The following is a 56,654-nucleotide window of genomic DNA, read 5'->3' as shown; positions in this document are numbered from 1 at the left end:
TAAAATTAATGTGTGAATGCCGGCTCCAGTAAGCCTAACACTCACTTCCTCACCCTCGCCTCAACAAGGCGCACAACTTGCCAACAGGTCAGCTTTGGTGTCTTCAGATGTCTTTTGTTGGGGAGCTCTGACAAATTGCAGGTCTGAGAGAGTGGCGCAGGAGCAAGGGTGAGGAAACGCACAAACCACCAGCATTTTCCATTAGGCCATGAGGTGAGAGTTGCTTGTCTGATGGACAGGTGTCTGGTTTGAGTCTGGTATGTCCTGGAAACTAGGACCGGAGGGAGAGGGATGGAACACGTGAACCCTGACAAAGAGAAGTTGGTAGGTTCTGAAACACTGGCCTTTGCATATATCAGAAGCATTTAATGATTTTTTTTTGTTTTTTTAAATATGAGCTTTTGTGAAAACCTGGATTTTCACACCTTGGCCCAGAATTTCAGATTTAAATGGTGAAATAAGGTGCCTCCCTGCACGCCCAGGGAAGCAGCCATTCTAAAATGCAACCAATACAGAATCATCTGTAAACTTGAAGAATGTGACATGCCACGAAAGTGCCACGTGTTGAAATGAAGAAGGTGGTCAATGGGGCCCTAGAAGCTGTGTGTTTCAAGCCCCCCCAGGACATTTGGATTTAAGGCCCCACTGGTTGGACACACTAGGGAGGGGTCCAGGTACCCTACAACGTGTAAAATACCCATGTCCTCAAGTGCACGGCTTGAAACCAAGGGAACAATGAAGGTAAAAGCCTCAGTTTTGAAGCAAACAGACTCCTTTCCAGACCACTTTCCCTCTGGGGCTGTAATAGGGAAGAGATCTTAGAACCAGTGAAGAGATCGAACTACAGGGAACAAATGGGTAATCCCCAAGTGAAACCTCATAAATCTGGGGCTCTAAGGAGGGAATTCACACTTGAAGATACAGACCTGGGGCTTAAGGTATTTGTTTCTCCTAAAAACTAGCTTTTTTTTTTTTAATGAAATTTTTTAATATTTTATTTATTTATTTTTTGAGACAGAGACAGAGCATGATCAGGGGAGGGGCAGGGAGACAGGGAGACACAGAATCTGAAGCAGGCTCCAGGCTCTGAGCTGTCAGCACTGAGCCCGACGCAGGGCTCGAACCCACGAACCATGAGATCATGACCTGAGCCGAAGTCGGACACTTAACCGACTGAGCCACCCAGTTGCCCCAAGACTAGCTTTTAAATGTCTATTAGCAACACTTGTTTGCCTACCTTTTTTTTTTTTTTAATTCTTTGCAAGGGAAAGAAAGCTTTCAGTTTCAAACTCCAAAACTCTTAAAATCAAAGGTTGGCTCTGCTTAAGGTCCCTGAACACTTTCAATTATTTTTGGCTCAGGGGATATTTATACAAGCTCCCATGGACTCCTAGCAACATTTAAGGTAGCAGCTATCAGTTAAATAAACCGACCCATGTGGTGCTTTAAGGGAAGTCTGCAGGGTGGGTCACAGAGAGTCCCTTTGCTTAAGCTTAAGGGGAGCCCACACTCCTGAGAGGGATCAGCTGAAGGGAACTGGGCTGTGGGAGTGACTCAGAGGACACCCATGGGTGACAGAGGGTCCGCCCACACACTCAGAGATGCAGGTCAACACGAAATCATCTGTAGAGTTGGACAGCGTAGATGGCTGTGGAAGCTCCATGCGTTCACATGAGGATGGTGATGTCACACAGGCACGAGCACAGATGACAGTAAGTGACAGCTGATGGCGCGCAGCCAGGAAGCAGAGCTCACCGCTGTGAGGGGGCCGTCAGGGGGACAGGGGAGTGCACAGCTGGCAGCACAAATATTTAATCACTAGGAAGGCCTTTGCTTCAGCGGCTCAGGCTTGTCTCACTGTTTAGCCATCTAATGATTTGTTTGCTTTTCCAGGTGCCCAGAGGTGGCCCTTCCTGGAGGGCGGGCGTCCCCATCTTGTCACTCTAAAGGAGAATCCTCTATTGGCTGTTGATGGACTGAACTCTCAGGACACATTACGGATACGTGAGCATAATGGGTGGGGACCCAGGTTCCCAGAGACTTGTCGCTTCTGGGTGCCCTGACCTGGGGATTTCTGACCAGCTGAGCCTTGAGCTGGGAAGGTCCCACAGGCTGTTGGAGGCTTAGCTAGAAACTAGACTGCTTCTCTTCTCCAGCCTCCCACTGCCTCTCATTAAGGAGACTTCCAACATGCTTTATCTCTCTTAAAAAAAAAAAAAGACATCTGATTACTTTAATATATGATGTAGAAAGTTGAAAAAGGCATTAGGAGGGATGCTGGGCATACCCAAGAAATGATGAGAAATCCTGGGAACTGACTACATGGAGACCGTCCTCGGCTGGGTAGAATGAAGTTACAGATATGGGATGGAGGGAAGGCATCCCAATTGTGGAATGGGAGGGCTGTAGGTAGCTGAGAATCCTGTCCTAAGGCTGGGCTTCTCCCCTGTCTTAGGAAAGTCAAGACTTAGGAATAACTGACCACACTCAGCTCAGCTCTGCCCTCTACCTCCTGGGGGTGACCAGCCACAAACTGCCCGTGTCCTGCCCGGTCTCTCTGGGGCAATGCCCCCCACACCCACCCCACCTTCCACACACACATGGCCAGTGCTGCGTGGCTGAGTGGGCTTACCAGGATCAAGCCCCTCCGGTTGACAGACCAGGGGCTACGACTTCCAACCTGGTCTCCACCAGTAATAAAAATGACACTTAGACTAGCTTTGTCTTATTTCTCAACTTATTGAGAATCTGGACAAGGAGGAGATATGTTATTTATTGGGGCCCTCAATGGCTTTGGTGGAAAGAGCACAGGGTTTCAAGCCAGGAGCCCAATGTCTGAATTTGGACTCTACTTCCTTTTTTTTTTTTTTCCAGTATATGAAGTTTATTGTCAAATTGGTTTCCATACAACACCCAGTGCTCATCCTAAAAGGTGCCCTCCTCAATACCCATCACCCACCCTCCCCTCCCTCCCACCCCCCATCAGCCCTCAGTTTGTTCTCAGTTTTTAAGAGTCTCTTATGCTTTGGCTCTCTTCCACTCTAACCTCTTTTTTTTTTTCTTCCCCTCCCCCATGGGTTTCTGTTAAGTTTCTCAGGATCCACATAAGAGTGAAACCATATGGTATCTGTCTTTCTCTGTATGGCTTATTTCACTTAGCATAACACTCTCCAGTTCCATTCACGTTGCTACAAAGGGCCATATTTCATTCTTTCTCATTGCCACGTGTATATAAATTGTGTATATAAACCACAATTTCTTTATCCATTCATCAGTTGATGGACATTAAGGCTCTTTCCATAATTTGGATATTGTTGAGAGTGCTGCTATAAACATTGGGGTACAAGTGCCCCTATGCATCAGTACTCCTGTATCCCTTGGGTAAATTCCTAGCAGTGCTATTGCTGGGTCATAGGGTAGGTCTATTTTTAATTTTTTGAGGAACCTCCACATTGTTTTCCAGAGTGGCTGCACCACTTTGCATTCCCACCAACAATGCAAGAGGGTTCCCGTTTCTCCACATCCTCTCCAGCATCTATAGTCTCCTGATTTGTTCATTTTGGCCACTCTGACTGGCGTGAGGTGATATCTGAGTGTGGTTTTGATTTGTATTTCCCTGATGAGGAGCGACGTTGAGCATCTTTTCAAGTGCCTGTTGGCCATCCGGATGTCTTCTTTAGAGAAGTGTCTGTTCATGTTTTCTGCCCATTTCTTCACTGGATTGTTTTTCAGGTGTGGAGTTTGGTGAGCTCTTTATAGATTTTGGATACTAGCCCTTTGTCCGATATGTCATTTGCAAATATCTTTTCCCATTCCGTTGGTTGTCTTTTAGTTTTGTCGGTTGTTTCCTTTGTTGTGCAGAAGCTTTTTATCTTCATAAGGTCCCAGTAGTTCATTTTTGCTTTTAATTCCCTTGCTTTGGGGGATGTGTCAAGTAAGAAATTGCTACGGCTGAGGTCAGAGAGGTCTTTTCCTGCTTTCTCCTCTAGGGTTTTGATGGTTTCCTGTCTTACATTCAGGTCCTTTATCCATTTTGAGTTTATTTTTGTGAATGGTGTGAGAAAGTGGTCCAGTTTCAATCTTCTGCATGTTGCTGTCCAGTTCTCCCAGCACCATTTGTTAAAGAGACTGTCTCTTTTCCATTGGATGTTCTTTCCTGCTTTGTCAAAGATTAGTTGGCCATACGTTTGTGGGTCTAGTTCTGGGGTTTCTATTCTATTCCATTGGTCTATGTGTCTGTTTTTGTGCCAATATCATGCTGTCTTGATAATTACAGCTTTGTAGTAGAGGCTAAAGTCTGGGATTGTGATGCCTCCTGCTTTGGTCTTCTTCTTCAAAATTACATTGGCTATTCGGGGCCTTTTGTGGTTCCATATGAATTTTAGGATTGCTTGTTGTAGCTTTGAGAAGAATGCTGGTGCAATTTTGATTGGGATTGCATTGAATGTATAGATAGCTTTGGGTAGTATTGACATTTTGACAATATTTATTCTTCAAATCCATGAGCACGGAATGTTTTTCCATTTCTTTATATCTTCTTCAATTTCCTTCATAAGCTTTCTATAGTTTTCAGCATCTTTTGGTGGAGTCTATCAGATTTTCCATGTATAATATCATGTCATCTGCAAAAAGTGAAAGCTTAACTTCATCTTTGCCAATTTTGATGCCTTTGATTTCCTTTTGTTGTCTGATTGCTGATGCTAGAACTTCCAACACTATGTTAAACAACAGCAGGGAGAGTGGACATCCCTGTCGTGTTCCTGATCTCAGGGAAAAAGGTCTCGGTTTTTCCCCATTGAGGATGATGTTAGCTGTGGGCTTTTCATAAATGGCTTTTATGATCTTTAAGTATGTTCCTTCTATCCCGACTTTCTCGAGGGTTTTTATTAAGAAACGTTGCTGAATTTTGTCAAAGGCCTTTTCTGCATCGATTGACAGGATCATATGGTTCTTCTCTTTTCTTTTATTAATGTGATGTATCACATTGATTGATTTGCGAATGTTGAACCAGCCCTGCATCCCAGGGATGAATCCCACTTGATCATGGTGAACAATTCTTTTTATATGCTGTTGAATTCGATTTGCTAGTATCTTATTGAGAATTTTTGCATCCATATTCATCAGGGATATTGGCCTGTAGTTCTCTTTTTTACTGGGTCTCTGTCTGGTTTAGGAATCAAAGTAATACTGGCTTCATAGAGTGAGTCTGGAAGTTTTCCTTCCCTTTCTACTTTTTGGAATAGCTTGAGAAGGATAGGTATTATCTCTGCTTCAAACGTCTGGTAGAACTCCCCTGGGAAGCCATCTGGTCCTGGACTCTTATTTGTTGGGAGATTTTTGATGACTGATTCAGTTTCTTCACTGGTTATGGGTCTGTTCAGGCTTTCTATTTCCTCCTGATTGAGTTTTGGAAGCGTGTGGGTGTTTAGGAATTTGTCCATTTCTTCCAGGTTGTCCAGTTTGTTGGCATATAATTTTTCATAGTATTCCCTGATAATTGCTTGTATTTCTGAGGGATTCGTTGTAACAATTCCATTTTCATTCATGATGTTATCTATTTGGGTCATCTCCCTTTTATTTTTGAGAAGCCTGGCTAGAGGTTTATCAATTTTGTTTATTTTTTCAAAAAACCAACTCGGTTTCGTTGATCTGCTCTACAGTTTTTTTTTTTTTATTCTATATTGTTTATTTATGCTCTGATCTTTATTATTTCTCTTCTTCTGCTGGATTTAGGCTGTCTTTGCTGTTCTGCTTCTATTTCGATTAGGTGTGCTGTTAGATTTCGTATTTGGGATTTTTCTTGTTTCTTGAGATAGGCCTGGACTGCAATGTATTTTCCTCTCAGGACTGCCTTCGCTGCATCCCAAAGCGTTTGGATTTTTGTATTTTCATTTTCATTTGTTTCCATATATTTTTTAATTTCTTCTTTAATTTCCTGGTTGACCCATTCATTCTTTAGTAGGGTGTTCTTTAACCTCCATGCTTTTGGAGGTTTTCCAGACTTTTTCCTGTGGTTGATTTCAAGCTTCATAGCACTGTGGTCTGAAAGTATGCATGGTATGTCTCAATTCTTGTATACTTATGAAGGGCTGTTTTGTGACCCAGTATGTGATCTATATGGAGAATGTTCCATGTGCACTCGAGAAGAAAGTATATTCTGTTGCTTTGGGATGCAGAGTTCTAAATATATCTGTCAAGTCCATCTGATCCAATGTATCATTCAGGGCCCTTGTTTCTTTATTGACCGTGTGTCTAGATGATCTATCCATTTCTGTAAGTGGAGTGTTAAAGTCCCCTGCAATTACCACATTCTTATCAATAAGGTTGCTTATGTTTGTGAGTAATTGTTTTATATATTTGGAGGCTCCTGTATTTGGCACATAGACATTTCTAATTGTTAGCTCTTCCTGATGAATAGACCCTGTGATTATTATATAATGGCCTTCTTCATCTCTTGTTACAGCCTTTAATTTAAAGTCTAGTTTGTCTGATATAACTATGGCTACTCCAGCTTTCTTTTGACTTCCAGTGGCATGATAAATAGTTCTCCATCCCCTCACTCTTAATCTGAAGGTGTCCTCAGGTCTAAAATGAGTCTCTTGTAGGCAGCAAATAGATGGGTCTTGTTTTTTTATCCATTCTGATACCCTATGTCTTTTGGTTGGCGCATTTAGTCCATTTACGTTCAGTGTTATTATAGAAAGATATGGGTTTAGAGTCATTGTGATGTCCGTAGGTTTCATGCTTGTAGCGATGTCTCTGGTACTTTGTCTCACAGGATCCCCCTTAGGATCTCTTGTAGGGCTGGTTTAGTGGTGATGAATTCCTTCAGTTTTTGTTTGTTTGGGAAGACCTTTATCTCTCCTTCTATTCTAAATGACAGACTTGCTGGATAAAGGATTCTCGGCTGCATATTTTGTCTGTTCATCACATTGAAGATTTCCTGCCAATCCTTTCTGGCCTGCCAAGTTTCAAAAGAGAGATCCGTCACGAGTCTTATAGGTCTCCCTTTATATGTTAGAGCATGTTTATCTCTAGCTGCTTTCAGAATTTTCTCTTTATCCTTGTATTTTGCCAGTTTCACTATGATATGTTGTGCAGATCGATTCAAGTTACGTCTGAAGGGAGTTCTCTGTGCCTCTTGGATTTCAATGCCTTTTTCTTTCCCCAGATCTGGGAAGTTCTCAGCTATTATTTCTTCAGGTACACCTTCAGCACCTTTCCCTCTCTCTTCCTCCTCTGGAATACCAATTATGTGTATATTATTTCTCTTTAGTGCATCACTTAGTTCTCTAATTTTCCCCTCATACTCCTGGATTTTTTATCTTTTTCTCAGCTTCTTCTTTTTCCATAATTTTATCTTCTAGTTCCCCTATTCCCTCCTCTGCCTCTTCAATCCGAGCCATAGTTGTCTCCATTTTATTTTGCATTTCATTGATAGCATTTTTTAGCTCCTCCTGGCTGTTCCTTAGTCCCTTGATCTCTGTAGCAAGAGATTCTGTGGTGTCCTTTATACTGTTTTCAAGCCCAGCGATTAATTTTATGACTATTATTCTAAATTCACTTTCTGTTATATTGTTTAAATCGTTTTTGATCAGTTCATTAGCAGTTGTTGTTTCCTGTAGATTCTTCTGAGGGGAATTCTTCCGTTTGGTCATTTTGGATAGTCCCTGGAGTGGTGCGGACCTGCAGGGCACTTCCCCTGTGCTGTCTTGAATAACTGGAGTTGGTGGGCGGGGCTGCAGTCAGACCTGATGTCTGCCCCCAGCCCACCACTGGGGCCACAGTCAGACTGGTGTGTGCCTTCTCTTCCCCTCTCCTAGGGGCGGGATTCACTGTGGGGTGGCGTGGCCCGTCTGGGCTACTTGCACACTGCCAGGCTTGTGGTGCTGGGGATCTGTCGTATTAGCTGGGGTGGGTAGGCAAGGTGCACAGGGGCAGGAGGGGCAGGCTTAGCTCCCTTCTCCTTAGGTGATCCACTTTGGGAGGGGCCCTGTGGCAGCGGGAGGGAGCCAGTCCCGCCGGAGGGATCGATCCGCAGAAGCACAGAGTTGGGTGTTTGCGAGGTGCAAGCAAGTTCCCTGGCAGGAACTGGTTCCCTTTGGGATTTTGGCTGGGGGATGGGCGAGGGAGATGGCGCTGGCTAGCGCCTTTGTTCCCCGCCAAGCTGAGCTCTGTCCTCCGGGGCTCAACAACTCTCCCTCCCATTGTCCTCCAGCCCTCCTGTTCTCTGAGCAGAGCTATTAGCTTATACCTTCCAGATGTCAAGTCCCGCTTGCTGTCGGAACACACTCCGTCCAGCCCCTCCGCTTTTGCCAGCCAGACTCGGGGGCTCTGTTTGGCCAGCGGGCCGCCCCTCTGCCCCGGCTCCCTCCCGCCAGTCTGTGGAGCATGCACCGCCTCGCTGCCCTTCCTACCCTCTTCCGTGGGCCTCTTGTCTGCGCTTGGCTCCGGAGACTCCATTCTGCTAGTCTTCTGGCGGTTTTCTGGGTTATTTAGGCAGGTGTAGGTGGAATCTAAGTGATCAGCAGGATGCGCGGTGAGCCCAGCGTCCTCCTACGCCGCCATCTTCCCAGGATTCCTGGACTCTACTTCCTAGTTGCAACTTGGGCAAGTCATTTAGCTCAGCAGTCCCCAAGGAGAGTTTGTGGGTCCTTCCAGGGCCCAGATGAGTCAAACTGTATAAATAAAAGTGCCAAGCTGTTTTTGTCCTTGCAGGTTGTGTCGACCTTTACACCACTGCTGCAGAAGCAACGGTGGGTAAGCTGCAGATGCCCTGACACAAATCTACCTGGTTGTAACTGGACTGCACACTCTCATCGTGTTCCTCCCCACCACACACTCACAGTTAAAAAAGGAGAAGAAAATATGCCAATTTCATTTAAGAAGGTATTAGATGAAGCAGTAAAAATGACTCGTTTTATTAAATCTTAACTCTTGAACTCATGCCTTTTCAGTATTTTGGGTGAGGAAAATGCACCTAAAGGGAGTTTAGCAGCAGAAACCCCTGGTGAGAACCTTCCCATGAACAGCTTTCCCTGGTGCCCCAGAGGGCAGATTTCCAGCATGTTCCAGCAGTTCAGATTTCCATAGGTTTGGCTATATGGTACCACAGTGACTTCTCTGCTATTCATGAGCCACAGATGTGCCCTCTTCATTGAAGTCTGAATCAGCTCTGAGTTGGGGGAAAGGGGCTCTCCCTTGGCCACCCTATCGCAGTCCCAGGGAGGGCACATGACTCTGTCCCCACTCATGGCACATTATTTCACCCTCTCATTATGTTTTATCACCCAATCTCTCCTTACTCCAATCCCCTGTTAACGGTTACAAAGTCTTTACATGAAGCTTTCTTGATCACCTTCCTCTGTATTTCTCTCTCCCAATTGGGCCCTGATGGAGCCTCCTACAATAAGACAGTTTCCTCCAAAGGACCATCCCCTAGAAAGGAAGCCTTGTGGTCAACAGCCCCCCAGTGTTTAGTAAGATCCCATGGTAGTATAAAGGGGTTTTTAAAGCTCCTGCCCAGAAGGCCTGGTCTTACTGGTGTGAGTCTGGGTGGAGAATGCCTTGTCTTGTCCACTGAGTGCCTTGTTCACTTCTTGGACTGCATCTATTACACATCTCACAAGACAGATGGAACAGAAATTCCTTTCTGGCTGAGTCCTGAGAAGAACCTGTAAAGCCCCTATTAGCCCCCTTCCTTCCCTGCCTCCCTCAGTGCCCTCCTGATAGAGCATGGCCTGGGCAGGACAGCAAGGCTTGGGGCGGCCTCTTGTACAGCCTGTCCCAGGATGCCCTGTCCTCATCATACTTTCAACCTGGCCTTTGTCTGGGTCTCTGAGACGTGAGGTGGGACAGGGTGGCCTCCTCGCCCCACCTGCCTCTCTGGAGCAGCTCATCCTCTAGCCGTGAGGGGTTGACAGCAGACCTGTCTGGAAAAGCATCTATCAGGGCCTTCTGGGGTTCCATGACTGGAGGAGAGAGAAGGCCCAGAAGGAGATAAATCATGAGAACCTACCACTTCCTGTGGACCTTGGGTAGGCCGCTTAATGTTCTCTGAACTTCCCATTTCTACCTCTGCCACTCTGTCCTCTGCTAAGCGACTAGAATGATCTCTCCAAAACACACTATATCCTGCCACAGCCACTGTCCCTCTCAGTCCTGTCCCATGTTGTTCCTTCCACCTGATCATCTCTCTCTCCCCGGGTTCCTCTTAGCATTCACACCCAGCACATGTCCTCCAGGAATGCTTCCAAGACTCCCAGGTTAATCTGAGTTCCCCAGTGTGTTCCTCATGCTCTGTGCTGGGCTGGCTTTCTTGCATTTTCCTCCAACCACCCTTCAACAACCTCCTTAAGAACAGGAACTCCATTTTCATCCCTGGGCACTGGTATCTACCCTAGCCTATTTTTTCTCACAAAAACTATATAAATAATAAATTCAAGTACATATGGTAAAGTAAAATAAAATAGAGGCCTATCTGTCTTCTCTGTGCTTGGGGTTGTTGAACAAACATAAGCTGTTACTAGAGCCTGGTCTAACTAACAAAGTAACCAAGACAGAGTTTGACTAAGCTTAAATCCCATAGCTAATATGTGGTGGCGGCTGGACTCTGACCCTTTTCTTTCCTCTTCACTTAGGACAAGGGGAGGGAGCGGCAGAGTCCCTGAGAAATGGTCCAGGGGTGTGGTCTTCAGCATTGCTCAGTGCCCTGCATGGGAGCCGGTCTGTGTGCTGAGGGCTGGTGGAGAGGGGGCACTGAGGGGCCACCCACCACACATGTAGACATAGCACCCACATCTCAGTAGCCAAGCTAGATACTTGGAAGCTCCCATTTCTGCCCCAGCCCCCACTTCCCTGCTCTGGCCCCGGGTGTCCCGGGGGGAATGACCCTGTTGCAGAGGTAGATGCCAATCCCACTACCAGTGAGCCAGTCCACTCACCAAACAGACGGGCTCACGACCAGAGCAAGAGGCTCAGATCACGTGGTCAACTGGATCAACTTAAAACACAGTGGAAAGCAAGAGGGGAGAGAGGGGGGAGTTAACACACTTAAAATGCCGTGGGAGAGGGTGAAGGACTACGCTACTGAATCCTGGGTTGCACAATGCCCATGTGTCTGTCCCTCTGCCACATCAGCCCTTCCCACTGATGATGTGGTCACAGCACCAGAGTGGAGTCTTGAGCAAGGAGCCCAAAGGACAGAAGGGGCTGGAGCCCACCTGCACAGGGGCTCCGTCAGAGAGACACGGGAGGGAGGGATGGCCAGCCACAACTGTAGCTCACCAGTTAGTCAGCTGGGAGGCGTGGCTCTCTACCTGCACTTCCGGGGCTGAGAATGGGACTGTATGGGTGGCACCGATGGGCGGCTGATTGGACATGGACAGCCTTGTATGTTGGGTCTGTTGTATGTTGGACTTTTCCGAGTGTTTGGTGCTTCATATGCCTCATGTATATTCAGTGAGTCATGAATATTCTGTGTCTGCTCAGCTCCTTCCTCCCTTCCTGTGTTTACACACATGCTTCCCCTCATCTGCATCTAACCTGTCTCTCAAGCCGTCTGCTTCTACACTTGCTTTGGTGTATCCTCATTAGTTGGTTTCTCTTATTTTGGAGAGCAGAATCAAATATTCTCAAATAATCCAGCAAAGGCACATAATGCCAAGTCTGTTCCTCGAACTGGAACCCCCAGCTGGGTGCAAAACCCCTACTTTACTGGGTGCAAAGCTCTCTCACACTGAAAATCTTATCTGATCTTTGCCACGGTCCTGTGAGGCAGGAGTTACCAATAAATCAGAAGATGAGCACACCAATATCCGGAAAGTGACATGACTTTCCCAAGACCACACACACAGCCCGTTGGTGGCCAAGGGGATGTAAGCTCAAGACCTCTGGCTTCTGGTCAAGTATGTTTCCAATTTCACCAGCACCTCCCCCTACAAGATCAATCATTTTCACCCCCTGGAAGGCCCCACCTTTCACAGCAGACCTCACAGAATTCAGACCTCTCTTCCCATCTCCCAAGCCTCACAGCCTAGCCCAGCCTGATCTGAAGCCACCATCATTCCTGGAAGCCTGAGTGGAGTGTGCGTGCACGCACACACACACACACACACACACACGGAAAGGATAGGGAACAGTGCAGAGGCCTGAGCAACAATCTCACAGGAGCACTTCTAGGTGATGCCTGCAAAACTAACTGCATATTACAACCTCCTAGAGTCCACAGAAAGCCTGGCTGCAGCCCACTCCTTCCAGAAGTTCCTCCACTCATGAAGAAACGGTCGTAGTTTGAGGGAAGGAATGTCTGCACCCCAAGAACAGCATGGTCCTCTCAGCGCTAAACCTCAGGCCAAAGGCACTCTAACGATCTCCGATTTCTCCCTTCTCAAGGAAGCCAAAGACCAGGAAAAGAATGTTCTTCGTGAGTTAAACATCTGAGCTGCACCCAGGGAACCCCCAACCACATTCAGTGGGAATGAGGGTCAGCACACAGGCCAGCCTTGCTGAGGGGCCTGAACCAGGCCCACGTCCCCTAGTGTGTGTGGTACCGAGGGGTGAAAGGTCAGAGGAGGCAGCCTGGGGGTCCGTCCATTTAGCCTGAGCCCGTGCTGCTGCCAGCTGTGTGGCCTCCGCAGGGCTGCTTCCCACCGTTACTGTTGATGAACAAATTGGCCTGAGAGCTGTGGGAGTGTGAGCTTGGTGAAGCTCCCTGTTGGGGGAGCCTTGATGCGAGGCCAATGCGAAGCCAACACAAAGACAACGATCATTTCGATCCTTTGATTCGGCCAAAACGAAAACGAATCTGGAAATGGGATCTTTTGTACAAAAGCTTTCCAAGAGATGTTTTCCAAACAGAATCGCAGCTTGGGTCTCAGGCATCAAGGGCCTTGTGGCCTCTGGTTTGCTCTGGCTCAGAAACCATTTAGCTTCCCCTGAGCCGAGAGGGCACAGCACAGGCCTGGCTCTGTGCTAAGCAGTTTAAGTACGTGGTCACATGTGATCCATGGAGCACCCTCTGGACTGTGGATATGAGCCCTGGTGACTCATCAGGGTAACTTACACCAGTCAGTGGTGGAGCCCGACTCAAGTACGCATCCTTTTTTGTTTTTTTTAAGGCCAGCCTGGGCTCTTGCAAATTTGCTAAGCCCAGCCAGAGGCAGATTTAGAAATGATACAATACGATCTCCTCTAACTGCACACATGACTTAAAAAAAAAAAAAAAAAGTTGAATTGAGAAATTAGGGAATTCATCTGCAGCCCATGAATAGCTGGTCAGGGAAACAAAACAACACCCTGACTCCCTGATAAGGTGAGGCCTGAGCCTTTCGCCTGCACCCCCAGCCCCCCCCACCCCCGGCCCCCCTGTGTTGGGCTGCACAACTTCTGGTCTCTTTCTCTGGCAAGCCAGAGAAGCTGAGCACACTGAGGACAGAGATGATGACTTACCAAGCTGGCCTCCCCTCAGGCTGGGTCTGACCCTGGGCCAGCCACCTCCTGCTCACAAAGCTTCCACCGTCACTTGTAACCTGAAAGCAAAAGGCTCTGGAACTTGACCCAGCTGGTTAATGCTTCTAGGAGGGTGAATTCTGAATTTGTAAAAGAAAATGATGTTCAAGTCCGCAGGATGTCAAAATAAGAAGAACGTCCCCAGGATGTCAAAATAAGAAGAATGTCTTCAGAAGAATGTCTCTTCAAAATAAGAGAAGTCCCCAGAATGTCAAAGCCTGATGAGACTTTCAACAGTTGTTTGAACTGCCCCTGGAACCAGGGCACGGCACAGGACATCAGAGTAAACTGTACCTTAAGACATATCAGAGGGGCGGGCCCTTTTACAGGTAGAGGAAAATCGTGTTTCTTTAACCAACCTTATATGCTACCATCTTTGGTTAGCATCTCAAACACACCCTGACTTTTCAAGGACAGGATTCACCTGAATTACTTCAAAAATTGTTCATCCATTCAGTAAGTCCCAAACATGAGCTAAGCATTAAGTGAGGTGCTAAGCTATGTCTTGCAGTACCTGGGTGAGTGGCCTGGACGCGGTTGAATCTCTCAAGGAGCTGTGTTCACAATGGTTTAAAATGGTTTTGCTTTTTCAGAAACAAAAAAGCTATACATTATTTAGGGGACAGTATTTGTAAAACAAAGTACAGGGCATCCATGAAAAACTAAGCAGAAAAAAAACGGAAAGGAAAGTGAGTTCCATGGGACTGAAGCTGGTCTTTTGAACCGGTCGTAGTGGCGGGGCACTGAAGCAGCCCAGTTTCCCAAGCTGGAGACTGAAGGTGTCACTTGCCCGCACCGCGAAGGAGCCCTTGCGTGGGGACAGAGCGCCATCTAGTGCTGGTGTGGCCTCAGCACATGCCACAAACGGGGGAAGGCAGGCGCCTGCCTCCAGGTAAATCAGGTGGAGCTCACAAGGGCACTGACAAATGCCAGAAGAGCTGGCATGTTACCTCTCGATACTGTGAGGTGAGTGTTGTTGTCACCATTTTATCAGTGATGCTGCGGGGATTCAGAAAGATGAAGTCATTTCACCAAGGTCCCCTGAAGTAAGGCAGGGATTTGAACTCGGTTCTTCTGACTCCCAGGTCATTGTCTGCACCCTGTTGACTTCCTAGCTTTGCTGGGGGAGAGGAAGGGCCTGAGCATCTCAGGATGAGGCTTGAAGTTCTTGAGTGATACCTCAGCCCCACAGGAGAGGACCCGGATGTCATGACAGAGCTTGCATGGGCCTGGCCACCGCCTGCCTGTGCCCCCTGGGCCCACACTGCTCCCTCAAACAGAGCTGAGCCTTGGCTCCTCTGCCCCACTGGCTGTGTTCCTGACATTCCATTCCATTCTGCACTTTCCTCACTTCTGGGTCTTTTACCTCCCCGCCCCATGCAGTACATTCCATCAGGAACCTTGTCTTTCTGCCCTCAGTGTCTAATCTGGTGCTTCTTTACTAAGCATCATCTGCCAAGAAGCCTCGCCCCACCCGTCCCAGTGCCAGGCCACCTGTCAGTCATCTGCTGCCCCAGCAGACGGCCACCCTGGTCCCCGGTGCCTAGCACGGTGCCTGATCCACGGTAGGAGGCTGACCAGTGTCTTCCGACAGGTGGATGAATGTCTGGCTGGATGGCTGGATGGACAAATGGATGAGACGAGAGCTCACTACCCAACTGGCCTCACCACTTGCTGACCAGCCAAGTTAGCCGATGAGCCCGTCAGGACAGAGCATCATGGTGAGGACAGAAGTCTAAGGGCGGCTGACTGCATCCTGGAATGTGGACTCGCCACGCCTTCTCACGATTAGGTCAGTTCTAGATCACACCTGAATTGCCCAGCGGAGTGTCTGGAACAGGTGCTGGCAAGTATACAGTCTCATGGAAGACAATCCCAGAAGTTGCCTGGTCAGTGGTCCAGAAAACCCCCAACTGGCAACCTGGGCTCTGATGCGGAAACTTCTCTGCTCCCCAGGTTGCAGGCGAGCAGAGGGCAGCGTCCTTGTCTGATTGACTTCAGAGGAGCCTTAATAACGAGACGGTCACTTTCTCAGAGGTCCCTAGAGCTGAGTGCCTGACATTGGAGAGTGGGGCAGTCCTCCTGAGGCCACACTTCAAATGGCTTGAACAAACAAATGGCTTGAAATGTTCAGAACGGGGACGTGGAGGGAGAAGAGGAAAGCGGAAATGGACTACGAAATCTTGGGTGTTTCCAAAGAGCTGTCACTACGAGGGAGACGATTGATTTATTGAGTGCCCATAGTACGTTGGCACTATTTCATATTCATAATGAGCCAGTGATGTAGACATTCCGGGCTCCATTTTACAAAGGGGTAAATTAAGGCCCAGCTAGAATGCTCCTTCCCAACCTCTCTTCACTTTCATTCCTGTTGGGTTTTGTACCCCTGAGTCCTCAGAGCCCTGGAAAAGAGACAGTACTCAGGACATGAGGTCAGCGACCCCAGATGGCCATCTTTCCAAAGCTCCCTGAGAGCCCGACACACAGCCTTCTTCTCCACTAAGCCCAGCACAGCTGGCCCACTTTGGCCTACCCCTGACCCGTGCAACTCATTTCCTCCTTTTTTCCCATTATAAACATAAATGCATATATTTCATTGGGGAAACATCAGATTGAGAATCCCAGAGGCTCAAATCATTTCTCTAACCCAGTGTGACGGTGGCAAGAAAGAAGTGCTATTTACTGTCAGCTCCCGACTGCCCTGCCCCAGGCTCCAACTGGAATCTAGAAGGTTCTCTTTGGTGGCTGAGTTTTTATACAAAACATGAGAGACGGAAAAGAGAAAAAACACGGATAAAGAAAGGGCAGGTATTTTAAGTCCCCTCTTGTAAATGTCCTTCTCTTTCACCAGGTAGGGTCCTTTTCTTCTTTTTTTTCCTGGAGATTTTAAAAGCTTGCACAAGTGCTCATCCCGGTGTTTTCTGCCTGTTTAGGCTGGATGGGTGGACAACCCCACCTTCTGGACTCCCTGACCTCACCTGTCTTGGCACCAGAGGACCAATTCCTTGTTCTTCCTTCATTGGGCTTCTGGTATGGATACTTGCTGCTTATCTGGGTCATGATAAAACTTTTGGCTTTTGACTTCCGGGAAATAGAGATGTCCACCTGTCAGACCTTCAACCTGGCTTCATTCTGACCCTTGTGCAGTGTATCCTGTCCCAGATCTTTACTTACCTCACATGCCCTGGAGTAACAGAGGATGGGGAAGAGATATTTGGGGGGAGAAATGGCTCTGCTCCTGGTCTCCAGTACTCAGCTTTGGGGGACATTGGAAGGAATGGAGGAGGAGGTCAGCACGGCATAAGGCATCTCTGAGTTGCCACAATGACAGCCTCAGGTGAGTGAGGATAACACATGAGTGACATAGGAGGGCAGTTCAGACCATCGAGAAGCCAGAAGGGAGATCCTATCAGGCTTAACTAACTTAGATAATAAATACCATCTGCACCACACCATCACACTGTAGCCCAAGTGTCATGAGCGAGATGATAGTATCACGTTCCCAACCCCCAAAATCTTCCAAAGTTCCTTCATGGGACCAAAGCAATAGCTGTTTAATTAAAACAAACACTTACAATAGCAGAATCTAAAGACAGAGATACTGACAAATAAATAAACATAAAAATCTTGGCTATAATACACGATCATCATTTATAAAATTGGTAATATCTCATGTACCTGGAACTTTATGGAAAACCATTTCACATTTCATCATTTGGAATCAATAAAGGTTTTTCTAAGTAAAATTCTTTTATACTTCCTAAGCCTGGCTTAGAAAGTGTTTGCTCCTGCTAAGGGTCCATTTATCTGACCGTCAAGTTTCCTTTTGTTCTGCCAATGGGCACCCTTTTATCCCATCATTCAGCTTCCTCCTTTAGTTTTTTATGGGCTTGGAAACCAGACAGTCATGTTTATTAGACAGTTTGAAAATCGAGAATAAATAGGATTTTAATGAGTGGCTCTGTGTTGCTAACCTATGCGTAAAATGTATGGGCTTTGGGAAATGGCTATTATTCTGGTTTTCTTCCAGGTTCTGGGTTGGTTGGGATGCTGTTAAAGTCAGGCGGCATGGTAGTGCAAAAAATCGAATATACCCACCAGCCACTGATTAACTCTATGATATAGCATGGATTTGTTGTTCTTCTTTAAAGTAGCACAGAGGGGTGCCTGGGTGGCTCAGTCAGTGAAGCGTCTGCCTTCAGCTCAGTTCATGATCTCATGGCTTGTGAGTTCAAGTCCCACATGGGGCTCTCTGCTGTCCATGCAGAGCCCACTTCAGATCCTCTGTTTCCCTCTCTCTCTTTCTCTATCTCTTCAAAATAAATAAAAACTTAAAAAAATAAAAATAAAGTAGGTACGGAGAGGGTATGGAGAATTATTTGAAATGGATAGTCCATAGGTCAAGTAAACAGACTGACACTTGTTACATGCAGGGAGCCCTTTGAGAATTCAGGTGTTTTAAATCCATTGGTTCCCACCTACTGCCCACCCCCCCCCCCCCCGCCACCCAATTCAATCATCTGGAGATATGGTAGCAGAAGACCATCCAGTGACCTCGAATGTCAGAGCCAGCCCAACCCACCTAGACTCTGTCAAGCCTCTCATATTCTGTGTTCTTAAAACTCAATATAGCCCCACCCCACCTCCACACAAATGAAATTTAGCCTATGCCTCCACCAATTTATAGATGCTGGTACAGTTGTTTAAGGACGTATTAGTCCGTCTTCAGATCTTGAAACCTAGACTATTACTCCAAATGGGATATTTGGATAAGGCTATTTAAGGTTAAGGCTATTTAAATTGGATAGCCATCATCTTCAAGTGACCAAAATGTGATCGACAACAACATAAACTGTAAAAAGGCTTATCATTGAATTAGCAGTAAGTAAGAGTAAGTAAGTAAGTAAGAGATAGATGATTCCAGAGTTGGTTGAGTAGCTCAATAAAGTCATCAGTGGCTCAGGTTCTTTCCATCCATCTGCTGTGCCAACTTCACACATTGGATTTCATTCTCAGCCTTGTAGCATAAGCCTTGAGAGCTGTTGTTATTTTTTCTCTTGTAATGCAAAGGTCTGACTTAGGCTTTGGTTGACCAGGCATCTTGAATAAACACTTTACCAGCCATAGGACTAGATAGAGAGATCTTGGTTCGTTTCTATAACTGACGATTTGAACCTCTTGTTTCTGTTTTTCCCCCCTCTTCCCACTTTAAATTCCCACTCTTGTGTTAAAATTCACCAACAGAGAATGAATCCATGAAACCCTGCCCACAACCCCAATAAAAGGAGAACCCCAGGCATTCTCTCCCTCTCTCTCTCTCTTCCCCTCACAACGACCTCACTGTGCAGCCCTAGGGGTGCTATGTAATTTCCAGGTCTTATAAGTAATAAATCTTTATTTTTTCAAAGTTAAAAAATAATAAATTGGACAGCCATGGAGGCAGTATTGTTAAAGGTTGACATACCAACTCTGGAGTCAGATTTCTTAGACCACGTCAGCTGACATCCCTGCTGTGACAAGGTTGTGGCTGGAGAATGACAATTGGTCTTTACAAGTCCAAGGCAATCTTTGCTAATTCCTTTCCCTTTTTGCACACTGCCTATCCAAGGGGAAGGTCTGCAGAAAAGAAATCTTCCCAGCTGAGAAGGCGATGGCTGGAGACACGGTCCTGAAGAACAGTAAATGGGCTGAATGTGGATTGGTTTCAGTCAAAGGCTACCTTTGAGCCACATGCAGAGTTCTCAGTGAAGGCAGACAGGGCTCCAGCCTTCTCAGGAGTACAGAGTCATCATCAGCCACTGGATATATTGGGGAAGCAAATTACGGTCAGTGCAGGCCCACCTGTGACATTCAGCTAAGGGTGCTTCATTTCTCTGTCACCAGACCCTGGAGGCTGACACAAGACTTAGGACCTCCTCCCCCTCATTCCTGGGAAGCCACGGAGATGGGACATTAATGGATGGTTTAGCCAGAGGGACCACACCATCTGGTAGTAAATATAAATCAACCTGAAATATAATCAACCTTGACTTCTCATGGTGCCGGTGAATGATGATAACCAAGATACAGACTGATTCTGTATTCAGTTCTCAATGCAATTTTCCATCATGAATTCAACTTGGCATGCTCATGACAGCGGTGTGCAGGTGTGTGGACCAACTGGGTAGCAGAAATCCATTAGAGTATATTCTACATGTTTACATTTAAGGGCCCATTTGTCTGACAGCTTTATGTGGGTGTGATGAACAGCCCCTCTAACTCACACACCTTTGGAGAAACCACTCCCCAAGCCAATTACATCAAAATGGTGATACTGATGATGGTGGCGATGAAGATGATAATGTGAAGTTACCAATGGCGTCAGAGAAAACCTGCGTGAAATTCTAACAAGTTGGCTGCCCCTCCCTGTAGGCCTCCTTGGATGGCCCTAAGGATCTCTTTCTCATGGAGCCAGAGGTGGTTAGAGCTGAAGAGGGCCTTAGAGACCACCTAGCCCAACTCATTCATTTTACATGTGGGGAAGCTGAGGCCCAGATCTATTCAAGTTGATTTGCCTAGGGTCTCACAGCTAGTTACAGGAGTGCTGTGGGTTCTACCTGGGGCTCAGTCCAGTTCTCTTCCCGTGATGGCACATTGCATTGCTGGGGTCTGCTCAGGCTGTGGACTACCCTGTTTCATGGTGTCCTGCTCTCCCAGCTCTGAGTCTGCACTATAGAAGCACTGCTTGGGATCTGGACATGAGCTTGGGGATTTGAGACGGAGATGGACCCAGAAGATTCTAACCATTGTCCCTCTAGCTGAATCTTACCTTCACACTCAGACGTGGCCATGACTGAGGTGAGACACATGCTGAGGGTCCCAATATCTTGGGAAAATATTACATGAAATGGACATTTGAGGTCAAGGAAGAAACCTCAGCTTTTACTAGGACCTTTTTAAGCAGCCCAAATAGAAGATGTGTTTTTACAACGAAAGGGCAGATGGTTTAATTCCAGATTCCAGTGTCTTTGCAGCAAACCCAATTGGCACCACATCTGACACATAGCAGGTACACAGTAAATCCATGAGGTTTGAAGGATCGGGCAAGACAATCAGTGTCAGGCACAGATTTGTCCTCTCAGTTTATCACCTCTTTCACTCAACAAACATTCGTGAAGCTCCTATTACATGCAAAGCACACTGTATGAAGTTCAAGAAGAGGACATCCAGACAGATCAGAATCCCTACCTTTATGGGGAAGGCTAAGCCAGCTGTTGAGAAAGATCTGACCCTGATCCTTCCAGACATCTTAAGCCAATTTTGTCATTCTTTATACTCTAGCCAGGACTGCACACAATGTTCCCTCTAGAGGAGGGAGCCTTTCCTACTCTCCACTCTGCCTCCCTGGCTCCTTCTGATCTTTAAGGTTTCAACTTTGATGTCACCTCCTCCAGAAAGGCCTCTGTGAAATGCCCTATTCAGACCAGCTATCCTATTACTGTCTGTGCTGGACTTCATTGCTGGTCTGGGTCTTCACCCCCCTCTGTGTCCGTGCCCTCTGCAAGTGACTTTGATGTTCCTCTCATGACGAGGAGAAGGCTCTTTCCCCAAATGCTGGAAGTAGGCTTGGCCACGTGACTTGCTTTGGGCAACAGATTGAGTTGCAAGGCACGATGTGCCTGATCTCAGACACCCTGTGTGTTTAAGCTCACTTCCCTGTCCTTCTGCTATTGTCCTGAGACCATGAGACTAGCCTGGCCAGAGCTTCCTCAATGAAGGTACCCCAGAAAAGCCCCCCGTTCACCCACTGATCATAAGCCAGCCAGCTGAGACCCACTGACTTCCAGCCACGTGGCCGGGGAGCTCCATGAGTGTTGCTGTCACTGCTGAAGTTAGGTGGATTTGTCACATGGCATTATTGTAATCATAGTTATTGGGTCCCCTGAGTCAGTCTCCTGGTCCCTGCATAGGTGCCCAGCACAGAGTGAGTGCTTCGTAAAGAGCTGGCAAATAGACAAATAGGTGTAGTCAAGGCAGGGCTACATCCCAAACTCAGTAGAATGAAGGACCCAGAACCCTGGTCCTTCACATGGACATGCCGTGACCACCTCTCTCTAAGATGAGGTGTGTCAACCCCACAGAGAAGGGCTTACCTCTGGCTTCTGGAGGTAGATCCCTTTGCCATCTTGGGTTAAGTTCTGAAAGGCATCTGTGAACATGCACCAGAAAGGAACACAGATGTGTCTGGAGACATTACAAACTGGTTCCTCCATCCATCCCCTCACCTGCAAACCCGGTTTCAGCCTGTGTGCAGCCATGTGTGCACTTTACAAGTGTAAGTGAACTGCCTCAGACCTTTGCCTCTGGGACAGGCAGGGTATACATGAGTTTGGAGCAACATAGCTGGGTTTCTTGGGTGCAGAGCCAGCGCGCCCCATAGCTCCTGGCCTATTGTTTCCGCCCTGGTAGCTGTCTTCTCTCCTGCTTGGACTGGGGGCAGGTGGGCAATCTGTGAGGTATGCAGAGGAAGCACCGGCTCTGCCTCCTTCCCCCCAGCTTACCCTCCATGTTCTCTGCACGCAGCATCAAGTGGACGAAGCTGACGAAGTCCATCTGGAGGTTGGGGCCGCCATAGCGGATAAGCATCAGCTGGCAGACGTCATTGCTGAGCATGATTCCTGCATTGAACACAGACTCCTGCCATGTGTGCTGGGGACCTCATATCCCCTCCCCTCCACCTGAGGCCCCTTGATTGAAATTGTCCCTCCCCTTCCAGGACCTGCATCCTGATAACACGGGGATCTTCTTTTGTGGGGCTCATTAGTTTAATTATTAGCCAATTTTCTTTGTCTCATCTCAACTCCCCCTTCCTGCCCCCTTCGGCCACCAGCATGAGGATCTTTTTAGCGAGTGGGTTACCGACCTTCAAGGCAGGAGGCAGTCTATGCAGCCCTGGTCAAGAGCATCCGCTTTTGAGCCTGATCATCCTGGACTCAAACTCCAGACAACTTACCTAACTTGCCTGAGCTCTAACTTCTCCCTCTGTAAAGTAGGGATTATCCCACGGTGTTGAAGATTACATGAGAGAGTGGATGTTCCAACCCCCCCCCCCCAAATGTTAGCTATGACCATAGTGATAGCAATAATAAATCCTTCTGTTATTTGCAGATCCACATCTTTGGGCCTCTGGACTCAGGGAGCAACTGTGCGCGTTGGAATTACTTCAGAAGCCACGCACGCCTCCCCTCTCCGCTCCGCCCGCAGCATCTGCTCGGCCTGCACCTACCTGCATCCCTCATGGCAGCCTGCAGCTGGGTCCTGTTCAGGTATCCTGAGTGACTGCTGTCGTGCTTGTGGAAAACCTCCTGCAAAGAAGCCACACCAAAGGCTCGGGAACCAAGCATTTCTGTGCACCACATGAGAGCACCCCCCCACCCCGCCCCTGCCATGCCCCAGCATCCATGCTGCTATTGGCCAGCGTGAGGCTCTGCCAGCAGCACCTGCTGCCAGCATGAGAAGAGGCAGAGGGTCCGGGCTTCTGCGAAAGGGAGCGTTTTTTGCTTTTGTTTTTGTCACGGGGATGGACAGTCTGGGTATAGCAAAATGTACTTGATTGAGGCACGTCATCCTAAACCTTGAAGGGCTTCCAACTTTCTGACTCAGGAAGGTGAGAGGGACAGTTGTGAGTAATAACTGGAAAAATGGGAAGAAGCCACTTGATGCAGGACTTTAAATGCCATGCTAAGGAGTTCAGATTTTATCGGAAGACCGTGGAGAGTCTCAAACAAAGCAACATGATCAGACGTGCACTTTAGAAATCCAGGAGACTATCGGGGCGCCTGGGTGGCTCAGTCAGTGAAACGTCTGACTTCGGCTCAGGTCATGATCTCACAGTTCGTGGGTTCGAGCCCCTCATCGGGCTCTGGGCTGACAGCTCAGAGCCTGGAGCCTGCTTCGGATTCTGGGTCTCCCTCTCTCTCTGTCCCTCCCCCTGCTTGTGCTCTGTCTCTCAAAAATAAATAAATGTTAAAAAAAAATTAAAAAAAAAAAGAAAAGAAATCCAGGAGACTATTGCAACAGGCTTTCTGAGTTTGGGAGAGAGGGAAGGCTGGCCCACCGGAGGGAGAGCAGAGCAGATTGGGTGAAGAGTGGGGTACATGGGGCTGAAGGGGTAGTGATGCCTCACCCAGCTTTGCAGAGCTGCTGCCTCTGCCCCTCCCACAGGGACGTGTGGTGAAGACACGCTCTTACCTGACACAGCATCAGCTGCTTCCACAGGTCCCTGAACTCCTGGATGCTCACGGTACCCGACGCATTAAGCTGATAGAAGGTTAAGGTCAAAGCCGCCAGGGAGTTGCACTCACACCTCTGAGAGCGGCAGCTGGCCCTCCACACGACGGTGCGTGATTTGTGGACAGCCCTGTCCCGTGTCTGATCTCCCTACTTGGCCTCTGCTGGCTGGTCAGTCCAGCCCACGGCTCCCTCGCCCTTGCTAGGAAAGGACAGAATGAGCCAGAACACAGCCGCACTGGGAGAAGTCTGATGACGGCGGTGATGATGGTGATGAAAACAGCTACCGTCTAGTGAGACAGGAGAGTTCGACCCAGCCAATTTGATGCGATTTAAATAAAAAACAGTAACTCTTTTTATGTTATTAATTGCTCAAACCAACTTCTGGAAGGGGTCAGTCACAGGGTGGCTCTTTTATTTAGTCATTTTAGAAAAGGTTAAAAGCTTAATGAGTGGCTTTGAGCCATGTCCAAATACCCCTGCCTCAGAGAGACTGGGTCAAAATATCGTCACACACAACTCCATCTGGGTCCTTCGGGTGGCTCTAGGGCCGAGTTACACACTGTAATTATGTTACTTCATTTTCACCTCATAGGTGAGGTGGGTACTCACTCCCCTCTAGAGTGGATGATAAAAGGGGGGCTGATGAACTTCCTGCATCTGGTGATGAGGTTGGGACCTCCTGCAATGCCTGCGCACCTGACTCCCGTCCCGTGATGTCCATGCTGTCTGCCAAGTTTCTATAAAGACTGCTTTTCTATTCACAACCCTCCCACCATGCATTCACACACCTCTCTGTAGTACAGATAATTAAACCGTGATTAAATGGTTCACGTAGAAAGAGGGTTTGCTAGAAACATCGGAACCAGGAAGGCAGAGTCTGTGGCATGCACTGAACTTACTGAGCTCTGATTTCCTGATCTGTCAAGGCGAGCAGCCACTGCCCTGTCACCAAATGAAAACTTGGAACCCTGAGGCTCTTGTAACAGTTTCTTGTTACTTGGGGGATTGTTACTAACCACCACCCAGCAGCTGCCTCATCCTCGCTATCAGGAAATAAGATTATTTTTAGTAATAGCTAATAGTGAAAATGTAATCGATGACAGCACTAAACACTTTGCCTGGGTTACCCCATTTGCATTCTCCCACTGATACTACAGAGGAGCTGTAGCATCTCTATGGTGCACACAAGGACCCGGAGGCACAACGAGGCTACATGATGTGTCCGAGATCACACAAATAGTAAGTGCTCGGGCTGGGATTCAAACCCAGGCAGCCTGGCCCAGAGCGAGGCTCTCCACCAGCAGCATGCGTCCTGCCACAAACCTGAAAAGATACATCCAGTAGGGCCAGGATCCCCTGGCAGGCGTCCAGGCTGAAGAAAGGCTGGGCACTCCCCAGACCTGCAGAGGGACAGAAAGAGTCTGCATGGGGCCCCGCCCTAGGACTGCACAGCCCTTTTCTTAACAGTAAGAGGCAGCACTATCTAGGCCACCTGTAGGTTCTAATGACTGTCATTCATGGGGGGTAGCAGGAAGTAGGAACAAGAGGGCAGGGAAAAGAGAGAAGGCTTAGTGGTGATTCCTACACCCAAAAAGCACCATAAAACCCTTCAGAGAACACCTGATTATAGCCTGGTCTTCTTCCACAGAGGGTCAGATGAATGGAGCCCTGTGTACCTAGGAGAGAGGTACCCTCACAGAGTCACGGGCTCCCAAGTCTGAAAGAGATCTGAGACATTAATTTGTTCAACTTCCACCTAAATGGGAGGTTTCTTTCCTCAGGTGGTTGGTGGATGGTCTGTCAGTTACGGGTGCTCACTTTTTCACATGGTCGGATAGCTCCAGTCAGGAGAAATTTATGTTAATTCCGAAAGAACCGCCTGCAAAAGTCAATCCCTAGTCCAAGTTCTGCCTCCAGAAGAGCATGAACAGACATCTGTCTGCTCTTCGATGTTTCTCCTGCATTCTAAACATGGCTTCTAAACCCTCTCCACCTTCTTCTAGACCCTATGCTTTGCCACCTTCTCTCTAAAATGCAGAACCAAGACGGGAACGTACTCCTTCAGCTACAGTTTGATGAGCAGAGAACAATGGGGCTATGACTTCCCAAATTTTCAAGCTGCACTTCCCCAAAATTATGTTCCAAAGATGATGTTCTGCAGAGAAAGTGTTTTGAGTTCAAATACATTTGAAATATTTTGTATCTATAGACCCTTTTTCTCCATTCACCATGCATCTTAGCATATAATAGGTACTGAGGAGCCAACATGGAAATTTTGTTTTTGTTTAATGAAGAATTTCCCAAGCACAACTGACCGTAGAATCTAACCCCTTTTATTTCATGGAACACTTCCTAAAACTTCTTAGTCTCTAATCTTTCTTGCAACACAATTTCAAAAATACAAATCTAAATGTTTTCATTAAATATAGCCTGAATTCAGATGAGCTGATTTAGCAGCAACTTGAAACTGTTAGCTTGTGTTAAGCTCCAGGTCAATGAAATTAACCAGATATCTTTCACATAAACCTCCACAAAAATGAGATCTCTTCTGTTAGGAACTTATGCAATTAATTTTTAAAAAAATAATGAAATGGCAGTTTTTCATTATCAACCCGACTCTGTTTCATCTTTTTGGTTTTGGGCACAGTCTGTTGTGAGCATTTTCAATTCTGCTATCTATTATGTTAATGATTCCTCCCAGCTTTGTGCCATCTGCAGATCTGAAAAGCCTACCTCCCATGTCTTCTTCTGAGTCATTGATAAAAGCTGGGGAGATGAAGGGCACCAAGGGTAGAAACCAGAGAACCTCGTCTATACTTAGAGACTCTCATCTATAACATAGAATTACCCCTCTGGTTTTATATTTATATAACTCTTGGGAATGGAACACATCTCTTGTTGCTACTTTCCAACCCACATGTCATAATTTATCATCAGATAGTTTACCAAGTATTTTGCCCAAATCCACAGTTCTCTGGTCTGCCAATCCAGAAATTCTCTCAAAGGACTACAAGAAAGCAATTTGCCCATACACTCTTTGGAACACCATTTTGCATGCTTGTGATCAAATAATCTAAAAAAATTATAGATATGCACACGCTATCTCTTCTAGATAATTTCCCTAGATTTTTTCCCCCCAAGATGTGGGGGAGCTCTTATAGTCTATAATTTCTAGAATCTCTCCTTCTGGCTCTTTTATGATACCTGAATTTGGCTTTGCAGAACCATCTGGAAATTATTCCAAGCCCTGAGCTATACAACACCCTGGACTACAATTTGTTTGGACTTGAAGTCTTGGTTTCACATAAAGGAGAAGTAATAACATATCTCCGGTGGCAAATACCCTTTAACTGTTTTGTTTACTTTTTTCATTTTGAAGTCCTTCTTCCTCCCCAGAGAAATCATGTTCTTCTCTCTTAAAATATACATATAAACATTTTTCCATGGACTTTAAGCTTTCCTAATAATTTATCTCAAGCGTCATATGAAGGCATCCACACTAGCCATTTGCAGCCCCCTAAGGGAATGTGCTCCCCTCCTTCGATTTTTATAGGTTGGTCAATTTAAATACGAGTTCATTAGAACGTTCCCTGGTCAGCTCGTCAATACTTAAGATTTATGTACCAGCTTGGGTATGGTCTTCCACACAGAATTTATATGCCAAGAAGTACTCGGATATTCTACTCAAATTCTCAAGCTAGCAAAACTTCAGAAATATTTATTTTCACAGCCATGTATCTCTACACACTCCAACTAAGCAAGAAAACCTCCAAAACCAAAACACTTTTTTCCAAGCTACATAAACTTCTCTACTGCTTTCTCAGACCACATGACCCCCTGATGTAAGACACAGCTGTCTGGGGGACCATTGTGCAGCAATTCATGTGCTCACAGGGGAAAGAGAACAGACCCAGGGTTCAGCAACGTTGTGTCCCCGGAGTCCTACAGGATGACTCTGAAATACTCACTTGACCAGGTCATGTGGTTCAGGACCTTCTGCAGCTGCACTGCGTTTATTTCTGGATACTGAAGGGGAAGCAGAGTGGCAGGAGAAAACCATCGTTACCGAAGGCTCATTAGATGCAGAGCTGCCGCCACAAAAGAGGGCTGGGAGTCCACTCCCGCATCAGCTCAGCATGGTACACATGCCATTTCTGGGTGGAATAAGTGATTCTGGGGGTCAAGTCCCGAGGACCCCAGCAGGGCAGGGCTCTTAAGAAGCAGACTAATAATGGTGATTTTCAAATTGGGTTTTATCAAGATCCTTCAAATTTCGGCAAGCTATTTGGTTTGAATTTGATTTTATTTTTTAATGTTTTATTTTTGAGAGACAGAGAGACAGAACATGAGCAGGGGAGGGGCAGAGAGAGAGGGAGATAGCAGAATCCAAAGCAGGCTCTGAGCTGTCAGCACGGAGCCCAATGTGGGGCTCGAACTCACGAACCGTGAGATCATGACCTGGTCCGAAGTCGGAAGTCAGATGCTTAACCGACTGAGCCATCCAGGTGCCAGTGAATTTTATTCTTAATAAGGCATCTTCAGCCAAGTCACCAAATTTTAATTTCAGAGTTTCTCAGAAGCAATCCTTTACATTAACATTTAACTTTAAAAAATATAAATGAAATACAAGCAACATACAGTTGAGCTTATGAAATAGATACATACTCACAATATACCTTTTTTTTAATCTTTTTTTTACATATTGGGGTTCTTGGTGAGATTCCATTAGATAAAAGGACTGCAACAGAAAATGTTTGGAAACCTCTGGTATGGAGGAAAACCTTTATAACAACTTATGTAAGAGTCTGACTATCCTCTCTGACTACATTATGCAAAATTCCAGGGGTGAATATGAGAGAACATAGGTGCAGGTACATTGTGAATTAAATCCAGTGTTATGAACACAAGGAGCTCATGGTCTTCTAGTTTTAATGACCTCACTAAGGTGTCAGACCCCATATTTCTAGAGTATTTCTTGCTGTATTCCTCAATGGATTTAGTGTCCTAAAGGTTAGGGACAGAGGGGCCTCCAGAGCCTTGCACACATATCACTGGCCTCCTGATCTGGGTCAACCCAAGGAAAGAACTCAAGGGAACCAGGTATGTAGCCCCAGGCCCTCCTCTTCCCTAATGCCCTCTTACCAGCCCTATCCCCTCTCTAGGTGACCACCCAAGGGATCTTTCTCCTTGGGCTCTCCCAGAGTGCTAGGGCTTGTCATGACCATGCTCTGAGCCACTACCGACACTGACTCTTGGCTCTACTATAGTCCGTTTTCTCGGGGATTAAAGATTAAAGCTGTTTCTCCTACAACTGATCAATGTTGCTTCCAAGAAGAGATATGCATTTTACAGGAGCCTTCTGGAGACAGTCCACTTTCCCCCAGTTGTCTAAAAACTTGAGGACTTAAATAGAAAGTGGCAGTCTGGCAAAGAGCAGCCTTACATCATGCTTCGTACACAGGGTCAGTACATAGTCCCCGGCTTCGCCCACTGCTCGCCACCACACCTGGTCAACTTACCTTTTCAAAGAGTTTAGTGAAGAATTCATCCTGCCCTTCATTTTCGTCTGCTATTTCCTATAGGAACAGACACACAGAAAGACTTAGTCGTTCACCTGGATACGTGGACACTCATGGGCACACTAACGTCTCATGACCCTCAGGCCCCAGAAATCCCTAAGTTTGACCTTGCGCATTGTCTTAAGTTTTCTACCACCATGTTCACATTCTTTGTTTCTCCAATTCTCACTGCCTTTGGGGAAGTAGCAAACAGTGAAATGGGCAAAAGAAACACCAGGTAGAAAGTAGCAAAAGCAAGTAAATGTATCACTCATGTACCTGGGGCTCTGGACCCTCAATGACAAGGATGTGACCAGAAGGATGTGACCAGGACAGCTCCTCTGGTGCAAAAACAGCAGAACCTGGGGGTGCCTGGGTGGCTCAGTCGGGTCTGACTCTTGATTTCAGCTCAGGTCATGCTCTCATGGTTCATGAGGTTAAGCCCACATCGAACTCTGCACTGACAGCACAGGGCCTGCTGGGGATTCTCTCTCTCTTCCTCTCTCTCTGCCCTTCCCCCACTCATGCTCTCTATCTCCAAATAAATAAATAAATAAATAAATAAATAAATAAATAAATTTTTTAAAATTATAGAAAAACAGCAGAACCTGGGTGCCCTCAGGGCACAACAGGTAATGAAGTATGGGTGCCATGGAGTAGGGTCTGCAGGATCTGCCGACTTTCCCCCACAGCCTGAATGTGAGGGGAGAAGCCCACCATCTTGGCTTTGGAAACAGTCCTGCATGTAGAATCCCACTTGCCTACGTACCTTAGAGAGGACAGCACTGGAATTGCATCCAATTTCACTGAGGGAAAACAGAAGGCAGAATTACTTCTTGGGATCATCTGGGGAGCACTTTGGCCAACAGTCTCCCTCCCCTGGGAACACATCTTCCAAGTTCCTTAGCCATGTGCCATGTGGGCTTTGCCCAGCTCTCATGCCTTACTCTCACATCTCCTGCTTGAAGTCGACAGAGCAGCCATGTGGCCCAGCACACTGCTTGTCTCTCCCAACATGCCTGGCACTGTTCCTCATCTCCCCACCTTTGCTCACACCAAGCCCCTTTTGTTGTTTCCACCCACATTGAACTACTCCTACTCATACGTATGACTCGGCACCGACAGGCAGTGAGGCTTGAGGTCAAGTCAAACTACCCAGAGCCAAACCATGGAGAAAAAAAGAAAGGGAACTGGATTCTAAGCATTGAAGGGCTGTCGTGTCAAAACAATCATAAACAGAAGAATAAGTTGGGCTGGAATGTGTTTGTATATTGATTCACCTACACACACTTAGGGCATCTGAGTCTGCTCATTGATGACGGCCTCTCCTCATCTGCCCAATCCCCTCTATGCATCTCCTAGAAACTAACACCTCCCTGAAGTCAGCCCTGTCTCCCCCCAGGACCATGGAAGGTTGGCTCAGATGCTCTTCCTTGGTGTTCTCCTAACACCCTGTGCAGATAAATGCTTGCACTGGATGCAGGATAGCATAAATAACTACTCATGTGTCCCATCCCTTCCAGGCCCTGAGCTTCCAGAGGGCAAGGGCCAAGCCTGTTGTAGCTCTTTCTCTTGAATGTCTAGCAGACTGTTCATTTGTTAGAAGGAGAACGGGGAGGAAGAGGAGAAGGATGCTCTCCATGCAGGGAGCTCCCTGCTCTCCCTACCCCTCTTCTGTGTTGGCCACAGACCCCATCCTCTGCCATTTCCACCTCACCTTCTGTATCTCCCCTAGCCCCAAAAGCCCCCCACCTCCAGGGAAGTCCCATGTCCTTACTGAAAGATGTGCTTCCTGGAGAATACTCTCAGGACAAACTCTGCTTCCTGGCCAGCCTTGGATGTGCAGGGCACAACGAGGTATGTCCCTGGCTCCAGCTGCAATTCCTGACTCACTTCTTTCTCTGTGAGAAATGCTTCAGGCCATCTTATGGGGGCATTTTTCCAGAAAAACTCAGAGGGCAGTCTCCTCTGGTCACCATAGTGCTGTGGGTGGAGGACGGAAGAGTCCCAGTTAAGGTGATCCCCAGGGTGTGTAGCCTGGCCTGGGGCCCTTGGCCAGGAGACAGGATAAGGTGGTCTCTGATTAGCCAAACCCTACTGCTCCAGGGGAGGGGTGAAGGGGTGAGGAGTGGAGATGAAAGAATAGACCATGACAGGAATGGATACCGTTGCTGGAACCCTGTGCGAGGCTGAGTAGACATGTCAATTCACTTGACTTTATGTTAAAAACAACATCATATACAAATGATGTGAGAAATGTCACCAGGCCTGTACTTTCCATTTACAGTTAAGGGTGTGAGGCTCAGACAAGTCAGGTCATATACCCAAGGTCACCTAGCTGGTAAGAGTCTCGGTCACGGTTGGAACTCAGGGCAGCTGAGCCTCCAATGTCCATGTCCTTTACACTTCCCGTGGCAGCCCCCATGTATGCGATACAACTTCAAGGTTAATTATGACATGATTACGGTCACCCATACAGGTGGACCGCCAAACATCTCCCCGCCTACATTATAACAGCTACATATGGATAAATTGGACATTCTACATCATCTCAGTGGAGGGGAAAGAGAGTAGGACAAAAGTTCAGAGGACCTGAATCAGGGCTCCGGCTCTGACATTGCCTGGACACGTGTGGGTTTTTTGTTGTTGTTGTTGTTGTTGTTGTTTTATCTCATACTCCCTTTCTCTTACTCTCTCTCTCACCCTCATTCTCTCTCTCTCTGTCCTTTCTTCCGCCTTTATTTCTCTATCTTTCCCTATCTTTCTCTCTTGCTGCCTTTCCCCTTTGTTCTCACTCAGGGTTGTGGAGGGAGACAAGGACCATAAGCAGGATCCTCACTCTAGTTTATATACAGATAACAAAGACGTGACCTATCCACATAAAAACATATTTCACAGATTCTACTCAAGGCCACAGAAATAAAATAAATCTCCTGATGATGCATGCTTTCTTTATCAGATGATGAGAACTAGGGAATCATCCTATTGCCATCTTTGCTTGGCCTCTAGGAATCTCAGAACTAAATTTTATACTCAGCCATATTAGCTGTCCTAGGTTTAGGGTTCCTGGTAGAATCAACTGCTTACTTTATCCATGTATGACTTTTTTCGTGCCTTTAAAAATTTTTTAAACTGTATTTATTTTGTGAGAGAGAGAGTGGGGGGAGGGACAGAGAGAGAAGGAGAGAGAGAATCCCACACAGGCTCCACACTATCAGCACAGAGCCCAATGCAGGGCTTGAACTCACAAACCACGAGATCATGACCTGAACCAAAATCAAGAGTCGGATACTTAACCGACTAAGCTACCCAGGCGCCCCTTGTCTTTTAAATTTTGAACTGGCTTATAGTTTTGTTCTGTCTATAATTTAATTGTAGGTTGACCCATATATATATATATATATATATATATATATATATATATATATATATGGGTCATATATATATATATGGGTCATATATATATATATATATATATATATTTGGAGAGAGAGAGAGAGAGAGAGAGAGAGAGAGATGCATGATATAAATAACTATTTTTAAAATTTTATAGGCAACTTTGGGAGCCTTCATCTTCCCACAGGAGGGAAAAAACCAAAACTGACCCAAGATACCTAATGCAAAAATGGTTTCTGTTAAAAAAAAAAAACAGTTAAATTTAGTTTAATCAGTTTAATGTCAAATAATTAAGTTTTCCACTCCTGTTTCTTTGGGAAACAAAACAATAGCTGCCACCCTTTTGGAGGCTGGGATACCTCAAACCTTAATTGATCCTTCTAGGCTGCCACTGCAGGTAAGGGACAGAGTGGTTCTTGCCCTCTGTCTGGATTTCTGTCCCACTTTCCTGAGCCTTTGCCCCTTGTCTCCAAGGAGATGGGCTGCATGGTCTCCCAATGTCCCATATGTTATAGATCTGTTTTATTATGAGCTTCAAAACTCAGGCAAGGATGTGATTACCATTCTCCCTATGCTGTGACAGCCTCTAGCTATTTATGTAGGGATTTAATAAATTCTAAAATTTATTGGTTCTGCACCAGGCTCGGAGACCTCCCTATAGATGCAGAAGGATTTCTCAGGGTCCTTGGCAAGCACTCATTTCTTCTACACACACGGGAAGCCAGCATTTTTGCCAGACATCCTCATAGCTCCTTATGTAAGGCTGCTACGGTCAAGCTGAACCTCACGGGTGACATCACTCCAAACCAGGGCCAGCTGGTCAAGTGTGGAACTCACCTTGCTCAACTGAAACACACAAAAAAAGAGAGACCTCATTAGGCACAAATCCAACTCTTGCACAAGCCCTAAGTGACAGAGGCTGATGTATAGGGAGGCTCTAGCCAGAGACCCCCTTCCCTCCCTTAAGACTTGCTGTTCTAGTCAGGGACATTTTAATCCATCATCAAGAATTCTGGAAAAGGGTGAGGGAAGGCAACCTTGGCTCCTTGGGAGCGGAAAAGAACACCAGCCACCAGTACTGATTATAGAAACTGCGTGCCGGGCACCACAATAAAGTCCTGGTGCGTGATGTTCTTTTACTCTACCCTTTGCATAAATATCATCGTCCCCACTTTACAGAGGAAGCTGACGCTCAGGGGCAAGGAGGTGACTTGTTCCAGATGACATATTCCTAAGGGACGGAGCCAAGGCCTGCACCCAGGTCTGTTTGTAGACAGAGGCAGATGGGGAGGAAGTCGGGAAATGGAAGAAAGGATGACCAGTGGTGGGAGACGCCCTGCGAGGCCACATGCCCCCGAGGCCCACCTACCCTAAAGAGGTAGAAGCCAATGGCCAGGTGAGGCTTCCAGTTGCGGTGCCTGTGCCTGGGCTTCTGCAGCAGGGACACCAGCACACTGCAGGGCATCGGGAACCTCCTGCCCTCCTGAAGGCTCCAGACAGACAGCAGGAACTGCGGGTTCTTCCAGAATGTGTCTGCAGCAGAACACAGAGAGGTGGGTCAGGCCTCCCCATGCCCCTAGCATCTGGCTCCCACAGACCCAGGATGCCTCCCCTGGGCTTGCCACCCAGAGGTCCATGTGGACAGAGTCGGGTTCTCAGCCTCCCCTCTATCCACCCTCCCACTCCACCTCCTCACCCCGTGTTCTGCCATAGACATGCAGACCGGAGTATTCTTGCTGCTGTAGCCCCTTCACCCAGCGCACTCACTGCCCGATGAAGTGACTGCATTCATGAATGGAGGAGAACATGTCCATGACCTCAGGGAGGTTTGCATTTTAACACGGACCAAGCCTTAGCTGAAGGGCAGCTTGAGCCTTGGGGCGGACCTCTCTGGCAGGAGGGGGGAGCCGGAGCAAAGGGCGCCTGGCCGGCTGAGACCGTACCCCATGGGTCTTTCCTTCCAAAGAGATGGCTCAGCACCTCCATTGTGGAGAAAAGGACACAGTCACCAAACCTCTCCACTTGGAGAGTTCAGACACATTTGCCCCCTGTAACCAGTGAGCTAGGAATCCTTGATGTTATGTCACTACCAAAACTGTAGGCAAGGAGGGGCTGATACAGATGATAAAGTTACCATTTCACTCCTGCCTTTAAAGGGTGGTTATTTCGGGGCGCCTGGGTGGCTCAGTCGGTTAAGTGTCCGACTTCGGCTCGGGTCATGATCTCACAGTTCGTGAGTTCGAGCTCTGCGTCAGGCTGTGTTGATAACCTGGAGCCTGCTTCAGATTCTGTATCTCCCTCTCTCTCTATTCCTCCCTCGCTCTCTCTCTCTCTCTCTCTCTCTCTTAAAAACAAAGATAAGAAAGAAAGGAAGGAAGGAAGGAAGGAAGGAAGGAAGGAAGGAAGGAAGGAAGGAAGGGTGGTTATTTCAGCATGGAAATGACCTTGTCCTAAAATCAAAGATTTAAGCCACCCTTTTACTGTGGCATGTGTGCCGAGGAGGACACAGCCCAGGGCCAGAGCACACAGTTCGGTCAGTGAAGTCCCTCCACACCTCAGTCAGATGGCCCATGCAGGGTGAGGGCCTCACCACCATCCCCAGCAGCTCTGTCCGCATCCCCACCCCTGCTGGCCAAGCTGCCACATTAGCCCCAAGGGCCGGCTCCTGTGCACGTGCTTACCTCGGGGTGACTTCATCGGGCCACCGGCCGTGATCCCCTTTTCCCATCTTCCCTCCCGCATGGTGTATGTCCACTTCTGGCCCACATCCTGGCTCAGCAGGCCCGGGGTCAGTTTACAGATGACCAGAAGCATGAAATGTGTTTTAAAGTCCTTCAGTGTCATCCTGTGGAGAGGAAGAGGGAACAGCATGACGTCTCCTCATCAGGACCAGAGTGGGGGCTGGAACCAAGCTGCCCCACCAGCCCCAGCCCCACACCACACCCTGCTGAGCTGGCCTTGGACACAGGAGAGCAGAGCTGGCTAGATAAGCGTGAGGGTGCATCGGGGGTGATGGACCACCCCCCTGCCCCCTACCCGTGGCTGCAAGCAGCCTCCCACAATGGGTGCCTGGTGGCAATGTTCCTGTTTCGCTGATTGCGGTGATAAAGCTGAACTGAGGCGCTCATAACTAGCCAATTAAAATACAAATGTTTGATAATATTTGCACAAGTCGGTTCTCAATTATAAATTGATAAAATTCTTAGCCCCTACTTGCCAACTTTGTGGCTCAAAGCGTGCTAGCCGAACTGGCTGATGCTCAGTTTACTTATATGTAAAGTGGAAATAATAGTATTTTTAGGGCTTTGGAGTTCAGTGATGACTTCCAAAGAGAGAGGGGTCGCAGCGGTCTAGAACGTGTGCAGAATGGGAGAAGGGGGCCCGTGGGAACAAGGGTGGAAGAGTAAGGGCAAAAAGCGAAGGGCAAAGGGAACAAATGGGGCTCATGTCAGACACCCAGAAACCATATTAGCTCAGGGTGTCTTGGTGGCTTTTCATAAAAAAGGGGTGAGTGGCTTTGGGGCAGGTGGGAGTCATGTCATGGCACTCTGGGGGGTGCAAGTGAGATGGCTCAGAGTTTATAAGCTCATCTTCCTTTCAGGCCAGGAAAGGCAAAACCTCAGGATTGAGTGCATTGAGACAGAGCGCAAGTCAGAGAGAAGGAGGTGGCCAGCCAGCCCTCTGCTCTGCTTTGAGGGTCCACTGAGCCCCACCAGCGGTCACAGGTCTCACTGTAGAGACTGTGACCGTTTGCAGGGGCTGTTTGCCCGCTAGACTGTGGGCCCCTAGTGGGTCTTCTTGATCTCTACACAAGAGGTGCCTGGCATACACATGGCACCCGATAAATAGGCTGGGTACCCAAATGTAAGCTAGGGTGTTTGTCCCGAGTCCCCGAGTCAGATACCAGAATTCTCCGTCATTGCTTTTCCTCAGGAGCAGAATCTTCTCCTTGGGGCTCAGTAGCTCCCACATACCTGAGCTGAAAATAGAAAAGGGATGTTTCCGAGGGGGGATGAAAGGGTTGCAGAGGACGTGGCAGAGATGCTTTAGTAAATCCTCTGCCATGTCATTATTTACCTCATCTTCATGCTGCTTTGCAGACAACCACACTTCACGTCCTGCTTTATAAAAATAACATGTAACCTTAACTCATCCCTCACTGTGCCCCAAGCTCTGGGCCAGGCTCTCGACATACTTTCTCTTATATAAGGCTGACCACAATTTTTATTGCCGTTCTACAGATTCGGAAACAGAGGTTAAAAGAGATTAATTCACTTTCCAGAAGTCACATAGTTATGAAATGTCTGAGAGTATTTGAGCCTACATTGGTACTCTGTATTTTCAAAGCCCGTGGTTCTGAACTTCCATTGCTGACCGTGAAGGAGTTAAGGCTTCCCTGTGTCAATTCCCCACCATAAACAACTAAAAATGGGATAAAACATTGAAACAAACAAAACAAACAAAAAAAACACCTGTTCTCAGATGTTAGACAGCAGGCAGCATAGGGTTCTGACCCCGAGAAAAGGGGAACAATGTCACCTAGACCAGTGTCACCTAGACTCCACCCAAAACTAAATACCTGGAGGGTGACACAGGGAATCACATTCCGATAATAGCGATAATAGCGGAAAGCCCAGAGGTCATGACCGGTCACCAGAAGGTTGAGGCCAATCCAGATAGTCTACCTTTGACTCAAGAGCACACTGAACCAGGCTCAAGAGCACACTGAACCAGGAAAAGAACACTGGGTTAGACTCCAAACACCTTGCTCAAGTCATGCTGAGAGACCTCGAGGAATTCCTTCGCTAAAGCATCAACATCTTCATCTGTAAGATGGGGATAAAACGCCCTACCTTACAAGAGCATTGGTCAGAGGACTAGAGGTAATGAAAATTCAAAGTACTTGGTGGAAATATGCAAATAGGGGAGACTTCCGCACATGTGAAGTAAGTGCAATTTTTACTTCCAAATAAATAAAAAAATAAACATGGGCAGGGAAAAAAAATATTCAAAGCCGCTTAGCACAGGGCTGGCAAGCTCTCAACAAACATTAGCTCAATTATTATAATGAATGAGAACACAATCTATATATCATTAAGCATCTCATGAATGTGAGAGCTTGACCTTCACAATCTGAAAGCTCCCCTGTCAGGCTGGAGCCCAAGAGAACACTTGTGAATTTGTGTGCAGGCGGCCAGCTCCTTTGCCGGCTTGCCCCGCCCCCTCCTGGCCCCTGGCAGCCGGTGTCAGGCGCTCACCTGTCACTCCAGTCCCCTTTCCATTCTACTTTGCCCCAGGGGTTCCGCAGCTTGACTAGATATTCTGGTCCGTGTCTGCAGGTCACCTGTGCAAAAGGAGTCGCAATTTAGGTGGCTGGGCTGAGTGCCAGATGCAAATGTTGCAGATATCTAGATGGGACTTGTGCCTGCCAGATGAGACCTTGAAAGGGAAGATTAAAGGCACTGAGGGTTAAGAGAAGAAAAGAAGGCTCTGCTGCTTCTTAGCTGCTGAGACCTACGGCAAGTTCCTTAACCTCTGTGTTCCCTCATCTGTAAAGTAAAGCTAATTGTCACATCTCGCTGCAATGGGTTGAATGGCGGCCTCCAAAAGTCCGGTCTACTCAAAATCTGTCAGGGTGATCCTATTTAGAAAAAGGCTCTTTGCAGATGTAATTAAATTAAGGATCTCGAGATAAAATCACCCTGGATGAGGGTGGATCCTAAATCTAGTGACAAGGGAAGGGAAGGAGAGGGGGAAAGACACAGAGGAGAAGGCCATGTGAAGATGGGGGAAAAGATTGGGTTCTGCATTCCAAGCTAAGGAAGCCGGGAGCCACCATCAGCTGGAAGAGGTGAGAAAAAATCTGCCCCCCAGAGCCTTCAGAGGCTCTCACGACCCCTTGATTTTCAGACTGCCGGCTTCAGAACTGGGAAAAAATACATTTCTGTTGTCTGAAGCCACACAATTTGTGGTGATTCCTTATGGCAGCCCCACTTGGCTAATATACCCACACCCAGGGTTGTTGTAAGGATTGAGTTAACATTTGTAAAGCAGTTAGGACACTAGTTAGAGCAGAGTAAGTGCTAAATTTTGTTAAATATGTTAAATAAACGTGAAACAAAACATAGGCATAAACATGTAACTGCTATACTGAAAAGCTGCAAAAATAATACAGTTTCTTTATTGACCTCACCCTGCCCTTCCCTACTGTTAACAGTTTGCATAAGCAGGGTGTAATTATCAACTAAAGAAATGGAACATCAATGAAATGTCAAGTCGACTACATCTCATTTGTTTAAATGGATTTTTTTTTAATGTTTATTATTTATTTTTGAGACAGAGAGAGACAGAGCGCAAGTGGGGGAGGGGCAGAGAGAGAGGGAGACACAGAATCTGACACAGGCTTCAAGCTCTGAGCTGTCAGCACAGAGCCCGACACGGGGCTCGAACCCACGGACCGTGAGATCATGACCTGAGCTGAAGTCGGATGCTCATCTGACTGAGCCACCCAGGCGCCCCTGGTTAAATGGATTTTAACAGGTAAAAATACATGGTTCAAAACAAAAATTATATGAAAAGCGCTGTATTACGTAGTCTCTTGCCTACTTAGACCTCTCCATTTCCAGCCATGCTTCCTTCCAAACACTTTGAATGCTTCTGTATTCAAATATGAATATGTATTATTATTGCCTTTTTAAAAAAAATTTAATGTTTATTTTTGAGAGAGAGACAGAGCATGAATGGGGGAGGGGCAGAGAAAGACAGAGACCCAGAATCCAAAGCCCGAGGAGAGGCTCAAACTCATGAACCACATGATCATGACCTGAGCTGAAGTCAGACACTTAACCAACTGAGCCACCCAGGCGCCCCTACTGCCCTTTCTTTCTTAAAGAAAAAGTAGCATACGATATAAATTCTCCTGTCCCTCACTTTTTCTACTCAACAGCTTTCTGGAGATTTTCTGAGGCACTGCATGAAGCACTTCTCATACTTCTGCAACAGCACAGTGACATAAAAATCTAAGTTTTGTTAAAGGACTATGAAAATAAGTGAAAAGCTCTTGGCATGCACACACACACACACACACACACACACACACACACATGACTGGTGCAGATCTGGGAGGAGGAAGAAGTCAGGTTGCAGTGGAGTTCAAGAAATTTAAAACAGTTAAAGGGAATCAGGGACTTGGGGACATCAGGCCCTCCAGGGGACATCAGAGGGTGTTTAAGACTGAACCGGTGGATTCCTTACCTGCATGCTTTTCTGTGTGGCCTCCTCCACCAGGAGTGCCCTCACCAGCCACCCTTCAGGGGCCAGCTCAATGTCACCTCCTCTACGAAGTCTTTTCTGACTTCCCCCAACCCAATCAGGAGAATGTCTTCTCTCCTCCCTCTGAACCTTGAAATCCTTTTGTCTATTCTATCGGCCCCCCCAACTTTCGACTTTGCTTTCTTACCATTCTTGCATATGATGTGTCTCCATACCTGACTATAAGCTCTGTGTAGGCAGGGACCCTGTCTGATTCATCTTTCCCTCAATGGGGGAAGAAAGATGAATAGCAATGAAAAGAACCTGAGAGGTTGACGAAAAGGAACTTCTGAGAAAGAAGAAAGAATTGGGGTGGGAAGCCCCAGATATGAAGGTCATCAGTGGCAGCCCAGAGTGAAGGGGTCTCAAGGAAGGGGTGGAGTCCAGCAGGGCTGGATGGCTGATCGGCTGGGCTGCCACAGGGCAAGAGGGACCGGGATGGTGCCCCACAGGTGGCAAAGGCCAGACCCACCCCATCACTCCAGAACACAGGTGCACAGGTGCAGGGCACCCACCACCTGCTTTAGCAGGCCTGGAAAACCCATCAGACAATTTTCCTCTCTAGACTGGGCACAAATAATAACACTCACCAGAGCCTTGGTGAGAAGCCTTGGGAGAGAAGGAGAGGGGCCTGAAGAGAAAGAAAGGGGCTGGTTCCACCCACCTTTCTGATTCCTGTGAGGGTATAGGCATGGCCTCCCACCAGCCCGTTCTCCAGCACCCTCTCTTTCTGTGGAGACAAGAGAACTCCTGTCAGCCCACTGCTAACGGTTTATGTGGGGGTCATAGGGACCTGTGTGGTCAAAGCAAGGGCTTAAGGGGAGGGCTGGGAGAGACCCACGCTGTGTCCTCAGAGTGGTCAAAGCTCTTCGGCACTCACAGTCTCATTAGAGCCTCTAAATCAGGGTGCCATTCTGCGGCGAGCCTCATCCCATTGTACACAGGACAAACTCAGATTCAGAGCTGCTAAACCATCATGTGGGGTGGCATGGCAGTTGCTCCTGGAGGCAGGGCTGAACCCAGAGCTCCCTACTCTAGTTAGAAGTTCTTGGTTGTTACTAAATCAGGCAGTAAAGACCAGTTGTGCTAGTAAAGCGTCTTGCCCCTGGGTGATACTTAGTCACTGTCAGCACCCTTGTCTGCATGCCATCTGCATTCTACTGTGGCCTTGCCCACCCCGAGGGTTCTGCATGGCCGCTCTGGTTTGAACATCAGGACTCTAGGTGTAGGAGCTGGGTGGGAGTGTCAGGGCCCACACTGAGGTGAGGACAGAAGTTGGTGGATGAAGGGGATGGGAACAGGAGAGGACATTCTGCCAGCACACAACCCACTCGCACCCCTGAGTGTGTCTGGCAGCCAATGAGGGTTCTGCTGTAGGTGGCCCAGGTGAGGATGTCCCAGAGGTTGCCAGGGGCCTCTGCCGGCTTGATGGTCATTGTCACCCCTCCAGTGAAGTCCACAAGTGCTTCAGACACCTGTCCACGCTGCAAGTCTTCATAGGAGCCAGACAGCCTGCCCGGGGAAGGAGTAAACATGGGAGGAGAGGGGAAGGGGCATTTGTATTGTAGCCTAGGATGATCCAAGTGAGTCTAGTGAACCCCCTGTTTGGTTCTTCTCTGGGCATGCACCTGTTACTCCTTCCTTCCATCCCCGGGGCAAAGGAAAATCTACACTCTGACTTCCTGTCCTTGTTAAGTAACTCCATCCATTAGGGAAAAGAGAAAATTCCTGACTGCTTGTTCAGATGGGGAAAAGTCTACATAAGAGATTCTGGATACATCACTTCTATATTCAAGGAGCCATGTCTCAGTGGCTCTTGTACCTCCTTCCTCTTGCACTCTCCCAGCATTGATGAGTTAGAAACAGAAAGACAGAGAGTGGGGAAGGGAGGGGAAGGGAAGGGAAGGGAAGGGAAGGGAAGGGAAGGGAAGGGAAGGGAAGGAAGGAAAAAAATTTCTGGTGGTTGTCTTACTTAGCATAGGCCTTTTCCAGAAGAGCTCCCCAGAACACGTTTTTGTAAGTGGAAGAGACAAAGACCAGCTGGCCAGCTGTATTCACAGGAAGTCGGTCATCTATCACCACAGGAACCCACTTCCCAAAGTGCCAGAACTGGAAGGAGAAAGTGTCCACTGGTGAGTAAAGATTGCCATGGAAGGCAGTCAGCTCAGGAGGCAAAGACATGACTCTTCCAAGAACCGTCTTTCCTATGGCTTCCTCTGGGCTGGGGCACCAGGAGGATACTCACCCAGAACTGGAAAATGCCGGCATAGTTCTCAGTGAAATTCTGATTCAGGGGAACGACACGGCTCAGGATGTCCTGATGCAAAGTCAGAGCTTGCAAAGCAGCCAAGAACCAGCAGTCACCTAGGCCAGAGAGTACAGTGTCTGCATGGATGTACCACACATTCAGGCACATTCTACAAGTGTCTGCATGAATCTATTGAGGACTTATCACATGTAAGAAATGCCTAGTCCCAATTGCTATCCTCTCTGGACTTGTAGCCTAGTTTCACAGAAGGGAAAGATCTACTTAGAGGAAGACAGTTAGTGAGGAGGAGGTGGAGAGGGGCATTGGCTGGAATCTCAACTTGACACCAAGAATCAAGTCAGATTCCTGGACCAGCTTTTGGCTTCCTGAATGCCACATCCTCAGGAACTTGGACCCAAACACAACCAAACTTTTCTAAAGTCCTACCTCTGTAAGTGATTTATGTTCCCCTGAGAAAGCTTCAGCTCTTTCTGGACTCCATTTCTCTGTCTGTGAAATGGGTATCACTACATTTCCCTTCCCCAGTGGCCAAGGTTTTTTTTTTCCTATTCTCCTAAAAGGAAAGTTGGGATGAGAATGGGCTTACTTGGACTCTATCTGGGGTATCTAGTGACTGGTGTGCTGAAAAGGACTCATTAAAGGGATTAGAGTAGAGAGAGCACATTCTCCCAAGACAAAACTTACACCTGTCAACTGGTAATGAGGGTTATTGTTAGGCAAGTTTGGGCGTTCCCATACATCCTCAGAGGACCAGCTGTTATCATTTTCCCAGCAAGGCCACAGCACTTCAAGGTGGAGTTCAGGGTGGCCATTTTCCCCCATTGGGATCTCTCACTTCTCCTCTTCCCCACCCTCACTCTGGGCTGGGCCAGGCTCGCAGGTGCCAGGCCTATGTCTCCAGGGGCTATGCAGACTTACCTACCACTCCCTGGCACAGGTCCAGCCTTTTGGTGTCAGCAGAATAGAACTGGGGATTGCTGTGCAGCTCCTGCAGTGACAGATGGAATTATCCTTCTGACCAAGAAGTTCCTGGAGCTGCAGCGACTGTAGTTTCCCATACCCCAGGACTGGACTTGTGGGGACATAGATATAGGATACATATGAAAGCAGGGCTGGCCCAGACAGTCTGGCATATGGATTCAGCCCACCGTACTTCTCACTCCTTCTTGCAGCCCACGTAAGCTAGAGTCCTGGAGAACTCTGTGTGGGCACTGAGATGCAGGGCTGGTACCCACAATGCCTTTTCTTAGAGCTTCTGTTTAAAATGGAAGTATGTCTTTTGGAAGGTGTTCTCATGTTTTCCTAGAGATCTTCACATTCTCCTCACTGTCATCCTACGCCTTCCCACCCCACACCCCAAAATAATGGTTTCTTTGCCTTTCTATGCTGAGACATGGGGCAAAGTGGTGGTGGGAGGTGGGGAGGGGTGGTCTGTGCTTCATGGGAAGCACCAAACCCCTGGGGTTCTGCACTGGCACAGCTCTCCTGAGGTCAGGTGTATGACAGACTCTATGTCAGCAGTTTCCAAACTTTCTGGGAAAAGTAGAATCTTGGCTGCTCTCTAGATTGGGAAGCCCACTTGGGAATCTTATGCACAGAAGGGACTTGGTCTGGGGCTGCAGACTTTGATGAGAAGTCTGGATGGGCACAGAAGAGTAGAGAATTTGTAGCACACACTGACTTTACTTTGTTATAGATGTGATTGGGAAATCGTTTGTGTAAATCAAGTTTGGCGGGGGCCAGACTGCCTTTGAACACATTAAGTCGCCTTTTAAAGGAACCATCAGAGCAGTTTATAAAGTGAAGAACATTGTTGTAAAGTGATTAATAGCTTCTTAATTTACGTGTTCCATGGGCCTGACTTTGGGGTTGGGAGTGAAGATATGTGAAAATGTGTCTCTTTGCAGATGGCCTCAGCAGAGACTCAGGGCATCCTACCATCTTAGATGAGGTCAGACAGTACTTTGGCCACAGCTGCCCAGTGTATTTCCGGGGAGGAGCTGAGAGAGAGGCACACCTCAGACCCCTCTCAGCATCACCCCTGGTTTTCTCCATCTGGAAAATAGGAATGTGGGCACTCCCCCATTCCCCTCACATGGAAATCAATGACAGTGAGTAAGATGCTGCATCTGGAACACTCCACCATTCTTTGGTCTGGGTTGACCTGGTGTGTGTGTGTGTGTGTGTGTGTGTGTGTGTGTTGAGGGGATGCTTGCCCACAACTCCCCCCTTACCGGAGGCCTCCTCCACTGCAGGCCGGGCGGCAGCTTCCGCAATAGGGGCCCGCTGCCCACAGAGCACAGGCTGGCCGGGAAGCTGTCATCTTCAAAGAGGCGGCCTTCCATCAGGCACCTTTCCCTCAGGGCCTTGTAGTCCTGCTTGGGGAGCTGCAAGGAGCCCCCCAGTGAGTTCTTCTGCCCCATCTTCCATCTGCCTCGGAAAGACAGACACAGAGACATGGCAGAGTGTGGATACGGACCCCCCGGGTCTTCTGGGATGGTCTCTGTTGCTCCTGGAATGGAGAGCCGATGTTCAGTTTACTTGCTGCATCCAGAGAAGAGAAGGATGGAGAGAAAGTGAGATGGGCTGGGGCACCTGGGCCAGTTCTCGTCTTAGAGAGTGAGGGTCCTTGAGCGCTTGCTCCAGTGCTGGGGCTCGAGTTGGGGGTCCAGGCTCCACTACCAAGGCCTGAGGGAAAAGAGGGGTGTCGCCAGCCTTAGGCTGGGTCCTGGGCCTGTGACCATGCCAATGTCACTGAGACACTTCTGCTTAGCAGGGAGGTGGGGAGGAGGGCAGCAGGAAGCAGAAACTCAGTCCATTGAGCTTGAGGGTCCTGGTGCCAGACAAGGAAGGAGCAGTGGCTGCGCCTTCTGTCCTGCCCCGCAGAGCCTGCTTGCCATCACCCCTACACTCGCACACGTCTTTCCTCCTGCACCTTCCCCATCTCTGACTTTCCTCCTTCTATATTCTCTTCAAAATTAACTCCTTCCTTAAAGACATTTTTGGAAATGTAAAAAAAAAAAAAAAAAAAAAAACATTCACATACGTATCATGGCAAATACTGACAGTTGTCTCTACCTACCCATTCACTCCTTTGCCTTATTAATAGGATCCCAGTTTGGGTCACTCAATTATAAAACTTGATTTCCAAGACCTTCTTGTAGGACAAGTTGGCCACCAATACAGTGCTGGCCAATTAGATCAACGTGGTAATCTATCAGGTGGGGCTTTTGGAAAAGCTGTGACTTTACCAGCTTTCTCAGTTGGCACCACTTTTGACCTCTGCCCTTTCCCCTTCCTAGAAAGCAGATGTAACACCTGGAGATAGAGTAGCTGTGTTGGGATCACTAGGAGAAAGCCACATGCCAGGAGTCTGGATCTTGATGATTTCCCTGAACAAATGTACAGCCTTGGTGGCTTGCCTCTAGACTTATTACATGAGAAAGATAAGCCATTTGCTTATTTAAGCCATAGTGGTGGCCAGACTCTGCAGGGTTCTCTACGTCAACCATTGTTGTGTCTGTTACAGGCAACCACAGCACTCCTAAGTGACAGTCAATGACATGCAAAATTTTACATACATTTTCAGGAGATCAATGGATCCTCCTTCTGAAGCTCGTCAACAAGCTTCATGTTAAGAGCTCTGCAAGCCAATGGGACCCCACCAACCCCAATATTCTAGTGCTTCCTTACAACTCCTACATCTATTTTTGTGCAGTGGTGATTCCATAAGTCAATGTTTTTATTGCCTCTATTATTTGCATTCTTGTCTACTTAGAATCTGAAAATGTCAGAAGCTAGAATAGGCTTTCGAAATCATCAAATCTAGTATTTCCCCAAAATTATTTTAGCTGTGGGGTTCCTTCTTCAAATGAAATCCTATAGAAACTCAAGGGTAGAGGCAGGTTGGACCACAGTGCATCTTTACAAGGTTTCTCATTTTATGGTTTGAAACCCACCAGTCTTATCTAGCCCCACTCATTTTTTAAGTATTAAAACCAAAACCCATTCATCCATTGGCTCATCAAAAATTTTACTGGGAATTTGTCATCTGGTGGGCTTGAGCTAGGTAGGCATCATTCCCCAGAGGCAGTCCCTGCCTTTATGGCTCTTCCAGCCTAGTGGGGATCAAATGATCTTCCCAGGGTTGCATGGGAAAATTTCACCAGAGCCCTATCCAGAACCCAGGGCCCTGATCCCCATAACAGTTCTCAGCCCTCAATGCGAACAGCTCTCATTTGCGCCAGTACAGTGCTTGGGACAGATTGTATATGCACTCAAAGCAGTCTGCCATCAAGTCTATGCCAAGTACAAGTACTCCCTCACAGTGGTAGGGTGATCTGCGGGTCCTCATCATTTGTCAAGGTCTTACCCATCCTCCAAAGTCCAACTTTATCTCCTCCACCAGGAAGCCTTCCTTGACTTTCCAATCTTCACTGAGTTCCCCTCACCTTGCCTGTCTACTGACCCACTGCCTACCACCTAGGACACTGGTGCTTCTAACTGGTGCTTCTCAAATTATCACTAGCGAAGTACCTATATTCTTTTATCTTCAACTTGTCACACAAATTAATGAATATAAATTATCAGAAAAATGAAATTAAAAAACAGATATACAAAATACAAGCCTTCCTTTAAAAATTCTTTTCAGATTCAACAGAAACACAATTATTTGGTCCATTGCTATAAAAGTTCCTGAACACTTACCTTTGGTTTTGTATTTAGCTCATCAAGCGCCGTGAGGGACCAGTTCACGAAACGGCCTTGTCCTTGGATTCCCCTGCGGGCTCTGCTCTGAGTGATTCACACACTGAAACCTCACCTGTCTAACACCCATTTTCATCCCCCACAGGATTAACGCCAGCGGAATGCCATTTGTCTCACACCCTTACCTCTCTCTGAGGTTAGTCTGACTCCCGGTTGTTCTTCTATGTTGCAGGTATGCTTCCTGGGGGAAGACCCAGCCCCGTCCCAACCGGGGTTACAGGGATCCAAACACTGTTACTGGGGCCTTGTGTTTTCTCCGCGAGTTGCTTACTGATATGGACAATCAGGCGAAGCTTCCTGCACCACATTTACACTTATAAACAAACACAGAGCCACAGAGAGGCTAAATCTTGCTGTTTTTGTCCCGTCAAGCCTGAGTGGCAATCCTTCACAGGTTGTGACATGACAAATAATAACAGGTCCCTCAGCTTCAGAAGCTGACCCAGGCTCGTGCCCTCCTTCCAAGGGCTGGGTCGCACTCAGATCTCTCCCCATGCCCGAAAACATCCCATCACATAACGAGTCCTGGTGCCTTGTGGGGCTCAGAGGATAAAGTGCCCAACACAAGATCCTCTCACCCTCCAAACTTCAGAATGAAGCCACACACACAAATATCTTGCCTTTAAATAAGTATTCCTAAGGCACTTGAAGGAGAGTCTACACCCAGATGTGGGCAGTTGGTGATTCTTATATGTCCTCTGTATGTTACAAGCTGTGGGTGAAATCAGCTTGTTCTCAGATTGCCATAGCTATCTGCAAAGGGCCAGATGCATCTTAGTTGTATGTGGAAATTAATTTTAACTATTGTAAGTAGACAGTGCTGCAGCAGGCCATTAGCATAAGACTATGCAAATGAATGTGGAAAAGGTGACCGGGGCACCTGATATGCAAGTGCGCAGCCTAGAGACACCGCCCCCCCATGCCTGAACGTCCTTTCCTTGCCTCCCCAGAGGGTGCTAGACTCCTCTGTCACGTTCTTCATGTCAGGGTTCACTCATACTCAGCAAATAAGTACTCAGAGCCTCCACCTTCACTTGTAAACATTGGCTGTCCTTGACTTCGCGATAGACGTTCGGGGCAAGAGGGACATTTATGATGGGGTGTCCCTCGTGCTCCTAATCCAGATGAGGCCTTTGGGTGCTAACTGGCTGGTGAACACTGAGGGGCATGGCCAGGTGAGACACCTGAGTGTTCCATGCCTTGAGTCCCTGCCCTGATGTTCAGTGAATTCAGATGTTTAGTGAGCACCTACACTGTGCCAAACACTGTACTTACTCTAGGCACATACACTTAGCCCTTAACTCACATAAGGGTAGAGACGGGGCTCTGGAAAAGAAACAAAAGAAGTAAGAACCACATTCTCATTCACAGGTGCTACGGACCTAAAGAATCCTCTTAGGGGATGATTGATTGCCAGAGAACTCTGGCATCCTGCCACAACCCACCAAGCTGTCAGAGGTAAAATTGGAAAAGAAACCTAGGCTTCTCACACCATGGTCTGTCTGCATGATAAAAAGCATCGGATTGGAAACATGATCAATCCCAGGCTCTCAGCAGCTGGAACAAAAGAACAAGACTACGTGTCGGCCCTGCCTGATTTATCTTGGGCAGGGACTATACTTCTTTTGTGTCACTGGCGAGGTACAGTGGTCATGGAGCACTAGACGTGGAATTAGAACACCCAGAACGTGGCTGGGTTTGTCCCTTCTTACCTGTGTGACCGTGGGGAGACCCCTTATCTTTTCTGAGTTGGTTTCCTTACCTGTAAAATGGAGCTCACATATACTGTGTCCCCTCTCAGAACTCAAAAGAGATAACTGTGTAAAGTAGTTTGAAAAAAACTTTAAAGCGGGAGTTGGCAAACTGTGGCTCATGGGCCAAATCTGGCCCACCACTGGTTTTTGTAAATAAATTTTACTGAAACACAGCTACACTTAGCTGTTTTTGTACAAGGTAATAGTCTGTGGCTATTTCTGCAACATACTTTACAACAGCAGAGTTGAGTAGTTGCAACAGAGATCATATATTCAACAAGCCTAAAATATTTACTGGCTGGCCCTTTGTAGAGAAGTTTGCTTAAAGCACTGTGTAATTCACATAGACTGTTATTGCACAGGGGTAGGCTCCAAGTAGGAATTCAGAGAATAAAATGTGATTAACTGGGTCCATCATGAAGAATTTATCTTAATGCAACAGAATTTTATCTCTAATTGATTCATTACTTTTTTATAGACTCTTAGCATTTACAGTTACATTTGTGTCTCAAAAAGACTTGAAGATGTGGCCTGCCATTTCTCTGTGCTAAAGTCTTGTCTCTAATTAATTTTTTTAGATGTGATGACATCAGACATTCCTGGGCAGGTTTCACGTGGTTTTGCGGGTACTGATTATGAATAGGAAAACCCACATCTCTATGAACAGATCATGACTTGTTTGTAAAAGAGAAAATTATTTTGCAGTGTAGGGGAGCAAAATTTGCCACCCCAAACTGTCTCTTTGGCATGTGAACTATTTTAGGCTGGTTGTTTTTAAGAAACGGAGGACTCAAGAAGTGTTTCTTTTTTTTTGCCTCTCTCCTGACTGCCTAAGTAAGAGAGTTTAGATAGAGGACTTATTTCAGAAAAGGAGCTATTACCGTAGATAACTACAGTACAGTATGAATTAGGTGTGGTAGACAGGGTAGGACCTAGAAAAGTCTGTTGGTTAAAATTCCTCTCTGTCTCCCATTGTTGCTATAGGCTCAGCAAACATTTGTTTACCAAACATTTACTCGTTTTCATCTTCCTGTGGATTGTCTCCCTTTCAAGTCCTCAACCCTACCTCCTTTTCATTAGCTTTGAATGGCATATAAGCCTCAATTGCCTGATTGCCATATTCTTTTGGACCCCTCTTACATAATTAAATTTGATTTTCTCTTGTTAATCTGTTTCATGTCAATTTAATTCTTAGACCAGGCAAAAGAACCTGGGAGGGTAAAGTTTTCCTCCCCAACAGCAAAATTAATGGTTTGAAAGGATCATGAAATTTTTTACTATTTAGATATGTCTAATTTAGATATAGTTTTTAACAGGAGACCCCAAGCATTCCTTTATTTATTGGAGGAGACATTTGTCTTTGAGGAAACAATGAGGAATGTGGCCCAACTATGAGCTATTGAAGATAAGAATGGTATATATCTTTTTCTGGATTCAACAAAGCCAGGCAATATATCACGAATAAACAGATGTTTGATAAATGCTTGCTGACAGGCTGACTAAATGAACAAATGGATGGTTCTTCATTTGCAAAACGTAAAGAATGATAAAAACCTGCCCTCCCTGCCCCTCCTGATGTGAAGCTTAAATGAGATATAAAATGTGAAATTTTTTTTCTGAGCCGTCAATCATTTGGCTGCTCTTCTGTTGTTCTGATCACATCCCTAAGGACTAATTTAGGTTGAGGTTTGCTTTCGGGGGCTTCATTAACAGCCTTCCCATCTAATCCATGCTGGCTTTGGGGTTACTTTCCAGAGGAATTATGCAGATTCTAAGGCAAAGCACCCTGGGGAACAAAGTAAAATTAAGGTCAGCCTTCAAGGAGAAAGGAGTCTCCAAAGGGAACAAACACCTTGGGAGTAGATTGGGAGGAGGAGAGGCAGAAAGCCTCTTGCTTAGCTAGTGTTGCTGAAGGTTCCTATGGGCCGACTGTATGCCTATTTGGAGATGTTAAACTTTTTTGGAGCTCTCTACCACTCCCAACTGCCCCATCTTCCATCTGATTCCATGGGACACTGCACAGCCACAAATGTGTGGCCTCGTAGAAGCACAGACACCTTTGGGGAGATAGCTTTCCTTGGGCTTAGGAATATTGACTTAGCCTGTGTGGAATGATGTCACTCATTGCATGTGAACCAAATATCAGGCTAGAAGGAATTTGGTGGTCACCCCATTCAGCATCTCTGTGTACACGTGAGACATCTGAGGAAGTTCAATGGGCCCTCAGCCTGTTTAGCCCTATGGGGGTGAGGCCCTCATCTAGAACCCAAGTGGGGTCACTCTGTTCCCTCAAGCCTGCTTCTGGTCTTACAGCACCCACCCAGGGTCAGTCCCTGCCCATGTTTCTCCACCACCGTCCACACTTTTAATGGACCAACCCCTTTGATTTGTCTCCTTTCTGAACATTTCAAAACACATTTGAATAAGAATCAGTTTTAAAACAGATCTAAATTAGTTCCTCTTATTTTTTCCAGAGCATTTACATCTTAAAAGCGTCCAAGACTTAGTGCTACATTACCTGGTCAGACAGAGGCAGTTTTTCTTCCAACTGATCCTACATTTGCTTCTGAGTGGCCATTCCACACCACTCCCCTCAGATCCACACAGTCCATAGCCTCAAAGCAAGTGGCTCACCTCTTGGTGTTTTGGCCCCCTTCTGTGTAAACAACCTGCAGCACACTCCTCTATCTCAACTTATCTTTTTATGTGCACACAGACACAGGGTTTTTCTTGCTCTCTCTGGTTCCAATGTATCCATCCTTCAAAGTTCAGCCCAAGTTTCCCTTCCTCCCCAGAGTCCTCTCTGCCCCTCCAGCACACTTGATCTTCTCCTCATAGGTGAGTCTCCTCACTGATGTACCAGTGTATTACCTTAGAAAAGGTATTCTAAGGGTCTCTGATCTTATGCGACAGAGACCATTGTAAAAGGAGCTGCCTGGAAAGGACAGTCCTGAATCTGTCATGACCTAGCGCTTACTTGACCATTGTTCAAGTGTGTGAACAGGGTAGGAGGATGCTGAGTAAGAGCATTCCCTGCCCCCACAAAGGCTCAGTCCCAGACTTGAGGAATGATAGCCCCACATCTTCAGTTATGATTTATACTACTCTAGAATATCATGCTGTGTAGTTAGAAACTAAGACAGAACTTTAGAAAAAGTAAGTCCATCAAAAACATCTTTTAGGAAAACTATTTGTCTACAAATACTAAAGCTAAACATATACACATCCTATGATACAACAATCCCTGGATATTACCCAATAAAAATGCTTAAATTTATGCACCAAAATACATATACAACAGCATTCATAACAGCATTATTCAAACTAGGCCTGGACTGGATATGGACTACCCATATGCCTGTGAACATGGATGAATAGTATTGGGCTACATTCACACAACAGAATACCACACGGCATTGAGAATGAACAAACAAGAACTACTTGGTACAATACGGATAGAATTCACAAACACCAGTGCTGAGTGAAAAAAATCCAGGCACAACGACCCTATGATGACATTTACGTAACTTTCAAAAAAAGGCACAACCAATCTCTGTGTTAGAAATCAGTTTACTGGTTACCCTTGGGGTGGACACATTTATCACAAAGCCAATTATGCCACTAATAGATGAGTCTATTCTATTCCTTTCTATTGATTGGTCAGTAGAGAGATTTACAGGGAGATTGAAAAGTGGTAGATTCAACTCATTTAAACAAGGCTTTATTGAGTGCCTCTACGTGGGCCAGCAGTGCCCTTGATGATAGGAGTACAGGATGAATTAGAGTTTCTGCCCACAAGGAAATCAAGATCAGTGGCCAGGCTCTCCCTCTAGGGAGGGCCTTCTTCTCTTCACTGCAGGGTGCTCACTCTGTATAATGGTCAGCACCCACCAAGTCCAAGAATCTTCATTCTAAAAGTCAAAGACACCCTCTCACCCTATCTTGTCAGGGAGATTCCCCAGATCAAAAAAGGTAGGTCCACTCCACTGGCTCAAGGTTAGGATCACTGTCCTAGCCTTGAGTTCCTGAAGACTACACCTGGCATTCTGGAACAATGTTTAACCCATATCCAGGGTGCATCCCACCCCAAACCACAAAAAAGGATGACAAACTGAGCTGAGAGCTGACACCCTTCCTCTAGAATCATCCTGAGCTTCAGTTAGTGACTTCTAATGTCCAGAGGCCAGCAAATGGCTCCAACCACAGTGACTTCTAGATTTCTGGTCTAAATGAGTTCTAGCACCATACAGATAACTACTCTGTGAGAGATGTAGGGAAGGAAAAAGTTCTCCTCGACACTTTTAGGGTCCTGGCTGGGTCTGAAAATGAAACTGACAAAGACAGATTAACAGGAGAAAAGCACACAGATTTATTGACTTTTTACATGAACATAGGGGCCTTTATGTGGGAACACGGGATAAAGACCCAAAGTGGCCAAAGCAGGAAGCTTTCATACCTTTTAGACAAAGAAATAATAAATCAGAATAATTGACCAGACAAAGGAGTTTGGGCTAGTGGTAGCCCAACTAAATCTAATTAGTCCTAAACCTCTTTAACTAAGACGTGAACTTCCTTATCTAGGACAAGAACAAGGAAGATAAGGGTTAGTTTAAGTAGGTGTGTTTGTCTATTGCCTTCTCTGGGCCTGTAAGAGCATGTCTCCAATAAAAGGAGAATTTATTTCCTGACTGTAGGCAGAAAAGGGAGAACTTTTTCTGTGTTTACTGCTGCTCAATTGCCTTCAGCTCAACATAATTTTTATAACAAAGAGGCACATTTTAGGGTGGCACATTCTGGTTTCCTTCAGGAACTATCTCCCTCTCACAGAATGTGAACAGCATCACTGTTGTAGTTTTCACATCTGATTTCACAGAAGTCAAACCAGCCTCCCTATTTGCACCCAGAGAAGAGCCTACCTCCCAGAACATCAGGATCTCACAAGGCTCCAGACAGGAACCAGTCGCCTCCTGACCCCTTCCAAAATCAAGGAAGCTCTGAAGCCACCTGGAATGCTCTGAGCCCTGGGAAATGTCAGCACCTAGAAGTATGAGTCACTCCACAAATAACCATGGATAGAAATCAAAGCTGTAGGAACCTCAGAGACCCCCTAGGCCCAAAGACCCCCTTCTTTTAATGATGAGACGGAGGCCAAAGGGCTGAAGTCTATTCCTCAAGGTCACACGGATTCGCAATGGCAAAGTTGAGAACAAAATGCAGGTCTCCAGACTCCACAGCTCTTTCCATATGCACTCTAACCTGCAAAGTTCAAGCCAAGAGAAGCAGCTACCTTTCCCTCATCTTCTGAAGCCAGAGTCTCTGGAGGTCCCCAGGGGCTCTGGGCTAAACTGGATCCACTCTTGGAGCTAAAGAAATTTACCTGCACTGAAGATCTTGCTTCTTTAAGCAAATGGACAGGCTCTAGTCTTGCTGCCCAAGACCAACCTTATATATGGGCCTTTTTAAGCACATGTGCTTAGCTGTGAGTCTGAGTTCCTGGCTCCCAGAGCCTTGGCTCCTCCCTACTGTATGTTCTCTGGAAGGGAGGGGACATCCAGGCTTTGTGAAGGTATTATACAAATCCAATTATTTTCTTAGAAAACCATACAGACAGAACTTGTTCCAGTAATGCCTTGACAAGAGAGAATTAGTCATCTTCTCACTTCCAGATAAGGGAGGGCATTTGGAGGTTTGATTAGAACATTATTTCATTACAGGAAATAATACAACGTTTATTTTTGTGTGTGTGGTCTTCGGAGTTTGATGCAGCCCTCAGGGCTGTTTCCTGCTGAAAAGGAGCACTGTGATTCCTCTGTGCTGTTGAGAGATCTCCCTCTTCTTTCCCAACCCTACTTCCTGGGTCCCCCGTTTCTGTCCATTTTGTCTTCTTGTCTTTAGCCAGTCAGGGCTAGAAATGATCTCTATTGATGGTTTTCTTGCATTCCACGCTGGTTATTCTTCCCTCGAAGCATTTCGTGGCACTCCCATATTTGCCCTTCAATGAGGATTTCTTGGCTCTCGCAGGACCCTCATGCTCGTCTCCCAGCACAGCTCAGGCAGAGCTCAGCACAGAGAAGAAGTTGGCTCTCACTTGCCTGACTCCACACTTACACTCCTTGGGTCTCCAGGACATAGAAATGCCTAGTAAGTTCTCAGTACCATCAGAGGAATTAAAGAGTCCCTCACTTCTAGAACTCCTTCCTCCTCTTCTTTCCGTGTCTCTGCAGCAGTCTTTGCTCTGACTCTAATGTTTCATACCTTGATCTTTTTGTGCAACTATCTATCACCTCACTGATTATATTAGTACTGAAAAGGAAAATATATAACACTGGTAATAATAGATGTGATGGACTGACTGTGTCTCCCCAGAAAATTGACACCTTGAAGCCCCAACCCCTTGGTGTAGCTGTATTTGGATTAAATGAAGAAATAAATCAGGTCATGGTAAAATGCAAACCAATAGAAGAAACACCAGAGATACCTCTCTCTCTCTCTCTCTCTCTCTCTCTCTCTCTCTCTCTCTCTCTCTCTCTCTCTCCATGTGTGCATACCATATGCAGGTACAGTGTGAAGGCAGCTGTCCATATGCCAGAAGGAAAGATCTCACCAGAAACAGACCCTGCCAGACCTTGATCTGGGACTATGAGAAAAAAGAATTCTGCTTTTAAGCCACCTAGTCTATGATTTTTTGTTATGGCATTCTGAGCAGACTAAGACAATAGCCAGTGTTCCAACACTTATAGGACACTTGTGACATGCCAGGTACAATGCTAAGTACGCCGCATGCAGAATCTCACTGAATCTGCACAACTTTTGAGATGGTACTATTGTCCCTATTTTACAAAAACGAAACTGAGGCACAGAGTGGTAACTTCGCCAAGAGACCCGCAGCTAGTAAACAGCGGAGAAGGAACTCAGTCCCAGGTGTATCATGGTCCACTAACTTTTCATCATATTGATCAAGAAACCATGTCTTTCTGTCACAGGTAGGTAAAACCCAAAGCTTTCCTCCTGAGTTCAGAGTTCTTTGAATCCTTGCCCCATCTGGTGTTTAAACAGCCACCCCAGGGGCACCTGGGTGGCTCAGTCGGTTAAGCGTCCGACTTCAGCTCAGGTCATGATGTCACAGTCCGTGAGTTTGAGCCCCGCATCAAGCTCTGTGCTGACAGCTCAGAGCTTGGAGCCTGCTTCGGATTCTGTGTCTCCCTCTCTCTCTGCCCCTCCCCTGCTCATTCTCTGTCTCTCTCTGTCTCAAAAATAAATAAAAACATTAAAATTTTAAAAAAAAATAATAAATAAACAGCCAGTCCATCCTTACACTATTTGGTCTGAAGGTGTTGTGTGGACAGCAGGGGTAGTGGGCTTAGGACTCATCAGACAGGGGATAAAATCCTGTTTGGTTAAGAAGACTTCAATGTTCTCTTCTGAAAAATCAGAATAATGATTCAACCCTATTAATGGTACATCATGTCATGATTGTGAAAATGTTTTATAAAAACTGCAGGGATCAATGCGCATGCAGAGGACTGTTGTTATTATTAGTCTCCAAGTTATGTCTCAGACATAATGTTTTCATTTTTATCTCCTCACCTTGGCACTGATCTTCCCTCACTTGTCGGTCATTGTTTCAGGAGCTTCCGGCTGGGGCTGTTTCTCAGCCTTGGGTACACTGCCCCATACCTAGTGCAGGGTTGGGGTCACTCTGCATCAGAGCTGTTTTTGTTAGGTTGTCACTGGGCTCGTCATAAACTGTGTGGAAGAGGGCAAGGCCCAGGGGCCATTTCCTCCTTTGACACTCCTGAGAATTTGACACACCTCTGT

At 46.8% G+C, this 56,654-nt stretch overlaps 1 protein-coding gene across 1 annotated transcript; it reads right to left on the bottom strand.

The window, feature by feature from the left end:
- Positions 1-19,245: 19,245 nt before the first annotated feature.
- CAPN14 (calpain 14) lies at positions 19,246-54,234 on the bottom strand. The gene is made up of 22 exons (XM_007088842.3): positions 54,214-54,234; positions 44,550-44,827; positions 43,234-43,303; positions 42,292-42,410; positions 42,019-42,155; positions 41,384-41,558; positions 40,711-40,776; positions 37,994-38,079; positions 36,640-36,714; positions 35,417-35,580; positions 34,105-34,268; positions 33,573-33,581; positions 31,117-31,322; positions 30,109-30,145; positions 29,301-29,357; positions 27,750-27,807; positions 25,117-25,181; positions 23,740-23,808; positions 22,775-22,853; positions 22,050-22,166; positions 21,642-21,697; positions 19,246-19,307 (listed from the first exon to the last, which is right to left on the bottom strand). The coding sequence occupies exons 2-22, from the start codon at positions 44,772-44,774 to the stop codon at positions 19,281-19,283; spliced, it is 2,061 nt and encodes a 686-aa protein (XP_007088904.2). The 5' UTR covers positions 44,775-44,827; positions 54,214-54,234; the 3' UTR covers positions 19,246-19,280.
- Between the last annotated feature and the right edge of the window lie 2,420 nt (positions 54,235-56,654).

Source organism: Panthera tigris, chromosome A3 (assembly GCF_018350195.1).
Source record: "Panthera tigris isolate Pti1 chromosome A3, P.tigris_Pti1_mat1.1, whole genome shotgun sequence".
Lineage (NCBI taxonomy): Eukaryota > Metazoa > Chordata > Mammalia > Carnivora > Felidae > Panthera > Panthera tigris.
This window is presented reverse-complemented; position numbering and strand designations above follow the sequence as displayed.

Bases quoted from the DNA above. Each gene is read 5' to 3' on its own strand.
- CAPN14 (XM_007088842.3), bottom strand. From the start codon at position 44,774: ATGTCTCTGTGTCTGTCTTTCCGAGGCAGATGGAAGATGGGGCAGAAG. The intron at 42,411-43,233 runs GTAAGTCTGCAT...TCTCTGGCCTAG, and splicing joins CCTGTGCCAGGGAGTGGTAG to GTGACTGCTGGTTCTTGGCT. The intron at 40,777-41,383 runs GTGCGAGTGGGT...TTGTCTCCACAG, and splicing joins GCTGCCAGACACACTCAGGG to AAAGAGAGGGTGCTGGAGAA.